The following is a 72,089-nucleotide window of genomic DNA, read 5'->3' on the forward strand; positions in this document are numbered from 1 at the left end:
CAAGTCTCATAGATACAATATATGACATATTATTTTAATAGAATACAATGATACAATAGATTGTGTACCTTGTATGATCGAATAATCCATATTTGATATCGATACAGAGAAAAGCCTTTGGAGAAGCAAGGATCTGAGAGTTTTTCTATCTCTTACTGATGAGCACAGTCGATATTTATTTTAACCTAATAGAATGATTATAATATATACTAATTAGTGGAGGCAGAGACCTCTCGACAGATTACAACCTAATTCAACATTAGCTCGTATATATAAAGTAAGTGCAAGGTCAAAACCTCTTCAAAAAACTCTATCAAGTTTAATATTGTTGCAACATGTCCCTCTCATAGAGATTTTGTTGGTGTTGCTTGAAAATATACATATTTAAGAAGTCTTACTTCGCTTATAGTTGAAAATAAAGAAGGAGACCAAGGATATATATATATATATATATATATATATATATATATATATATATATATATATAGAGAGAGAGAGAGAGAGAGAGAGAGAGAGAGAGAGTGTGCTTCTTTTATTTTCAAACAAGAGGTAAAACTTAGGCAAATTAGGGTTTATCAAAAGAGGAAAATCCTTAGAAAATCAAAAGGCTAGGGGTTTGTTCTTTTTGGTAAAGAAATTAGGGTTGCGAAACACTTGGGATCTCTTGGCCACAAGAAGAGATTCAGGAAAAAGGTAGAAATTAGGGTTTATTCTTAGAGATCTTGTTGAAGGTTAATTTCTTGCAACCCTTGTTTCTCTTTGTAAAGAACTCTTATATTGAATTGGAGAGATCTCACTCCTCCGAACGTAGTCAAATTTGGGACAAACAAGGTGAACAAATATCTCCGTGTTTTTCTTCTCCCTTAATCTTATTTTATTGTCTGTGATCACTTTGGTTTTAGTTGTTGCTAATTTTTTTCTCCATGCATCAAAATATTGGTGTGAATTTTGACCTGAATTCACAATAATTGACGCCCATCACCACCACAATGATCGACAAAGCTTTGGTGACCCTCAACGACCACAATCAGCAATGGTGAGGTGGAGCTCCGGCGGGAGGCCACCTCACATCGGAAACAAGATCCGAAGAAATGGGTGTCCATACAATATTAATACAATAGCAAATGTTAACTTGTGCCCTCAAGGGCATATGTTAAGGAACTCGTTATAGAAATATACGTATCAAAACTCATACAGTCAACTTCTTAAAAGTCAAAATACTATGTTTTCCAATGCAAATTTACTCTTTTTAAGTTCCTTAACATGTGCTCTTATGGCACAAATTAACATGACTCTAATACAATATTGTTTGTTGATTATAAGTTAGTCGTAAGATTATTTATGTTGAGTTTCTTTTTGTAGGGAACAAATATAAATGCCCACACCCTCGTTAAGGTGTCACATCTATTGCTAGCTCACATATTTTCTATTACAACATGTATTGAATCTTTTACATGAATGAATGTGCAATGTCCAAAACAAATCTTGACAAGTCAAAGATTGAAAACCTATCATGACACGTGGCATGATTAGTCGGATTCAGGCATAATGTCCACGTGGGTCCCATTAGGACAAGCATGTGTCATAGAGAGGGGAAAGGGATGGAAATCAAGTGAGAGCACATGGAGGGAGCATCCTATATTTTGGGCTTATAAATAGCCCTTTCATACGTTACATGTTCCAACACACATCTTTTATCGATCACGTGCTTTCCTCTTCTTTTTCTCTGCTCTTTCTGCCTTCTGCACTCTCTCCTTAATTGTTATCTCTTTAATTTGTTGGCTTCTTCCATGCAAACCTTATCCAATCTTTTTTAGTCGTTAGTTTTGTTCGTTAGCTTTTCTTTTTTCTTCTTTTCTTTTATATATAAACAGTTTTGTTCGTTGGTTGACAAAGTTAAAGCTCTCAAAAATATAGTTAAATTATAGTAGTGTGAATTATACACTTAGTAGCAAAAGACATGGAGAACAAGAACAACAAAAAGAAAGTTGGAGGAGCTGGTTCTTCCTCATCTACTCCTACCAATTTTGATCATCTTTTTGGTCCTAAGGATCCATCCACAACTTCATCTTCTTCCAACAGCATCTTTAGCTCCATTTTTCCACCTCCATCAACTGTATGCATGATTTCCTCTCCCTTATATAATTTTTTTTTCATGCATGGATATATTTTGCTCATTTATGCATGTCCCTACAAGACTTTTTTTTTATTTTTTTCATTTTATATTTTCAGATTGTGTATTAGTTTTGGAAATATGTCATAGATATTGTTTCTAATTAAGTTCTTCTAACTTTGACCTAGCTACTGATATTTCAAAATGGACCCGCTACAGAACTCTTCAGAAAATTTGTATCCATCTTAAACTAACTGTTCTGCAACTTAAAACCATTGTAGAGGATCTATGTCCCTAGGTTTTCTTTGGGAAGGACACTTTCCATAGCTATGGGGTAGTCATGGCAACCCCAAAACAATTAAAAATAGTATAAACTATATATTCGAATATATATAAGTTGTAAGTTAATTATTTAACTTGCCCTTAAAATGTACACTATTGATCAACACAAAAATAAACTTTGGCTATAGGATATTTGAGCCAAAACATGCCCTTTGATTTGAAAAGTTGTATGGTCTAAAACAAGTGTTGCAATGTTTAAGTATCAGTAAATTGAGTTGAGTTTTTGGTTTTATTAAATTAGAGGGTTTTTTTATTTTTTGAGGGGATTAAATAGAGTGTTTGTTATTTTTATAACTATTGTTTGTATATATACTCCTAGGGTTATGTTAACGAGTGCCTTAGGGCACTTGTTAAGGAAACCAAAAATAGTAAGTTTGTATTGAATTCAACAATATTTTAACTTTTAAAAAGTCAAACTCATCACTTTTCACCATTTTCCAATGCAATATTTCTAATTTTATTCTCTTAACCAATGTCTTAAGGGCACTATTTAGCATTTCCCATACCCCTAATAGTTTTAACGCTTTTTTTTTCAATAAAGTTTATTTCGCTTATACAAAATTTAGCTCTATATATAAAAAGATTAGGCTAACTCCGCCATTGCTTTTTTTTGGAATATACTTCTGTGTGCTTATAAACTAATTGTAATATCCCTTTGTCAAGAAAAAAAAAACTAATTGTTATATCCCTTCAAAAAAAAATTGTAATATTTCTTTCATTCAATTTTTGTATATACTTCTTTCATTCAACTTATTTGGTTCTTTAAGGTTTTGAATGCATATAATATATATATATATATATATATATATATAGGATTATTTAACTATAATTAATTTATTTAGTAAAAATAAAATTTATATGCGGTGTATGTTTTTCTTTTTTGTAATAATACAAAGAGAAAAATAGGCTAATCATACCATATTAGTTTTAAAAAAAACAGAGTTTTGAGATGAAAATAAAAAAAAAATAAAAAAAAAATTATAGATTGAGGGAGGGTGTAATTAACAAGAAAAAATTAACATCATAGGAAAATACTTATATGGTCACAATGACTTGAATACTATATTTGACCAAACTTATACAAAAGTACATATCAATATTTAGTTATTTTAATAATATTTAATTCATTTTCCTTTCTAACTTATTTCAAATATGTGAATGTCCCCAAATATTTTGTCCAAATTACCATGACCACACACAAGACTTCCTCCATTTGAAAGAAGTGTCGGTTTGACCTATTTTAGTTATGGTCAAAACTATAATAACTACTAGTCTATCTCGGTATGGATCGTCTTTATTATATATCTAACATTTAGTATAATCATATTTGATATGAAATTAAAGACTTGGATTGTGATTTGTGAAAGATTATGTTCTGCTAACTCTTTGAGCATGTATTTGTGGGACATGTATTTGTTTTATAGACACCTAATTTTTTCGACACCTACAATATAATATTGTCATTAATTTAGTTGAGTATATGATTAATTTTGATTACGTTGAAAATTGTGAAATTGTGATTAATCAGATAATTGCATAAATCGCAATTTTAACATTGAATTGAAGTACCAATTTACTCAATTGAATTAATCATATTTCTTAAAGTAATTAAGATGCTTGGGAAAACATAGGTGTATGAGTATCATTACTCTTATAGTTAACATGTTACTAACCATATACTGTCACTGTTTTGGAACTTTAGGGTGGACGGAGAGATTCAACAAGGCACGACATGGGATCCAATACTTATGGAGCACCAGGTTCGTTAAACATATACTAGTTTGACATGGAGAGTACAAAATATATATGCCATCTTGAGTTAATTCCAACCTCAAAACTTGTCTATATAAAGGAAACATATCACTTTTTAATGTCTAGGATTTATATAGTAAAGTTTCAGTTTGGATTCTTTCAGGAAATTACTCAAACAAAGGTGGAAATAGCGGTGGCATCTCTAACAAGAATACCGGTAGTGATACCACCTATTATCAGAATGAGACAGTGGAGCCCAGTAATTACTACAGCTCATCAATCTATTATGGTGGTCAAGAAAATTATAGTTCTCCTACAACTTGCAAGACCACTCAAACCCCCCATTTTGTGAGTCTCTTTCCCAGCCTCGTAAATATACCTAAGTTAGCAGGATATTGCGATATATACTTGGACCGCATTTTTTTTTTTTTTAGATAGGCGAAATGACAAAGTCATTATAAACTCACACACAAGTGGAGGTGACCCCGGTCATAACGTTCGACCTAACAGTTTTGACATTTTTGCAAATTGAGCTAGAACTTGTGGACGTTTTGGACCACATTTTACATGTTAAATATAGTGACATATTTTATAATTTTTGTCTAAATTTTCATAGTTAATTTTATTTTTTAGTGGTGTATTGGCAAAGTAGACACTCGTGGTTTTTATTTTATATATATAGACTCATATAATTAAACTTATAACAAAACCAATAATTAAGCATACATGCAATGATGCTGAAGCTAATTATGTACTTTATTTATTTTGCAGAGCAAGAAAAATAAGGATGATGATGATGATTCGAATGGTAGCGATAGTGGCAGTGCTTCAAGAGGGAACTGGTGGAAAGGTCAGAAAGTTCTCTTGATTTGGATGTCCATTAGCAAAAGCAATAACAAAAAAACTAAAAATAATAATCTAATTAAGTAAAATACATTTTAATTACACACTTTAAATAATGAACTTTTACTTATTATTTACCGTTTATAATTTGTGCAGGTTCCCTTTATTATTAACATCATAATTCTGCCACAATATGCAACACCATCCTCTACACAAGGTATTTAAAATTGGAATTAAACAACAGATTAAATAATTTAATTAACACAAGTTTATATTCTAACATTGAATTTGTTGACAATGTTACAGGATGACCAATGTACTATATAAATATGAAGAAGCAGTATATATGCTCTAGATAGTTAACTAGTCTACGGAAATAAGACATGGTAGCTAGCACATGCAATGCAACTACCTATTTTGGCAACATGTGTTTTGGGTCTTTTTTGTCACATCTCGCACATATAAATATATAAGTTACAATATATAGTACCAAAGACAACCTTCAGCAGCAGTAGATAGCCAAAATTACTACCTGCCGAATGTGTTGTATTTTATACATAAATAAATGTTTCAGGACGGTCCTTGTATTTAGACTATAGTGTTGTTGTTTTATAAACATGTGACCCTGTTATATAATTGGTTAGTGTTTGACTTTTAATATAAAGTCTTTTGTTTATGTTTCACGATCACAATGAAAAGATTAAAGAAGAAATGAAATTGCACAATATGAATGTACTCTCTTTATTGATCATTTTGTCTCGAGCAGTTACAGCTCACAAAGCTCAATCTATAGATCTGAATGTTCACATTCACTTACTTGTACATATTCTATCCTTGTCTCTTATATGTTAGTTCAATGACAATTACAAAGTTTGTTATATTGGTAACCTAATTCAACAAGCAGTTGGAAAATTGTAAACTATAACTAGCTTTGTAACTTCTAACTAACTGTAACAGTACTAAAATTGATATAAGGAAATCTCAATTAATTGATAATGTTTCACTTGAAAGCACAATGAGAGAGTACAATTGCAGGAAATAAATTTGCAGGAAAATAAGAATAGTAAACAAGAGAAGAGGTTAGGAGAAGAATGTTGACATCACAATTTCCATGCCTTTTTCTCTTGGCTTTCTCTTATTTATAAGAGTCCACATTCACATTTCCTATAATGCCCCTTTCAACTCTTTGACTCATTACACTAACTTTGAGCATCAATGTTGGAGGTCACATATATTCAACAAAATGAGAAATTAACCCTAAACATTTTTTAGCTATCGGAATACTCTCTTTTCAATTGGAGTAACGCCGAGAAGGTTCGAAGCGCAACATGAAGGAGACAAAGGGGAAGGAGGAGGAGGAGGCCTTAGATTTAAAATTACACGGACTGAAATGAAGATTTACTAGAAAAATTGATGAGGGTTAACATTGTGGACTTACTTGGCTGTTGCAAATAACATCTGAGGATTTTATTTTTTATATATATTTTTAATTAATTCATGGACTAACTTGAGAGACTAAAATGAAGCTTTACTCATAAAAATACAATATGCCATTTAAGACGAGTGCAAACATATAATTGCCTTATAAATAAGAGAAATTTGTAAATATTTAGCCTTTTGTTGAGTAAAGTAAATGTTAAGTTCCCCTCAAAAAAAAAAGTAAATGTTAAGCTTTTTTTTAAAGGAAAATATGCTAAGCCTTGACAATTAATTTAATTAGAATTGTAACTCTTTTTTTTTTTTTGGTGGAGACTTAGAATTATAACTCTAAGTAAGTAAAACTAACCAAACATTTCTTCGCCAATTGACTGTGTTTAAGCCAGATTTATGTTATACATATGTCTTAAACTTAATCTTCAAAGACTATTTTTATGAATAAAACAACTTGAACTATCTTTTGAGGATAATTAGGAACTCCTCTTTCAATTGACCAGTTTTGACAATAATTAGAATTGACTAATAACTTCTAAGTAAATAAAATTGACCAAACATTTATTCCTCCCTTAAACTCCTCTTTGATTTTTTAGTAAAAGGTAAAAAAAGTCCGGCTAACAAGTATATTTAGATCACTTGTTAGAGAATCTAAAAGAAGAATTAGTGTATAAAAAAAATATTTTTGGAAATTTTAAAGAATGGATTACACCAATTTCAAGCTATTCTTGATATATTTACTTCTTTAAGAAATGTCCGAAGGGGTACGTCATATCACAGGTAAATAATGTATGTGATAAAATTGTTGCATAATTATTTAACCATGAAATTTAGACACCATATACTTATATCTCTTTGTCTCACTTCTTATCTTCGGTTTAAATATATTTTAGATCTCCCATATTTTTCAATTGTTCAATTTTGATCACTTAATTTTAGTTGCACGATTTTTACCCCTCATATTTACCCTATTTTTTATTTATTAGCCCAAGTGCTATTTTAACCAAAAAGCACTGATATGGCTAATTTTAGAAAATTGTTGTTCACACATTTGATAGGGCTGAAACACACGAGTAAATTACTCAAATGCTCATCAGCAGTTAACTGCCGAAGTTTACTGAAACCGGTTGTAGTTAACTGCCGATGTTTTCCTCGGTAGTTAACTGCCGACGTTTTGTTATAAGAACAGAACTGGCATAGGAGTTTTCAAAACTCCATTGTTACGTTTTTGGTTGTGCAATGTGCGATTATCAGCCATTTGAAGCCATTCCAAGCCAATTTCAATCACAAAAACAAGTACGTTGTTTGAATCTTATTGCATTGCTGTTTTGTTGTTGAATTGTTTGTTTTTTTTTTGTTAAATTTCGATTATATAGGTTTTATTGATTTTATGATATGTTAGATTTATGTTTAGGTTTTATTGTTTTGACGATTTATTGTAGAATTGTTAAAATTGTTAGAATTGTTAGGTTTATGTTTTATGATTTTAGGATAGTTTAGGTTAGAATTGTTAGAATTGTTTAGGTTTAGGTTGTTATGAATTCTTATAATTGTTATAGAAGTTTTATTGAATTGTTAGGTTTAGGTTTTGATGAATTGTCTTGCCTCTGAATGGGGCAAATTCAAACTTGCTAAGTAGCTGGACTCCACCATTCGTCCAGAAGTCCTTTTGTTTCATTCAAAATATTAAATTCTTGTTGGTCTTGGTTTAAAATGATAGTATCCAAGTGCTAACGGAATGAGGTCCAGACCTTGACACCTCAATACCATCATTTAAACGAAGCCAACAAGAATTTAACCTTTTGAATGAAACAAAAGAACTTCCGGGCGAATGCTGGAGTCCTGCGGATTAACAAGTTTGAATTGCCCCATCCAGAGTAAGACAATTGTTGTAGTTGGAATGTGCATTCCAACTACAACAATTGTCTTACCTTTAAATGGGGTAAATTCAAACTTGCCAAACAGCAGGACTCCAACACTCGTCCGGCATTCCCATAGTTCCATTCAAATGATTAAATTCTTTTCAGGTTTGGTTTAAATGACGGTATTCAAGTGTCAAAAGAATGAGGTCCATTCCTGGACACTTCAATACCTTCATTTAAACCAGCCGAACAAGAATTTAATCTTTTGAAAGGAACAATGGGAATGTTGGTCGAATATTGGAGTCCCGCCGTTTGGAAAGTTTGAATTATCCCATTTAAAGGAAGACAATCGTTGTAGTTGGAAAGTGCATTCCCTACCTAATCACGATCTTCTGGCGGAATCAGACTCTTGATGATATCTTCAGTTGATCTCATCAATGTTACCCGCATATTGATCCACTGGAACATGTTGTGCTCCCAAAACATGCTCGTCACGTTTTCGTCGTTCTTTAACTCCACCCAAGTGAATGATACTCTCCCCTCGTCGAACGTTGGACGTTTATACCGAACGTTTTACACCCTCCTTGTGTCTCCGGGGTAGACTCCTTTGGTTGAATTCATCTAGTTCATCCTTGAGAACTTTTAACATTACACCAAGGCACCGAACCTTCAACATATGAGGTTCTCCGTCATTGAATTGTGCATGAACGTCGATCCACCCGGCCATTGTTTCAAATCTACACAATAAGAAATTGAAAACAATTAATGAAAAACTCATTCAAACATTTCATCAAACACTTGAAGTGTAAATTTTACATAAACCCTATAATTCATAAAAATAACCCTAAAAAAACATAAAAATAATGAAAAATATAACAAAATTATTCAACTTATATCTGATCTTAAAATAATCTTATACTCTTACATGTAAATCTACTTAAAAACTAAAATAAAAAAATAAATATAAAACACCAAAATAAAAAATAACCCTAAAACTCTAAACTATAATATAAACATCATGCAAACATTTTAACTAAATTAATCAACTAACATCTACGCTAAAAATGAATTATAACATGTTAATCTACTCAAAACTAAAATAAATTAAATCTCCTTAAAAACTAAAAAAAAAAACATTTATAACAACTAAAATGTAAGTTAATAGCATTATGATTACTTACTTGTGATTTTGTTTAATAAATTTGGTTGGATTTGGATGGGTTTTTTAGTAAGATTTTGAGAGAGATATGAAAAAAATTTGGTAAAATGAGAGTAATAATGGATGAGAGAGCTTCTGCCAGATTTGTAGCTGGAATGCCTCGGCAGTTAACTACCGAGGAAAACCTCTGCAGTTAACTGCAGCTGGTTCCAGTAAACTTCGGCAGTTAACTATCGAGGGGCATTTGAGTAATTTACTCGTGTGTTTCAGCCCTATCAAATGTGTGAACAACAATTACCCTACTTTTAACGACGTAGCCAGTTAATCTGAAAGGGGGGTAAATATGAGTTAAAATCGCACAGTTGAAATTAGGGGATCAAAATAAGACAATTAAAAAAATTGAAAGGTCAAAAATGCATTTAAACTTTTATCTATACACTATACTTGAATTTTAAAAAAAAAAATTAAAAAAAAAAAGGTCAACGTATTTGGTGTCCATCTTTTACATTGAACATCATCTATCTACTCATACCTATGAAGCCCAGATACGGATACGGATGCAGATACGATACGATATAGGTACGCGGATACGCAAATTTTTCAAAATTTAGGATACGATACGTCTAAGATACGTTAACAAAAATTTTATACTAAAACTTATATGTATGTAAAATACTTGAAGAAAATAAACATTAATTAAAAGAACTCAACACGAATTTTATCTAATGTTGATTAACTGGATCACCTCTTTCTCGTTACCTTCATCCGCAAGAAGTATAATTTTAAGTGGTTCATCGAGAAACAATTCTAGCTATGCATAACTAAAATTGAATCATATACATCTCTACCTAATGTTTACAACATTGTCTCACTTTTTTACTCTTCATCTTTTTCTAGGATACGTATCTGTGAAGTATCTTATAAGTATCCTTGTGTATTTGCAGAGTATCGTATAAGTATCCGTTAAAATATTTTTTTAAAATTTAAATAATTTAATTCCGATACTTCGTGGGTGCATATCTGCGAATATCGGTATCCGATACGTATCCGATACCGATATTACTTCTATTCCCAGCTTGCAACTTGTTATAGAGCACGGTATTAATTTAGATTTTTCTTTTATTTATTTCAATGTTTATATGCTGTAATGAAATTTTGATGTTGTTATTTCTCATAATATATGATGTAATAATTTCCCCATGCTAATGTGACAATGGATAGACATAAATAGAACACTGCAATCATGGGAAAAGTCCACCCACAGTTTATTTGCAAATAAACCCATTCCACACACTTGTTCCTAACCCAGCCTATTACTCATGCCAAAATATTTTCTCCACACTACAGATATACACTATTTTATCAATGCACATTGAATCAACAACCACTTGGTGTATGTTTTGATTGGAGGCAAAATCAGAACAGCACATCAGTTTTCTTAAAACTTTCTTAAAATTACAGTGTAAAAGTAACTTTTGCAAAATTGTGTTTGCTCACCGCGATTCTGAGAATCCCAGAGACAAGTTTCCTTTAAGGTGGATACCTGAATCCCGTGTATAGCTCATAATAATATATCTTCCGGAAGTATATGAGGATTCTTTCGCTATTTGAGGCATTAGTTTATCCACTAAAATATCCCAAGATTGCAGAATCACAAATACATTTTTGTCTAAATTTCAAAGTAAACGAGCTTCGTGAATCCAAACATACACGGTGACTCCTCATCCAACCCCCTAAAACTGTGGGATCTTACTGGAAGCTAATTTCCGGTGGTATATTTTATCTGTTAATACATTGGCAGAAGATAGCTTCCAATAATGCATGTCGACAAATGTGATATAGGGAAGAGATGAGCAATCACCAACATACACTTAAGTGAACAAATTGTTGGTCAGGTTTTCAAATCAGTGGTTCAATATCCAATTCAATTTTTCAAAATTAACAAATCATAATACCTCTCCAATGTTTCTCTCAATTTTTCATAACATTCCAATTATCCCAAAGTAATATTAAACCTTTCAACAACCTACCGAGTTTCTTCAAGTTGACAAGAAATTGACTCATATTCCATAAACACATGAGTTCAACTCCCGTCATCAACATTAAAAAATCTCGTTGATAGATAATCCCTAAGCATAAAACTAGACATGCCCTTATCTTAGTACGCATCTAAGATCAAACTCACCTAAACTTTTTGTTTACAAAACAAATAAATAAATCTTACAACAACAATAATCATACATCATAGCCTATGAAGCACGAACACATACAAACACATAAACACCAAACACGCAACATAAACATTGACACGTCGACACAAGAGACAAAATTATGAGACAGTAACACAACCATGTGTTAGTGTCATATACATTTCTGTACACATGTCAAACATTGGACATGTCTTCGATCAAATGTGTTGGTGTTGGTGCTGTCGATGCTGATAGATCATAACTCATGTGATTTCATAAAGAAGAAAAAAAAAAACAAAGACAATTCCAAAAACAGACAGAGCACCCTAGTTGAATTGAACAACGATTATTTCATCCAAAAAATCTAGCGAGTAAAAGCATAAACAACAACAGTAACATAAACACAAAGCGAAATGGGAACAAAAACAAAAAGCGGGACAACAGCAGCCAAAGCATGTTGACTCCCACAAGCAACAGTCCCAAGCTTAATCTGCACAACATTCACTAAAGCAAGCATAAGAAACGCACATCCTAAAACAGATCCAATCCCAGAAACAAGCATCCCAACTCTTAGCACAGATCCATTAACATGAGCAACATGAGAGGAAGTTCTTGAAAGACGAATGGTTTGTTTGAGTGCAAGAGCGATGAGACTAGAGAAGAGGAATGAGCTGAATGAGTATACATGAAATGCGACGAGGTTTTCGGCGATGGCGGTGGTGGGGACACAGGAGGGGTCTGTGTTGAGAGTGTTGGAGGGGTCATTTGGGTTGAAGGAGAGGCCGATGAATACGCCGAGGGTGAAGAGTGAGTTTACGTTTGTGATTGCGTCGAGGGCTGTTATGTGAACGCTGGTGATTGATGATGAGAGGGTCATTTTTGTGTTTGCTGGGTTTGTTTGTTTGAGGTTGGTGATGGTTTATTGAGATTGTTTTGAGTTAAGGTGAACGCTGTTGCTGTTTAGAAATGAAGGTTTGAGAAGGATGTTTTTGGAGATGTTGACATGAAAGGGCATTTGGTCTAGTGGTATGATTCTCGCTTAGGGTGCGAGAGGTCCCGAGTTCAATTCTCGGAATGCCCCTTTTCGTTAATAATGTGCTGCGGTGGTTTTTGTTTTTTTTATGCCGCCTGCATTGATTACTTTCATTTCGAAGTTTTAACACACATTCTATGGAAAATCTTCCCTAGGGTCTGTTTGTTAAGAAATAATACTTCCTCCATCCCAAAATATTACTCCATCCATTCCGGATTTGTTGATTTCACACATATTAAGAAAAATGTATAAATGAAGGAGTGAGAAAAATGGTTTTAAATGTTTTTGTTAAGTGTCCTCGTGAGCTTAGCTCAGTTGGTATGGACAATGCATAAAAATATACAAGGTCTGGGGTTCAAACCCCGGCCACCACCAAAAAAAAATGTTTTTGTTAAGTATTGGTGCATTCTCCACTATCATAAAAGCAAAATGGAATATATTGAATTGAGAGTGATGAAAGTAATATTAATTAGAGTTATAAAGGAAAAAAAATAATTGATATTGTATTGAAAAGTGAAATGACTCAGTTATTTTATGACACTTTTTTTGTGCAAATGACCCAGTTATTATGTGACGGATGGAGTAATGTTTAATTTAAAATTTGTATTAAATACATTAACTTATATTTTTTGTAAGGAAGAACAAATACGTCATCTTATATTGACCATTTTTGTTTATGTTTTAGGACGGAGGGAGTAGCTTATAACTCGTAAGATTAAACAAAAATTTGTTTGTAACTATCATTTTTATAAGAGTTTATAACTTATTTTATGAGATTATATCAATTTTTATACCATGTTTTTATCATTTTTTGCCCTTGTAATCTTGATTTAAACAAATAAACATTAATTAAATGCACATTTTTTTATATTATTTTATATTTATAAGTTAATTCATCCGTTAATTTTACCAAAAACTATAAATTCAATCAGTTAGCTTACACGCTATCAATTTATAAATTAGATTATAAGTCAATCATTATAAGTCCATCCACTATAAATTTGTTTGAACTTTTTGCTGGTGCTTTCATTATTTCAGCACCTTGATGTTGTAAATATTTTTGGTTGGTTTACCTTTTGCATGTCTTGTGCACGTTAAATTAATTTTGTTTATAATATATCTCATTTTAGTTTGTTCAAAAAAAAAGTCCATCCACTATAAGCTAACTTATTTGTTATCTGTTAGTTTTTACCAAACAGAACCATACTATGGGAATAAATTTTAGACAGACTTACATAAAAGAAAAGTTTTGAATTAATTTTTCAATTATTTTTGAAATAATTAAAAGATTAAAAGGTAAATTCTTTAAAAAAAATAATGACGAATAATGTTAGTAATTGCCGGTTCATATATTATTATTTTTTTCTACCCAAGATCCGCGTTTGAAACTAAGACCTTCATCTCATTATCTCTTAATTCAAACCAATTGAGTTACCCAACCACCCTAGTTAAAAGGTGAATTTAACATTTTGCGAATGTGTCCAACAAATTTATATGAGTTGGATTCAAGAGTAAGAGGGTCGGAGACTCAAAGTGTTGGACAAAAATAATCACATATCCACCGAAGTCGTCATATCGACAACATAATTTGACCTCATATTCTTGTAAAATGAGTTGATCTTACCAACTAGACCAACTTATATTGGTAGGAGCTATGTTACAGAGACACAAAAATCAAAAATCAACACCGTATATAGTAAATGTTGATGTTGAATCCGGAGATAAAAAAAAGAATTACATAAAAACAAAAATCATATAAAAATATGATGATTCTGTTTTCCCAAGAGCTCGTATATCATTTCATTATACATATATAAGCCTAATGTTTTATAGAGGGGATGATTTTCTATTCAAATAATACTGCTCTATTTTTTAAGTAGTCTAGTGGGGTGTCCCTGAGCTCACGGGGACAATACTCCTCTATTTTAAACTTTGAAATATGGATAATCCGTCTCTTATATTGGTTTGATATATAACTACGAAAAGGACATATGATTTCATCCAATTAATTGCTGAAATATCATTTGAACATGATTTCAAACATATTTGAATTCAAATATATAAAATACCAACTACTTCAGATTTAAGTAATATAATAACTATGAATTTGAATTCTCAACTACTACCAAATAAAATATTGGTGAATGGATACAAATGAAAGGGGAATAAAAATTGATAAATGTTTACAAGACTTTATGCTCAACCGAATTTCACAGCATTTAGAGGTTGTTCTGTTTTCTTGTTACTTGGGTTTGAACCATTGACCTCAGTTGAATTGCCACATGTCTTTGTTTTAGTCTCAACACCAAGATAATTTGACAAAGCTCTTCTCACACCAAAGCCGCGACGCTGAGGTTTGACGTTGTTGACATTGTTTTTATTGTTGTTGTTGTTGTGGAGGAAAGGAGTTCTCTCCCCTCTTACAGGACTAATCAATGGCACAGAAGGCGAAAACTTAGGCGTGCCAAATGGTGCTTTGTGTGGAGTGCCTGAGACAGACACTGAAAATGGACGTGAAACCGTATTACCCGTTGTAGGAACCAATGCAAATCTATCTGAATGTTTTGTTAACTCATCCACGTATAACAAATCATCGATGCGTGATATAATGTTATAAGCCATGCTCTCCAAAACTCTAGAGTAGCTTTCTAGAATAGATTTTCCAACATCCTGAAATGTTTGAGTAAAATGTGTCAATGTTAAAAAGGTCATAAGATTGATCATGAAATAATAAGATATATAATTGTATAGAATTGGAACCTTGTTGCATTGGATCTTGCTGGTATCCAAGGTAGTTTGAGTTAAGCCAGGGAACCGATGCTTCAAGGAATTTAGAATGTTTTCAGCTCTATGTGCTAGCAATTCTCTCTTATCTCCATCAAGCATGAAGTCCTTAACCATCCCCCATGAAGACTTTGTAGTTGAACGGTTGGGATTAGGCGTTGATCTGTGGTTAGATCTTCGACGCCATAGATAAATAGCAGCTTCCACGCGGTTTGCAATCTCGAGTGCAATATGTTCAGAAGAGAGGTCTAAACAATCAAGTAGGCACTCCGAGGAGAATTGATCTGATGTGATGTATCGGTAAATAAAATCTCCAAGGCAAGTTCTTCCATTCTGTAAATTGATAAAATAAAAAACTCAAACTAATGTTCAGCGCAATGTCATTAATTGACAGAAGATTAACTGGAGAATATTTCACAGGAGGTATTGTACATATATATGCAGAAGAATCATGTGAGTGTGTGCGCGCGCGCTTGCAGAGAATGTAGGTGTAGATAACCAAGATATGCCCAAGTCTATAATAGGGTAATGGATCTCATACACCTATTCATCGGAAACAAGTTTCCTGCAGTAATTGCATCATACAGTTACTGACCTCAACCATTCGATCTAAACTAATGGTTGAGATCGTTTGAAATTGAATTAATGAACATGTATTCTGAGTCTTTCTATATGAAATCAATGGTCGAGATTGATTACCGTGTGTAAATCTGAATCCCTATTTATCTTGGTCATAAAATGGAATAGGCTATAGAAAAAAGGACTATTTATGTTAGAAGTGAGACCTTGGGGAGGGTTTCCAAATATGACTCAGGAACTTCCATTTCAGCCAAAGCAATGCTGTTGATAGACATAGCTGCTTTGAGAATTTGACTTGCACTTTCTCTAGAGTGATTCAACTTCTTTCTTGACTTCTCACTGAGACCTGCTTCGGGAACACGGGGAACGGGGAGCCACCACTTCTCTTCTTGCCGCTGAATTGACTTGCGAAAAGAGGCCGAACCTTCTGAATCAGCGGCTACAATTCCTTGATCAACATACCAAAATTCTGTAGCTCCGAAACTGTCTAATATTTCCTGTGTTAAAAGAAAATGTAAATTAATTGGAAACTGCAAGCAATCATTCAATGATGTGTCTGCCGACTAGAACTACTAGTGTGCCGCAAAAGAACAAGATTCGATACTCACGAGTAGCATGTTATCGAGTTTGCGAAGGGCTGGAAGGTTGATGCAAATATCTGTCCTGGGCCTGCAAGTCATTACCTGCAGAATGAACCATATTAGAAACATCATAATCATAATAATTCACATATATGGTGATAGTTTCAGCATTGGGCTTAAGATTCGATCCAAATTTACCTCAAGTTTCTTTCCATCAGGAAATGTTTGCCAAGAAGGTATTAATTCAACAATGTGATCACTGACACTAATAAGCCATTCCATCTCTCTTTGCCACATTTCTTTCTTCTCACAAGGTAGTGGTTCTAGTCTCCAAAGTTGCCCAAATGCAGTAGCTACATGTTCATGAAATTCAAATTGAATTGAATAAATCATACAACTTATTGTTTGTTTGGTTTTGCAGTAACAAAAAGTGATTTCAATTGAATAGATTTTGTAAAAGAGAGTTCAATTTGGAATGGATTATGTTTGAATACATTCATGTAAAAGTGAGTTGAAGGTTTTTTTATTATTGTAACACTCTTACAAAAATTATGTACCAAACTACCATCCTTTTGAAATTAATAACACCATTACCACCACTCTTTTTTTGATTGGACACTATAACCAATAGTATCGAGACACATGCCACACCAATACCATCCTAGACATGATGGTATTGGTATGCCACATGTCACAATACTAGTGGATATAGTGTCCAATCAAAAAAAAGAGTGTTAGTAGTGTTATTAATTCCAAAAGAATGGTAGTTTGGTACATAATTTTTATAAGAGTGCTACAGTCATAAAAAAGCTGGGAGTTGAACATTAAATTTAAGTGTTAAAAACACGTTTGGAGTCTAAAGTTACAAATCTTGATTTCAAGTCATAATCAACTCTAGAAGCCTAATCAACTCAAATAGATATTGTCCAACATGTCAAAATCAATTTTATGTGTCTAAAATCACTTTTAGCTCTCCTTACCATGAAAAGAAACACATAATTAACTTAAAAGAAAATTTTGAATTTTGAGCCTTTGCCAACTTAAACAAACCAAAAGAAAATTTGTCAACTACAATATGGATTTATCTCAGTAAACATACCACAAAGATTAGTAATGGCATTAGATATTGCCAAAGCAGTGCAAACCCCTTTTCCTGAACCTGACATATCTTCACCTAGCAACAATTTTGCAAATCTTTCCTTCATCATATCAACATCTGTTTCAATCCAAAAAAAAAAGGACAAATCCAATAATTAGCACTTAAAAATCAAAACAACAAACAAACAGACATTCTTAATAACTTCAAATCATATTACTGATTCCAACCAATTTAATTACAGAATAAAACAAAACACATTGTTAAATACCTATGAAGACCGACACATACATAGACACCAGACACAACACTAATACGTCAACAACACGTCGACAGCGATAATAATTTGATAAATCAATCAATTGAATGTAATTACATGTGTCAGACACTAACAAGTGTCGGACACCAGACACACCTTCGATCAGAGGTGTCAGTCTAGAAAGTGTAGCTACTATCACAAATTAAAAACTAACCTGACACTTTTACATCCATAGTTGTACATTTTGTGCGTTCCACTTCCAAGTTTGATTTGTGTTTGTTTTCTTTGTCATCAGAAGAACAAGAACGCTTTGAGCTGGAAAGTGTAGCTTTGAGAATAGGCCAACCAAGAGGAGTACCATTTGATTTAGCTTCAACTTCTGAAGTAGAAATTGACGAGGTTGAATTAGATCCACTGAAACTTGTAGTTCTAGACTCCACACTTGAATCAGTGACACAAGAAGAACGAGACCCATCTTTTTTCTTTTGAGATTTTTCGTTGTTTTTAGATAAAGTTTCCATCTTTGAGGTAAGAAAAGTTTTTGAAATGGAAAAGGTGAAATGGGTTTGTTAGAACTCAACGGGAAAAAAAGAACAACATGGGTTGAGACAAGTTTGAAAAAATATAGGATGTTGGTTTTAACTGTTTAAGGATGTTTGAAAGGAAGGTGTTGTGATGATGAGGACGTGTGGCTTTTTAGGAAAAGGAATGTGAGATGAGATTGAGATTCTTCTTTGTGCAGAGACACCACTCACTCACTCACTCACATACACAGTCTCTATCTCATTTGATTTCATTTTCAAAGTTTGAAAAAATGGTCCAAATGCTTATAACGTCTCTATGGCTTTTGGCTCTCTCACTACTTGCAGGTGTGTTCAAAAATTTATGTCAATAAAGTAAAATACAAAAGAATTTGAACATGGTACATAGATGAAAGAAGTTGAGCTATTGAAATTACTTTTTTATCCTTTACTTCGGAATCGGATTTTTTATGTAGTTACGGAAACTAATCTCTCAGTTGAGAAGAACCACAATGGGAGCAAAACTCTCTGCAATTGGAGAAACTAATCTCTCTGTTGAGTAGAATCACAATGGAAACAAAACTTTCAAGAGATTCATGCACATTATATATTACTTCTTCGATAACAAAATATAAGCAAAAGCATCTCTAAAAGAAAAAATTTGTTAAATTTTAGGTCAAAAACATTTATTTTTGAAATTTTGTTTGTTTATATTTTGTTATAGATAGAGTGTTATTATACATGCATCCCATTTTATTTAATTTGTTGTAACTTTTGTGAGTGTAATAAAGGAAAATACCATTTTTATGCAAATTGAAATCTCTAGGGATTTATTTGCACCCACAAATGGTAGTATTATTAAGGCAAAACTTTTATGTAAAGTACTTTTAATCATAAGGGAATGTCATTAGTAAAAAAGATTTTGCCAGCTTAAGTTTGGGTGGATGGGTTCCAACGAGGCACTGGCAACGCTTGAAAGATTAGTTTATGTAATTATAGAAAATATTTGATTCAGAACAATGAGAATGAAAGCAAAAGATTAAAAAAGTAGTACTGAAATCGGATTTTGCCAGCTCAAGTTAGGGCGGATGATCTCCAATGAGCTAACCTTTTGGAGAGTGTAACTTGTTGTTGTGTTGATCTTATATGTATCGAAATTGCAAATGCATCTACAAATATGTTTCTAGATAGTCAATTTTATCCTCGAATGTGGTTTACATTGATCAATTTAGTCCATAAAATTACCAACAAAAGAGGCACTAGGGATGTGTTGCAATCTCAATACATTTATGAACTATAGTGATAGTGTCTCACATTGTTTACCTACGGATTTTTGTGAGGGGTCAATTTCTTTAGTGTGTGAAAATATATATATATATATATATATATATATATATATATATATATATATATATATATTTCTCCTTTTATTAGTGTATTTTATTACTGGTTATTTCAAGTGATTAATAACATGGTTCAAACTGGGGTGGGAATAAATTAGGCCGAGTTAGGCTTTGTAAGGCATAAACATAGTTTGTTAACAAATTTAAGACCTAATTCTCGCATGCGGTTTGTCATAGATTTACTTTTGAGGTCTGAGTTTGGCCTTCTGAAATCATGATACGGCCTGCTAACCTGTTTAAAAGCTTATTTCATATGAACATCTTTAAATAAGTAATGTGGTATAAGTTTAAATAGACTAGCGAACTAATATATCAATGAGATTAAACTCTCTTTTTGTATTTAACATGAATTTTTAGAGAACGTGACTAAATAATTAAATATTATATCATATTTCAATTCTAGTTTATAATAATACTTTTAGATAATACATTTTGGGTGGATTAATTGAGCTTCTTAAAAAAATACATTTAAATCTGTGAAAAATTAATTTATACTAATAAGCTTGGATAAATGAAAAGGTTAATGAATTTATAATTGAATTCAATGTACAAAATATAATATTATTCATATTTACTTAAGTAGGTCGGCCTAATAAGCCTAAAAGGTTTTTTTTAATGGTCAGTGGTCTGACCTTTTAAGCTAAATGAGTTTCTAAAAAAGCATAAATCTTCTCTGTTTAAGTAAAAAGTCTGGTATGACCTGTAGTAAACTAAGTCGTAGGCTCTTTTTTTTTTTGAAGGAAACTCGTAGGCTTTTGTAGACCAATCCTGTCTATTTCCATCTTATTTCAAACCATGATTTTTGCATTATAGCAATTTTTAAACAAAACTTAAGAATGGTGCCAATGGAATTCGAACCTACTACACAATGAATGATATTAGTCTTCTTTTTGTTCAAGGGACTATTAGTCTTTTGAAAGTTTTTAATAACTACTTTTGGTCCCTGCTTTTAAGTCAAATCATGTGTACCCTTCAAATTTTCAAATGAATTTTTGCATAAACGTTTAGAATATTATAAGAATCTCTATATAAATAAAATCATAAAAGTTCATATTTAATTAATTCATGTTGTGTTAAAAAAATCATTTATTTTTTTTTAGAGATTCTTATTATATTTTAAACATGACCGTAAAAAAATTAAATTTCAAATGATACACGTGAATTGACTTAAAAGTAGGGACTAAAAGAGGTGATGAAAAAAAAATTAGGAGTAAAAGTCGAAGAAATTTTTACAGGGATTAAAATGAAAAGTTAAAATATTTATAAGGATCAAAAATATATTTAACCATTTTTTTCTAATCATTAAATAGATAAGATAATATAGATATGGAAATTAAATAGGTAGTAATGTAGTCTTTTTTTAAGGGGACTAGCTTATAACATTTTATTCGAAATCAAGTTGTAGATACAAGGTGGTACGTCAAGGAACAAATGAGAGATAACTAAAGATGGGGATATATTCGCTATAGTGTGAGCGACACCATTGATTTGTCTCTGATTAAACTCGACATGAAAGTTTGAAAAAATAAATTAAAATTCTGCTTACATTCAAACTATAATGCTTCCAAATTCGATAATGTCATTGCTGCCTCACTGAAAATCATCCACCACTTTCTTTGAGTCTAGCCCAAAATCCATATTGTCCAATTAGATATCAGTCCCCCACGGTGTAGCATGATGCATACTAAATGCTTGCCCTACTTCAACCAAGCATGATGGAGAGAACTAGAAAGTCTTTGCAAGTGCTAAACAACAATTTTCATCGTGAGTACACATTTCAATCCCTACTTTGTCTCGGGATAAAGAAAATTAAATGTTTATATATTTGTGCCTCATAAGTTGCGTCTCATTTTCACTACCCTGAAAATAGTAAGCAATCATCTGCAAAAATGAGTTGAGAAACAACATGGGCATTCCAAAAAGTGCTAATGTAATGAAAATCTCCATGACCCTCTACTTTCCAGATTATGGTTGATAAGCTTTCAACAGATAGAATAAATAGATGGAGATAATGGACCCCCTTGATGCAACCCTCTACTAGGAGATAATGAGTTGTTCATATTGTTTTCCAACGAAGAACCAAGAGGTGAAAGACCTCACAGTGACGATGTCGTAAACATAGCTACACAATCTCACTGGTAAACTTGTGACGAGATCTTCTGGCACTTCAAATGAATGAAATCAGAGTCGTGGGTCTTCAATTCAGATTCAAGAACCTTTTGTTTCTCATCATCTTGTAGAACAACAAACACAAAATCGTCGTCATCGACGATGTCGCTGGAAGAAGTAACGAGAACACAAGAAATCTCCCTAGTCTTAATGGAGAATCCATCAAATTCTGGTTCAATTGAAGTGTTGGAAACCGAAATTATTGGAGAATCGAAATTGCCGAAAACAAATTCATTATGTGAAGCTGGGAATTTCAAAATTTGTGCGGAAGCTGTGAGAATTTCATCACCGCCAGATTCTTCATCTTCGTCGTATGTTGAACTGAAAGTGGAAGCATCATCATCTTCATCCCAAGAGTATCGCTCTGATGCCATATTATGAATCATTGAATTGTAGGGACAAAGATCACAGTGTTCAGCAAGAAGCAAGCATAAAATATTCATGTGGGAGATACTCATAGAGATTCCTAGTAGAATAAATATATTGATAAAAGAATGTGTAAATGGTATGGTACAATAGAGAGACTTATTTATAGGAGTGAGACGGTGTAACTAACTCTTAACTACCTAACCAAATTGACAACCTATCTAACTAACTCTAGTTGATTAACTATAGTGTAATATAAAGATCGGATTTTTTTTGGGTTAAATATGTTTTTGGTCCCTATAAATATACCAACTTTTCGTTTTAGTCCCTCTAAAATTTTCCTTCAACTTTTAGTCCCTATAAAATTTTCAATCACTACTTTTGGTCCCTATTTTTAAGTTAATTTTTGTATTTTTTAATGAAATTGTGCATAAATGTGTAGAATATTGTAAAAAAAAAATCCCCAATAAAATTAGAATTTTTTAACAAAACATAAATTAATTATGAATTTTTAACCATCAAACATATAAAAATTCATATTAAATTCATGTTTTGTTAAAAAATTCTAATTTTTTTTGGGAGGGATTCTTATAATATTATGAATTTTTCTGCAAACTTTTATTCAAAAATATGTATTCTACATATGAGTTTACTTTAAAAGAGGGACCAAAAGTGAAGATAGAAAATTTTTGAGGGACTAAAACAAAAAGTTGGTATATTTATAGGGACCAAAAACATATTTAACCCATTTTTTTTTAGCTTAGTAATGTTACCATTTATTTCACATTCTATAATTCAATTGGTCCATGCAGCTTGTTTTATGTCATTAAGCAAACGGATATGAAGATCATCACTTATCACATGGACGGTCATCTAAATCATTTAAAGGGCTTATTATAGTTAACCCTTTTTTTCTTGTAAGATAAAATTAACACTTTTGTTCGTTTAGTAAAAGATAAGTTGCACAAACCAAATTAAGAATCCACATTCCACCATATAGGGATCAAAAGGTGAGAGTGGCTAAAAACGACTCGTACATTGTTTTCGACAATAGACTAAAAGTAAAGCAAAAAAGGTAGTGTTAATATATCCGTTTATGAAAGTAGAGGTGCCGTTAGTTCTTGACTTTTGCTTGCTTTTTGTAAAGCTTAACTTTTGTGTACCTGCTCAAAAAAATAACTGTATCAAGGTGGCTGAATTCTCTACAAAGTAAGAATACAAATATACTTATTGAAAATTGGTTGAGTTCAAAATTCAAATGAACCCTGCTCGTGACAAAAACGTATTAGATAATAATAATAACATTATAGCATAGCATGGACCACCTCCAAATCAATATGATGATTTCCATTCACTTAGTAATATATAGTAGTTCATACATTTACCGAGCCAAAAAGAAATTCAAATCAAGATGGTTTCATAAATGTGAATTTATTATTTTCACGTGATACAAGATTACCAGAATTGTTTTGGTCAATTAGGGATGGAAATATAATTTGTGGTTCAAGACTTTCTATCCATTTGATCATTTCAAATTTCAAACATGTAATTAAAAATGTGTACATGTTTTTATAAGATTTAAAAACCAGAAACTACAAATACATGAATGGATCATCTTCGTTTCCTCTCTTACGTACTAGAGTTTTTTTTTAGGGAAAAAAAAACTCTAGTGCGTAAAAATATAATTATGATTATATGTCATTAAGTGAAGTCTATTTTTTATGTCAACTGAAACTAGAGTATAAATTTTGGAGTGAATACTCATTTTAGTCTATAAGAAAATTTGCAAGATTTAATTTAGTTTCTCAAAAATAAAAGTGTTTTCTAATCTCTAAGAAAACTAAACGGAACAAGTTAGTCTCTACATGCGTTACACTTTGTTTAATTGATAAAGGAAAGACAAAAAAATGAAAAGAAAATATTATAGTTTGATATGAAAATTATGATTGAAAAGAAATGTGTATAAATAAAATAACATAAACAACCTTTTCAAAAATTTGATATGATAAAAATAAATTTAAATAGTATTTCATTACAATCAATGAAAATCACATAATATACAAATAAAATAGTGAAGTCTCATTTTAATCCTTGAGAAATTTTGCAAAACCAAATTTAGTCTCTTAGAAAAATAAAGGTAACTTTTAGTCCTTGAGAAAAAATAATACAGGACATCGTACTTTATTTAACCTTTGTTTGGTTGATGAAGGAAATATGGAGAAAAAAAATAAAATGAAAAGAAGAGAAAATAAAGTTAGATGATTATTAATAAAGCGATACCAATGGTCATTTTACAACTTTCTCAGATGGAATTTGAACCATGTTTCTTCGGGCCATGAAGTAAAAATATTGCAAAGGTTTTGAAAGCCACAAGCAAATAGACTCTTTTATTCAATCAAACCAGTACATAAACTTTCTTATAGAATATTAATTCAGAATTATATAAATTAATAAACATGTGAAACTTAAGCCAAACAAGATGACTAAATCACACATAGGAAATAAAGATGTGGATCCACCTCAAAATGTATGCAAAACAGACATAGAACATCTCATTCAAGGTAATAAATTAGGCCAAAATCGATTTTGAAGATTGACATCATCAGGACGACCAAATGGAATTGTCTCATCTTATTGCCATTCATAATTGAATCCATAAAAAACTGTCTTTGCATGATGTCAGCATAATTCCTAGTCATCCCAACATGGTCATGACCCATCATTGCAACTTCATCATTCATGGGTGTTACTTGTGGTGGTGGTGGTGCCATTTGAAGATGGACTTGGCTTGAAGTTGGAATCGTCATGATTATTTGACTTTGACTTTGTCCAATATTATCACTACCAATGTCCCCTGCTTCCAATCTTCTACCAATGTCCTTATTATTTCTGCTCAATCAACCAAGCAAGATCATTCACATCAGCCATTGACATATTGTTGTGCACAATTTTACCTGCACTGAGACATTGAAACATGAGAATTGTCATCTCTTTCTCCTTATTGTCTTTCGTTTGCTTCTTTACCCACTCTTTAGCCTTCAAAACCCTTTGTTCCATGAAAGTTTATTGATTCATCATTTTTTTTGCTCTACTCCAGTTCAGGCATTGTTCTGAATTTTGATAGCACACTTTGAACTCCCCAAGGGGATGGCCAAATCTCAGTTTGAGGTTCGTTAGGGCCATAAATTATAGCACAAGCCTTAATTCCACAAAGGGTGGTTAGTTCGTCAGCCTTTTTCAACAGACCCTTCTTCCTCTTCTTGTATGTTGCTTTCCTTGCACCATCGTTGACAATGAAAGCAAGTTTCCCCTTTTTTCTAGTCATGGTGTTGTGACAAAAATTAATGCAAAAGAAAATTGAAAAAAAAAAGTTTGTTTTTTATGATTTTTTTTTTGTCAAGTAGTCTAGTGGATATAATTCACCTTTTTCAAGGTGAATAAATGGGATGTCCGGGGTTCGAACCCCGACCCCTGCATATAACAATGCATGTCTCTGCCAACTAGGCTATGCTCACGGAGACTTTTTGTGATTTTTCTTGTTGTGAAAAATGTCTTGTTAGTTTTTGCATATATAGACCAATTTATATACTTGCTTTTTTTGTTTACTGTCTTACTGATTCCCAACTGACATTTGTTAGCTGTAAAATGTCATTTTATTTCCATTTCATCCATGTAGGATATAGAAAATCAAGATCTTTTATGACTTTTAATTTATAAAATTTACATTATCTAAAATATCTTTTTTTTTTATTGAAACAATATATAAAATAGTTTAACTGATGTTATTGGTGTGAGAGGATTGGATTATATATCAAATATATTTTTATTTTTAATATAGATGTATCAAGAGTCTTATTCTGTATATATTCTTGCACATAGATATTCTGATAGAATTTTATAATTTTTACTGTTAGTTTTTAAAATCATACATTTATAGTATGTTACTAAAAAGTATTAAGTGTGTGATTCTTTTATTATTTGATTTATTCTTTAAAAACTTTTTTCTTAAAATAATATAATGAAGGTGGTCACCAAAATATTTTGAATTATGACAGCTATTAAAATATTTAATTAAGTGACACAATTATTATCTTGGCTTAATTGCAGTTTTAGCCCTCTAACTTTTTCAAAGTTGCGATTTTGGCCCCCTAAGAAAAAAAACTACAAAACCGCCCCCTAAGTTTTGCAACTGTGGCAGTTTTGGCCCCCAAGGCCAATTCTGACTCGGTCTACGCTGACATGGGACCCTAAGTGAGGTTCACGTGTCTTTTTTTTTTTTTTTGCCTTGGGGGGCCAAAACTGCTACAGTTGCAAAACTTAGGGGGCAGTTTTTTAGTTTTTTTTCTTAGGGGGACACAATCGCAACTTTGAAAAAGTTAGGGAGCTAAAACTGCAATTAAGCCTATTATCTTTCAACTGTTTTTAAGAGAATTTTAACTTCATCTCACGAACTTACAAGGTCAAACTTTGATGAAAGAACTTTTCAATCTCAGGAATTAGTTCAACAAAATCTCTAAGATTTCTGATTTTTCGCATTCTAAAAACTAGAGAATCTAGAAGTAGCAAAATAAAAGAAAAATTTCAGTCTAACATGTACCAAAAAAATTGATTAATATCACTAATTTCCTAGCAACGATGCAAAAAACTTGATATCTTTCCGCAAGTACATTATTCTATTGAGTAGTAAAAAGAGCATCGATCCACATGGAGTTAAAGCGATTGCCAATCTATTTTTTTAGTTTTTTTATCCGAAAAGGAATAAGTTTTTATGTTCCATGTTTGTTTGGTTTAAAATTTAGATAAAAAGCGTCATGGGATTGTTGATTTCATCATAATGCTAAATTCTAAATATTCCCTATCTATTTTCTATTTTATAATGAATCATTTCTAAGGACAAGGTGTTCTTTGGGATTTTATGTTTCCTTTCAAAATACATAAATGTATCTCAATGATAATCAAGCCTATTCTCACGGTTGATTATCATTGAGACCCTTTAAGCGCCTTATTATCCCAAGACTCACAAAACTATTCTCATGTTTTGTTTATCTTGACTAATCTCATTTGATCCAATATCAAATTTTACCTCTTGGTTCTTCGTTTGATATTTGAGATATGATTAAATAACAATATCAAACTTCACATCTCGGTTCTTCGTTTGATATTTGTTATAAACTTTAACAACGATGAGATTATATTAGAAAATGATTTTTTATAAAACATATTATAGACTTGGGTTGAATATGATTCAATCATTAGATTATTCCAACAATCCCAAGACTACAAAAGTCTACTCACTCATGATCATAGTAGACAAGAGATTAAAATGTAAAGACATAAAAATAAACAACTGGAATGGTAAAGTGCAGAAATGTAAAGAGCAGAAAAGTAAAGAACAAGAAATATAAAGTGCAGAAAAATAAGAACAAATAGATTATAACAATGTAAAACTTTGCTTTCAACTTAGAGTAAGTTCACAAACATTCCAAGATGTTTCTCAAGTCTGATATGAGGCCTATTTATAGTCAAAAATTATAGACAAGACATTCAATTCGGTTTACAAGCCTTAAACTAGAGAATTGCAAGAGTTTGTAACAATCATTTTCTGACTGCACAGGACGCACAGTCGTGCTTAGGGGTCGTGCTTGATGTAAGATTTTTACATGTCATAAAACTATATACACGTTAGTATAATGTAGGATCGTTTCCACAGGGAGTTGCGTTAATCATAAGCGTTTTCACAATAATTCACATTAAGGGTTTGGATATAAATTGTTTGTTTGTAAAACTACTTCTAATCGACAATAAAATAAAACGAGAAGAGATAGAACTATTTCGCTTGCGGTTAAAGATATCACCCAAGCATAACAGCAGCAATCTCTCAATCGATTAACGGATTCTAGCTTTATAACCAATGTTATCACAATCATTTCTACAAATATCCTTCGTGTCCAAAGCGATATCGTTATTTCTAAAGTATCGTTTAAACATTCGTGTCCAAATCGTTTAAACGATAATAAAGTCGATCGGATAACTTAATCGACCGTGTCCAGCCTGATTAAATGTCCGAAAGCATTAAGTTCTTGATTAAAAGTGATTATCAAAGATTTACAAACTTGTCAAGAGTGATATAACTTAAGATAGATTGTTATTCTAGTCATAGATTCAAGAGTTCGTGTCCAAATCATCTTGAATCTCATTGAAAGCATTAAGAACAAGAATAACAACAATATTGAATCATTAAGCTAGAACCTTATATATTAAAAGATCAAAAGATTACATAATAGCTTGTTTGATTACCTCAAAACTACAAGAGTAGATGATAGCTACACATAGACATGTAAACTATGCAAAGGATGAAGGAAAGATGAAGATTCCATGCCAGGATCCTTGATGTCTCAATGAATCTAGGGTTGAATCTACTCCTAAACCACTTGCTTTGTGTTTCTCTCTTTGAAATAGCTCTAACCTCTCTCTTAGAATGTATAAAAAATATCTAATGGAATAGTGAATGGTAATAGAGAGAGGGAAAAATTCTATTTAAATGGGGCAGCATACGTGTTGCACGCTTAAGCGTGCTGAGGACGCTTAAGCGTGCTACACAAAATATCTTCTGTTGACCAATGGGGTGCTGCCACATAAGCTGGGAAAATATCTTCCTTCTGAAGTAGATGAGCACGCTTAAGCGTGCTAAACGTGTGCAGAAAGCGTGCAACGGCGATTTGGTTCTGGAACTAGTACGCTTAAGCGAGTTGAGGTCGCTTAAGCGTGCTGCTTGAACTATGAACAGCGTCCTGAAAGCGTGCAGAAAGGTGCTCTCGACATTTGTCACGCTTAAGCGAGCTGAGGTCGCTTAAGCGTGCTCTTCAAATGCTGAAAGCGTGGCAGCAGCGTGCCAATAGCGTGCACAAAGCTGCTCTCGGCCCTGTTGGACGCTTAAGCGAGCTGAGGTCGCTTAAGCGTGCTACCTTGAGTTTAAAAACTTCTTTCTTGTTCCTTGCTTGTCATTTCCTGCATAAGTTTGGTAGAATGAGGCATGTAAAGCATAAATGGTATAAAACACAACAATTAGTAGCTTTTCCTAAGATAACTTGCATAACAAGTCACCACAATGCCTCTTTTAACTCAATGAAAATAATACTTTTGAGCACTTATCAGTGCTCCATGTCATGCTCTTTCACAGCTTTTCGAATTCCTATATTCTAGAATGCACACGGTCTTGCTTGAAGGGTGCACCGACCATGCTCAACTTCCTTTCTTCCTTCTTTTCTCTACACATGCATACGGTCGTGTTTAGGGTCGTGCTCAATTTTCTGATATTGAAAATTCTTCATTTTCTTTATTATTTGTCCTAAAATGAAAACTAATATTTTATAATAAAATAACTCTAAAGTAAAACTAAAATTTCACAAATATTATTAAATTCAAATGTTAAAAACACACTAAATTAAGACTTATGAGATTTGCACAATCTAAGTCTTGCCAAATAGTTGGTCACCCACCAGCTAGCTGTACAGTGATTGTGTGGACGTGAATCCATCCATCCAACTTTGAGAAATGTCAAAATGAGGAATAAGCTGTCTAACCTTCCCTCAACAACGAGTTTAATTTTGACACGGTGTAAAAAGTTTTATATTATCAATTATGATTCAAATTAAATACTGCTAACTGACGGTATAAAAAATATTTATATAAATTAGATCCAACCTAGAATTTTGTTTTGCATGTGAATCGAGATCATGACTTTAGAGAATTGAGATGTATTTTTTTAGAGGAGAATTGACATGTATTTTTTTTTTTTTAAGGAAAAGAGAATTGACATGTATTGTGTGTACTTTTAACACATACATGTTTGGCTCTGTTTGGTAAAAATAGCGGATAGCTGATAAGTTAGCTGATAGATTTTAGCTGATATGTTAGCTGATAAGCTAGCTGATGACTGATAACTGATAAGCTAGTTGAAGTGTTTGGTAAAATTAGCGGTTTAACTAGCTGATAAATGTAAAATGACATAAAAGTGTATTATTATTAATTCAAAATATAAAGTTTATATAACTTGATATTTAAATATTCAGGAATTCTTAATTCAATTTTGTTTTTTAAAAAGTAATTGAAATTTATAAATTTAATATATCTTTTATATTGTAAATTAAATTTTATTCACTAAAAAATTTATTTAAGTATAACGAGGTATATATACTTTTTTGTCAACGGAGGTATATATATTTTTTGTCAACAACATAAGGCAAGAGAGATAAATAGAGGTATTTTGTCAAAAAAAGAAGATAAATGGAGGTATATATTGTCAGCAACATAAGACAAAAGATAAATGGAGGTATATATATTGTCAGCAACATAAGACAAGTGAGATAAATAATAACGAGAGATGTATTTGTCAAAAAAAAAAATAATGAGGGATGTATATTTATTAGGGAAAAAAAACGAGGGATTTTTTTTTGAAGGAAAAAAAAACGGGGGATGTATATTAGGAAATTGTAGGTTTGAATTAAATTATAATAAAAGGGTAAAAATGGATTTTAGATAAAACAATAGGGGTAAAAGTGGAAGAAAATATGAGAAGCTATAAGCTATAAGCTCAAACGCTACTTGGAATAGCTTCTGAAAAATAGCTTATAAGCTCGTGAAATAAGCTATAAGCTCATGGTCAAAAAGTGTTACCAAACAGAGCTATTTTTGTCAAATGAGCTTATAAGCTAGAAGCTAAGAGCTAAAAGCTCTTTTTTGGTGTTTACCAAACAGACCCAAAATCATATTTCAACATATAGCTAATAATGGGATCTGGATTTGCTGATGTAGCAAATTCACATAGTTTGCCACAGTAGGAAAAGAGAATTGACATGTATTTTTTTTTTTTTAAGCTGCTGCTCATCACTCTCTAATGTATCAGTTACTCAACCCTATATTTATCTTCTTTTTTTTTCCTTTTATTTAAGTGATTTTCATATATTTTTCCTTTTATTTAAGTGATTTTCATATATTTTGTCAACAAAAAAAAGTGATTTTAATATATGTTTACATTTTTCTTCATAACTTTGTCGTCTTAGTGCTACGTTGGTTTGTTTTTTTTTTTTTTTTGAAGGAACGTTGGTTTGTTCTTTGGTTGGTGTAACATTGTTTTGTTTTATCGTCTTATTACGATGTTAGTTCGGTTCAGATTTAATATTAGCTTTGATTCGACACAGATTCGATCAACAATTTTTGTGTCTTCAACTTCAAGGATCCAAAGGCATAAGTATTTCATAACTTTAATTTGTCATATTTGTAGGCATTTTGTTGTTGTATACTATTAACTTGAGTGTTACAAGTTTGTTTAGATTCATTCTTTTTTATTTTTAACGATTTTGAATTTGCGTCGTTCGATGCATTCTACCAATTTGAATTAATTAATGCATTTTTTAGTAAAAAAAATTGTGGAGCAGAAGAATTTCACATCTTCAAAGGGCCAATATATTTTTTTTTGTCAAGTAGCTGGTGGTTAAAATTCACATTTTAAGATGAATAAATGAGGAATTCAAAATTCAAAGTATAAATAAATTTATACTTCTTCCATCGATTTGTATAGTACATTATAACAACAATTACATACATCAAGAATAAATTGTTACTTTTTTCAAGTTTTTTTATAAGAGACAAAAATTGATGTATTTGATTTATAAATCAAAAACATCAACTTTGGTTGATTAATGTATCTTTTATTAAAAGGATAGGAGAGAGTATCTATACTATATATAAAGAAAAGAAAATAACACCTTTCGGCTTTTTTGAACTGACTTTTTCTTTCTAAAAATGCCCTCAATTTCAGTATAAATAATACATGTAACAAATAGATAAGAATAAATTAAATATAAAAAAATGTAACAAACACAATATGAATATATATATATATATATATATATGTCTGTTTTTTTTATCATTTAAAAAGTGTAACAAACTAGATTGGTATATTTATACTTATTTTTTAATTATCTCAATTATACTTTTAAACAATTTTTCTATAATAAAGATTGTTGTTAGTGTCATTAAAAAAAGAATTTAGATTATATTTTTCTGTTATATTATGGGTGTCATTGAAATAGATAATCATTGTTATATTTTTAGTTTTAATCAAAATCAAAATTTCATTAAAAAAACACCGTTCATAATTTTCAAACGTTAACGCAATAAAATGAGCAGAAAGACGAATAGACCGGCAGTCTTTTCTCTAGTATATAATCATAATTTGACCTTAGAAAATAGAGAGAAAAAAAAAAATAGGAGAGTAGAAAAGGGAGAGAAAAAAGAAAAAGGAAAATCATCATCAAATTCAACAAAATTCTGGAACAACCTGTCTGTCTCCGCTTCAACACGCGCACGCGCACGCGCCTTCTTCAACCTTGTACGTTCAATTTCATCTCTGATTCGTTCATACATTTATTGCTTAATTATTTTTTTGTTTGAATTCGCTTATGATATATCAATTACTTCTGTTATCCAATTCGATAATCATAAATCATAATCTTGTTGTTACCTCGATGAAACTGTTGAAATTTTATTGCATTTATACTTGTGTTAAAAATTTGCTGATTTCTAGTTTCAAATCAATCATTGATTCCTTTGCTGATATACAATTTCTTATCATTTGAAATTTTAACATTGGAAGGTTTTAGTGCATGTTTGAAAACCGCGGTGAGTTTGACAAAATTACAGTGTCGGTATGTGATTTTATTGTAGCTTTGGAGCGTAGCTTTTGCTAAAATCAAATAAGCACGCCATGATTTTATCGAATTCACCGCAAATTCAAACATTTACTTGAAAATGTTGGGTTTAAGATAAAGGGATTTAATCCCTCTAGTCACATTTATAAGCAACTTTTGCTTTCTGAAAGGAAAGTTTGTTATGAAACTTCGAGTATAATATCTACAACCTATCACAAAAGCTACATGATAGAGATTCTAATCAAACGTTTTCTAAGAAGTAAACTTCATTCTTGCTCATTACAGCTAAACATGATACTTTTTTTTTAACTAAAATCATGTTTGCTCGTGTAAAAGCAAGTTTGGGAAGCTTTTCAAGGCCGTTTATGTTTGATTTTGTGCAATTTGTATTGAATTTGGACGATCCTCATAGAAAAGTTGGAGGAATGGGTAGGGACGTTTGTTTTTCATTTTTAGACTTTAATATTGAAAGTTTAAAAACTTGAATACATAGTGAATGGATGGTTTCTTGTCAATCCCCAATTTTTTTCAATTTTCAAATAAGAATAATGTTAATTTAAGATGAAAAATTATCCCTCGCTGCACCAAACTCATTCATCCAAATATACTCTTAATTTCTTATTTTGCGGCCTTCGGTGAAATTGGTGTTCCTAACTACAAAGAATTTGAAAGAATTATATACATGACTTCTAATAATTTTTATGTCAATGCTGCTGTAGGTAGGTATATACTGCAAGTCTGCAACTCTATCAATTTGCTTGGGACTCTACATACACTACAAGGACAGCTTATACCTCTTTGGACTCTTCTGATTTTCTGAACCCTTTTTGGAAGTAAACGTTGTACACATTCAATTTGGTCATTGATGTGGCCTATATGCCTGCTATTCAACAAGATTCTTAAAACGGAAGATGAAAGAGAATTAAAAGGAGAAAATTTGAGTACGATAGAATCATACCTGTTTCAGCATTCATCATGTAACGCAGATTCCCATCCTCCGTCGTTACGGCGTTCACTTTTCGTTGAAGTAGGTGCATGTGATTAATGGCTGAAATTTTTTATTCTGCAAAGTGTAAATATTTTGTATCCATTATACATACTGTTAGTAAAGTTCTTCCCGATCATGCTTGTAGGTACCACTAATAAACCAAATATATACATGGGATTGTGGCCTTGCTTGTGTAGAAATGGTTCTGAAAACTATTGGTGTCAACAACTTCGATATTGAAGCACTGGCTGAACTATGCCGCACAAATAGGTCTTTTTACTTTATAAAAGCCTCGATATTTTCGTTACTGTTATATGGCATCCTTTAAGATCCTAGATGATATACACATGACTATGTCCAGTGCAACTACGAAAGAAGTATAGTTCATACATTTTTAATAGGTTAAGAATATTGAAGTTCCTGTAGTAGGCAGTACGCACACCAACAACCATGTGGGGGACTCGCTGTGAGTTCCACTCAAAGTTGTGAGAGTATACACTGCAAGACCATGGTTATGCAAGTACATCTTTAGTCCTCTTCTCCTTTCCTCTCCCCCACCGATGTCTTAATTTAATTGAAACTATTGACAAAATCTTAAAATGTTAGTTAGGTGACAGGGTTACTTATTTAACTTTACATTACATTTTGGACCACGTTATCATCAAATTTTCTGGCCTAAATACATGGATAATGGGTTTCTTAAAATGTTCTGACCAGGGTTTCTTATTATATTAATATTACAGATAATCAGCCTTCCACCTTCCACTTTAGTTTATTTAGCCCATAACTGTCACTTGCATTATACATTTCTCTCCCACCTTATCACCTTAATATGATCATCTTATCTTGCTTTATGTGTTTTAATATATCGTGTATCTATATTATTACTTTATAATACACCATTGTTGTTGTTGTTAATATATGTGATACATTGTTTTGGTAAAGGTTTGTCAAGAACCAACTATCCCAAAAGCTTGAGTTATTAAGTTAAGGCAGTTGTATACCTGAGTGATTTTGTGACATATCTCATACCTCTCATAGAAAGGCTCTGAGATTCGGGTTAGAATTGTTGATAACGCACAGGCCCCTATATTGTGCTCGAGTTCAACATGAAAGTCTTCAATATCATGCGATAAATTAACTTTTGACCACTCATAAAGGCTTTGCTATCCTGTCATAAAATAACTCTCCTAAAAGTTTGAGCTTTTGGGTGTTTGTATGTAGATATCCCTAGTGTTTTAGGCTCCCTACTTGACAAGTGATACTAAAGCGAATGGTCGTGTTTGAATGTAGATATCCCTGGTGTTTTTGGCTCCCTACTCGACAAGTGATATTAAAGCGAATCGTCGAGTTGGCACAAGTGTGAAGAGAGCGTCAATGCCCAGTTTGGAGGAGATCTGGCTCTTGGGTGTGGGCTTCGCTCTTGGTGACAACGTTGAATGCATCAAAGGCTTCTACTTTACAATGTGTTTGTGTGCAATACTCACACTTGAGAGGGAGATAGCTAGGAAGCCCAGTTTGAGTTATAGGTGAGTATAGGAATCCTGCACTGGAAATAATGGACAAAGTAAGGACTTTATAAGAGGAAAAGATCCATAGACCTACTTTCTTATGGTTTAGAGTCGAGATGTGTGGTTAGAACTATTATGTGGTTCCTTACTCAATTCATTGGACTTAGATTTCCTTTTTTTTTTTTTTTGTTCCCCTAACCCAGTGGGTTTTATGTTAGTTGGAAAGTACCTAAACCAACCATAAAATGACAAAATCCTTGTTATCGCTGGTAAAAGTTCAGAAACCAACTTAAAGTTGGTCATCATATATTGATAGTATGTAAATAGGAAATCGAAAGTATAGGAATTAACACAGTCTGGTTCTGCACATGATTTTTGTCTTTGCTTCCACTGTCCAGGATTTGAGTTAAAAAGCAAAGTGCAAACAGATTGTTCAAAGCAGGAGAGAAATAGGAGAATAAACAAATTCTTTGTTAATTTTAATGGTTTTTAACTTTTTTGGGTTATGTCGTCAAGTGCCAACAACAGTGTTGTTGGTCTGAATCGAATTATGATAAAACATATGGCGTAATTTGATTAATGTAGCCAACCCTAGTGGGATAAGGCTTGGTTGTTGTTAGGAACCCGAATTAAAATGAAGAGGAAATTGTATTATTAATTGGAAAATAAAGGAAAATGTATTGCAAGAGATCTCTCTTGCAACCCCAGAGCAATGCTCCTCAGAAGAATGAAACCTTCTGTCCAGCTCAAAGCTGAAAATTAACCCAAAAGAGTTACTAACTCCTTTTTTCCCTCTCACACGTTATATACCCCCTCTCACGTGTATTCTCTTTCCATCTCTCCAACTAACTTGCCAACTCGGCACTTCCCTCTCCAATTTGGCTTTTATGATCATGAGTCCTATCAGTTGTTGTCTGAATAAAATACTAAAACAGATTAATATCATGTACACCCCCTCACCCCAAAATATCAAGATGAATATCATAATTCTATATGAAAATATATGATAGACTTCTGACTTCTTCTCTCACTGTTGACTACTGTTTTGCAGCATTTGGACTGTTGACTTGGCATATTTGTTACAAAGATTTTCTGTTACTTTTTCCTACTTCACAGTGACAGTTGGTGCAAACCCAAACTATTGTGGTGAATCCTTTTACAAGGTGGTTACAAGCTCTTTAATGTTTGGGTGACACCCAATTTTTTCTTATAGGGTTAATTTCTGGGGATTGCAAACTTAACTTTTCGATATTTTGATGCCTCGGAATTATTATGTGATGATTAAATTGATGTAATAATCTTTCAAGTAGCAAATTGATGTTCCAAAGATGTTCTGAGCACCAAATGGAAGTTTATTCTAATTCATTATGTTTTTGCACAGTGCAGACTCATGTCTTTATATTAAACAAATTGAAGATATAAGTTTTTTTTGAGTATTTGAAATGTGGGTTGGAAATATAATCTTTTAAGAATGCATCAAAGAGAACATTTGGCACATGGTTAGGTGATTCACCAGTTTTAAAAGAAAAATGACTTCGTTTTTACCCAAAATGTATCTTTGCTTGGTTGTAGGTCTTATTAATAATCATTGTTGGTGATTGGGACTTGGGTATTATGGGGTGCGCAAGTCTCACATTGAGTAGTATGGGATTTTTCGGTGGAGTATTTAAGTGGTTTGGTTCTTCCCCCTTAATAGCCAGCTTTTAAGGGAGGGTTTTCCATGTGCTTCGATACTTATCAATTAGTATCATAGCTGGTTGTCAGTCCCTCAGAAAGGGCTACTTACGGAGGGACTGACCATAAAGGCTGGATAAAACTTCGTTGAGTGCATCCGCCGAAACTTCGGCTCTAAGGGAAGGTGCTATGATAGGACTTGTCCTAGTCCCACATCAAGCAGTATGAGATGCTTGGTGAAGTATTTTGGTGGATTGTTGCTTCTCCCCTTGATTACTAGCTTTTACGGATGTGTTTCCCAACTAATCAGTTGATTGGAAAGGATACCAATTTATAGGTTATGATATGTTGGTTTTATGCTTTTTACATTTGATATTGGTTTGTTGGAGATTCGGAAAGAACTTCACCAGAGAGATCTTTCTTCAGCACTCATTCGGTGCTGTGTATCTATTACCCTAGGTTGATAAGATTTTGTTTTAATGCTGTGAAGGAGGAATTGCCTAATGATCTAGAAAGAGTGGATATGCTGTTTCAGGATGCGGTGGAGGCTGGAATTGATATACAGGTACGCTTCACCATTTCTATTGTATCCCCCATGTATAATTCTAAGAAGTTGTTAGATTGTCACTGTTTGGAACCCAAGAATTGAATTCCTAAGAAAGACCGCGTTTATTAAGAAATACGAAAGAATAGCAGAGAAATCTCTCCTCCAAGGGTTTCCCCTTCACAATTGAGTTACCACTCTATTCACAATGTTTACAATACTCAATGACGATCAACTCTACATTGTGATCTCCTATTTATACAAATAGTCCTATAACAACCTCAACTAACCAACTAACTAACAACCCTATAACAATCTCAACTAACTAACAAATTTCTATAAGAGTATACAACTCTTAACTACTTTAACTACTCTAATTAAGCACTATTCTATTCCTAACAGTCACTATTGGAGAAGAAGAAGAAAATGACATAATGTAATTTCTTTCAATTAATGTTTTATACTTTAATTTTTGCGTTCATCTTGGTCGGAAATAATTTAAGGGTGTCAAATCAGTCATACTCTATGAAGCACAAATACGGACACGGACACCAGACACGATATGAACACCGACACGCCGACACGGCTAATAGTTTAACAAAATCACATAATTCAGTGTAATTACAAGTGTTGGTGTCGTGTCGGTGTCGGACACGATACGTGTCCGACACTGGGACACGCCTAGTCCGAGGAGTGTTCGTGCTTCATAGGTCGTACTTATCCATCATACGTTGAGTGTGATGGATTAGGAATTAGACAGCTTTTAAAATGGTGTTCTCTGGCAAATTTATTTGGATTGGAAGAAATTGATTTGCAGAACTTTACCATTATTTCTCATTTCTTCTTTCTGGAGACATTTTCTTTGCTTACGACTTTGTTGCTTCTGTATAAATCGCCAACAAACGTTTCCATCTTTTTACAGTGCAGGTCAATTAGTGAAAAAGAGATTTCCTTTCTCATATTGTCTGGAAAATATATAGCCATTGCATTAGTTGATCAGAATAAATTAAGGTAGAGCTTTCTTATAATTCCTTCTGTACTTTAGTTGTGAGCATTTCTATCTACTACTGAAAAGGTTTTGTTTCAGTTATGTTCGGCAAGATGTTCATATTCCTGGCGCCTTGAGCAATGACTCTGAATACACAGGTGAGCATTCATATTTTTGCCTCAACTTATTTGTATGCACTTCGTATGCATTCTTTAAATAAAAGTTACTGTGTTGCAGTTATGCTATATAAGTATCTAGCATTTAGTTAACGCAGACTTGATATAACAAGTTTAGACAAATATATCAATAAATTATTATATTTCATTTCTCAATCTAGGTTATGGGTGGGGGGAGTTTTGGTAACTCTTAAATGAGGTCTTAAATTTAAGTCTTTAGGATGGAAAAAAATAGATGTTAGTAGAGGATTTCTTCTTTTAGTGGCTTGACTCAGATTAGTTTGATTCCGGTGTAACTTTCAAATACCAAGTATCTAATACCCAAAAGGGTATACATCAATTAGTAGTATTCATTCTAACATTTTGAAATTTATCAATTGATAAAGTTAATTATCGAGTATAAATATTCTATTGACAGGTCACTATGTGTTGATATGTGGCTTTGACGCTGGAGCAGATATGTTTGAAATTAGAGATCCTGCTAGCTCTAGGTATGTTCCTTTCCCTCTTTCCACTAATTGTGTGATATCTTATAACTTAAGGAATGAATTGTGCATTTATTTTTTACCCTTATTATTAAAATCACTCAAGTGAGACCAATGCTTGAGTGAGTGAACGCACACATATTTATATACAAAAAAATATAATTTTCGAACAGAGTAATTAAGCTAACTCAATTTCCTAAGATACAATGAATCTTATGATGCATGAACCTTGGAGAGAGCTACAATAGTTGAGATATTCAATTTCTAACAATCACCCTCGTTGAAGTTATGGAGGTTTAGATAAAGAGAGGAGAGAAAGACTAAAGACAAAAATATGACTATAGTCTAATTGGCAATTTGATTATATTTTTAGTCTTTATCTAAAATATGGCTAATTTTAGTCTTTGTCCGCTCTTTATCTAAAAAACATCATAACTTCAACATGGTATCAAAGTCTATCTTGGATTTGTTTGGCTACTCACAAATATCCTGTTATGCAAACATCACACCCAAGATGTTCAACCCTGGATGTGAAGGGATGATAGCAGTATCACATTAGATAGTGATATCTTTTGAACAATGGTTCTAACTTCTAAGTGGGGAGCAACCTGCACTCTATGAGCAAGCCTTTGGTATTGATTTAGGCCCAAAAAATAAATTCTATTCCGCCCTCAAGCTAGATCATAGAGATTAAACGCATCTGACTTGCATCCCATATAAAAAAATTTGTCCCCAATGAGCTTTGGTAAGCAAACTGACCATTGATCACTTGGGTTTATACTGGGTGTGCTAATATCCCTTGAGCAATCTTCTCATGAACCAAATAACAATTGTTAAGAGTCTCACATTGGATGAGAGATGGCTTGAACAAGTGCTATAAGTGGGGGTAGTCCTCACCTCACAAGCCAGTTTTGTAAGGTTGAGTTAGGCCCAACTCAAATTATAAGATGGTATCAGAGCCTCCTCCAAGATCCGTGGGGCCACTTGCTATCAGGTTTCCGCTATCGGGCCACTCACCATTTATACATAGGCACCAAGCCCAATAGTGTTGGGCATGAAGGGGTGTGTTATGAGTCTCACATTGGATGAGAGATGGTCTGGACAAGTGTTTATAAATGGGGGAAGTCCTAACCTCACAAGCCAAAAGTAAGGTTGAGTTAGGCCCAACCCATATTCTAAGAACAATCAATCTCTATATGTTTGGTTCATTCATGGAAAGCTGGATGCAATACAAAAAGTTCCAATGTCACAAAATTTTAACTACTTTATGAGTCATTACAAACATGTGTTCACCGTAGTAAGAGTCATAGTCAAGTATTCTGCTTCAACACTTAAGAACTGCATTTTGTTTCTTGCCTTTCCATGAAATGGGGATTTCCTCCAAAGGGAACACAGTAGCCTGAGGCAGATATATCCTACGGAGATCTAAATTCTAACCCACTCTGCAATAGTATAGACAACAATATCATTATTGCCTTCGTTACTATTGTACAATAATCTTTAATGATCCTGCAATGAATCAAAAAAAATTGTCAACTTTATTCAAATGGTCAACTCGAGAGAATTAAGGAATTGGCTTACCATATTGACAACAAAAGAAATGTCTAGTCTGGTTAGTTAGATAATTTAGCATTGCCATTAATAATTGATATTTGATATCTACTTGGAGATGAGAAAAAAATCTCCTTGGTCGGGACTTGGGAAGAAGCTTAACACTTAGATCCATCATGCATGTGAGTATATTGATTTACAGTTTAGTTTTCTGGTCTAACAGGAATATCAAAAACGTACTTTCTTTGAGAGATAGAAATTATAAACTTTAACTAAGCAACTTCATTCCCAAGAAAGTGTCTCAATCAAATGACCGAGTTTTTTGTTTCATACTGACGAAATATATGGTCCTTTAAATGCTGAATCTCATTATTATCACGTCCTATTATGATAATATCATCCAGATAAGTCACAAGATAGATACACAAATCAGATGATTACTTAAAACATATTTTGCAATCCACTTCACTTCTAATGATTCTAAATTTTTGAAAGACTCGAATGAACCGCCCAAACCATCTTCAGAGATGATTATTATGACCATATTATATTTTTAAGTTTTCAAAAGAGACCTAATTCCCCTCGAGCAACAAACCCTGGGGGTTGCTATATATATATATATCCCCTAGCAAGTTTCCATGCAAAAGCACATATTTTATGTCTAGTTGCTAAAATTTTGAGTGCAACCTTTGGCCACAAGATGAGTCTTGAGACCATCCGCTATAACTTTAGGTATTGCTTTTATAGTGAAGACCTGTCCCGCTGAATTTTTTGTTTGGAGGTAAAGGAATAAGTGTCAATACATTTGAACCATCCGCAAGGGTCGTGAAATGAGGAGTTTTGTGGGAGATAAATGAGAAAAAGGAAGGCTTACCAGTAATTTAGACTTATACACCATATTCCAGCATCCACGATCCAATACTGAAATAATCGAACTGAGGAATTACCGTATTGAAGTATCGAGAATGAGACAATACTAAAGAAAGCATCCTTGGTCATCCTTTTTTCTCAACATCCATCTCCTTATGTCTTGTCTGTTTAAAATTACAGCATTGTGGATAATTACCACGACCACCCTTTCCATGTCTTCGTCCTCGTATTGCACAATCCGGATGTGTTAAAAATAGTAACAGAACCTATTTGAGAGTCTGACTTGAGAGATTCTTTGGTCAAAAGAACTTGGAATAAATTATAAATCAGCTCCATAGTAGAAATACTAGAGTTGGCTAGAACTTCATTTCTAATATTTCAAAATCCCTATGTAAGCCATGAAGAATAAAACACTTGTACATTTTATCTAGTTTATCCAGTACCTTTTGAGTGCTCTCAGTTATAATCATCTTCACTTGCTGAATGGTAGACTGAGCTTTTTTCAGATAGGGTATTAAATCACATGATCATGTATTTGTAGTGTTGCTTGCTAAATGATGAAATAGAGACGTGAATATTGATAGGATAAACACACTTACCCTTCTTCCAAATCTCATAACAAGATTAATTGGTGCGGTAGTGAACTAGAAGCAACGGATCATTAGATTTCCAAATCAAGGATGGTAACTGATAATCAACTTTCACCCATTCTTCCTTAGTGAATCGTCAACTTTCAACTTGGATTATGGAATGATCGTAAAGTCTCTGGCTAAGAAGCCTGGCTTTAACAACTGAGTACTAGTCCAATAAATTCTTACTATTAAGATTTTTAGAGAAATTGATGGGGTCCTTCAAAAAGCAAAACTGCAAAAGAGATGTGATCTGTTTGACTTGTTGATCCCTCCCTGCAGACGACCTCATACGAAAGAAAATAAGACCGAGACTGAAATTTTCATAAACAAAGGCATATCACTAGGGGAACTTAGACCCATTACTCATACCAGATATCGATTGTAATGTGAGACTCATAACAGACTCGAGAGAGGCCGACAAGTAGTTTTGTGGTGGCATGATTGAATTCTGGCAATGTGTGGCTTTCGTGTGCTGGTTGGCTATAATATGAGTCGAACAAACAATAATTCATGATATGAAATTTGAAACTTTAGACTTTAGAGAACCTCAGAAAAAACTTTCGTCAAACGAATTTTCTAATGAAACTTCCAATAATACATATGTTCAGCTGAAGGTGTAGGTGTGTTCTGATTCTGTAACCAAACGTTTGATTAAATAACATATTGATCAGTTTAGTAGCATTTGCATACAAACCGTTCTTCCATCCCATAAACATATATGTTTACAATACAAACATTGGATTACAAACACCATCCATGTACCCCTCAAAAAAAAAAAAAAAAAACATCCATGTAAATATACTTAAACATTTGCGTAACAATGCCTATTGATTCAAGCTACCTACTATCTTACATGTACATTCATAATAGCTAAAGTTCCTTTTTACCGTGGCTGAATTTGCTAATATATCAAAGGATAACAAAACCATTGACATTAGTCAATTTTATTTATGCATTTCATTTCTCTAAATAATTTGCTTTGTGTATGGAATATATATCGCATATTGTTTGAGTGAACAAACCTTTTCCTAGTTCTTTTTTCTGATTATGATCCTACAATAAGAGTTAATTTCATAAATTCAAAATTCCCTGAAATTTATCAGGAAACGTAAAAGGATATCTTCAAAGTCTTTAGAAGAAGCTCGAAAAGCCTTTGGTACTGATGAAGATATTCTCTTGGTAAGTTTACGCATCATATACCTAAAGTCATCTCCAAGGTTTTAGTCCTATGTTCCTATTTCTTACTCTACTCGATCAATAACTTCATACTGTCATATGAAATGATTATTTTTCTTTGCTTTGCCAATCAGATATCTTTGGAGAAAAATGATCATCAACCTTCTCTGCAACTACCCATGAATTCCAATTCCAATACCAATTCTTGATTCTCTTTCCCTATTTTTCTTATATAACATGTTCCTTTTGTGTATTTTAGTTATTATACATATCTTCCTTGTGTATTTCAATACAAAACTGTATAGTAGTGATCAATTCATTGTAATTTTATGTAAACTATTTATTATTTTATCCAACAAACATGTTGGTCAGAAAACTGTGATGTCACATTGTATTGTATTGGGAACTCAATTGCATTGCTCTACTCTGCTTGGACAGCAAATGTTGTATTATTTTGCATGAAGTTAATAAAAAGTTATGTACATTCTAATTTCCATTGTGACTGATTTTCACAATCTCTTACTCTCTTATAATGTGGCATGGATATTGCAAGTAACCATTTTCGTTTTCTACTATAGGACATTTCCTTTGTTCAACAGTCAATGTCTGTAATTCTGAGCAAATTTAATGTGGTCACTGACATTAGATGAATATACTGTTTCTTCTTTTGAGGAAGATGAATATAGTGTGTATCTAAGCAGATGGACATGATTGTATTAATGCCATTCTATCACAGAGAAAGACAAGATTGGTTCTGATAATATTGTCTACTCAATAAATGCATGTGATATATAGTCATTTATTCATTCATGACCTGTTTTACATTAAAAATTATTGAATGCATCCTCTCTCATTTTGCTTCTGATGATAGCTACACTTAATTCCTCAATACCGAGTTCACTCTAAATGCATGAATGCATGTATTATATAGTATTATGCACTAGTATTATTTAACACTTATGTGACTCCCACATGCAAGATATGAATAGATAAGTGGAATGCAAGCCTGGTTTTGGGGCTTTTCGCCATTTGGAATGGGTTTTAATATTATTATTTCCTGAAATCTGGATCTAGTTGCTGTGATGCTCATTAAATAAAAATTAATGTAAACATGCAGTAGTAATTTTATGAGCAAGCACTTAAGACTGGTTGTATCAGATGGTAAAAGATATGATATTTGGGTCATGATAATAGGTGTCTTTGGGACACTTGTTAAGGATACTAAATAAAGAAAGTTTTAAATAGAAAATAACACTTTTCAAACTTTTGAGGAGTTGACTGGATAAAGTTTCAATATCATATTACTATATTTGGTTATTTAATCAATGCTTCGTGGCAACGGTATCTTTAATCAATCAGTGCCTCGAAGATGCCGGTTAACATTTCTTAAGATATTTTCTAATTTAATCAGAGATCCTGAGTTCGAATTCAATCGATGAATGCAAGTACTAATCTTTTTATAGAAGGTTTTGTCATCTGTTGCTTATTCGACGTGGTGGATTAATCGTTACGGTTGCACGTAGATGATGTATGACTCATGCAAACACAGAAAATGAGCAAGCGTGGTTAAGATTGAATAATTATATTTATGGTGGCCGTGTCATTACCGTGTTTTCCTCAAACAATTGTTTCCAATATTGTTGTGATTATTGTTTTTGTCGTGAATGACAGTGGTGGAAACATTGGTGATGGAATATGGAAAAGAAGTGAGTTTGGTCAAAACGGTGAGGTGAAAGATTCTGTTTTGTTTGTGAAAATGGAACTCCACTTTTCAAAGAATCTTCTAAAACAGAGTTCCCCGACACACCGTCTCTCTCCCGCAGAACAATAAGACATGTTCCTCGTTAACTAGATTGGATTATTAATGTAGTACCTTCGTTTCATAAAATATCTAGCAACAATTATGAAACGAAGGTAAAATAACTAAAAATTATGTCTTGAAAACCAATGTAGTACCTTCGTTTCTTCGTAGCACAAGTTAAGATTCTAAAAAGAGAATTAAATAATAAATTATGTCTTGAAAAGAGGAGATTTTAAATTTCTAGAACATTAAATGCACAATTTCCAACAAAAAGTTTCTATCTTTAATTTCTTAACTTGTGCCTTGAGGGCACAAGTTAACATTTTTCTAAATTTATAAATGAAAAATAGAGATGATACTTTTTAACGTATTTGTATTCTAAATCAAGTCTTTGGACTTTGGGTATGATTGGATTGTTATTTTTGGTGAAAATTGCTGTTGACACATATGGTTTGGTTGAGAAATACATGTAAAAGACGAAAATGTCACTCGGCAGTTAACTGTCGATGCGTCATGTATGTCATAAAATGGCAGAACCAGTTTAGGCAGAACATGTTACATGTATTTTTACACATTGTAAACACATTGTTTCAATGCCAAATCATGAAGTTAATAAGCAAAAATAACCAACAAAATTGAAAATGAAAATATGATACTAAAACGAACAAATGTCATAGAAATATGTCATCGAAATACAAGAAAGCAATGTCATGATAATTTACAAGAAACCAACCAACAAATCCCACAATAACTAAAAACAAGTAATAAACAAAAACATAATGTCCTACTCCTCCTGCTGTTGATGCTGGTCATGCTGATGCTGCTGCTGTTGTTGCCTCCTCGGCCTCTGGCCTCGCCTCCTGGCCAATATCGGTGCGATCTGCTCCCTAACATCGCTCATGGCCTGAAACCATTGCTGAGGGCTCATGAGCTCCGCCTGACCCATCTGCGCATCAGCGTAGGCAACAGCGCCGCTAACCATGTCATAGGTATCAGGCGAGCTTCTCGCCTCGTACCGCTCCCACTGCTCTGCAATGATCTGTTCCTCATTTGCTGGCCTCGGAAGATCTCCTGGAAGAGGTGGCAAAATCTGAGGGTGAGATACCTTAGTGTACCATAACACATAGCCCTCCCTCATACGCCATGTCTACTCTCCTGTCGGCTCACCCCAATCAGGCTCCTTAAGCGTGTGAGTGCGGAAGTCAACAAATGCCTGCACAATCTGAGGCGGTGGCAGCTCTACAACATCCGTCGGATGTCTAGGGACGCTCTGGACGTATCCGTACTGCCTCAAAACCCTCTCGGGCAAGTGACGGTACACCCTACGAACACCGCACATAATCAAGCCTGAATACCAAAAAACCTCCTCAAATGCCTGGATCTCCATGTGCTCTTCGTACGACATCCAGATAACGTCATCAAACTGAATAAGATCAACCAATGACCGATACGTCAGCCCCTCTCCATGACCCTTCTGTAGCTTCCACCTCGCCACAACCGGATAGTTTTCAATATAGTCGGTGTTGGGATCAACACTGAAAAAGCCAGGAAAATGCGCCAAAAATCATGCCTGCACAAACCAAACAAATCACATTTATAAATTATTACGCACGAAAATATAACAAAAAAATAAAAGTTAAGGTTCACATTTATAAGTTTGTTACAGTGAGCAGTGTCACACTTCCCCCAAGAGCTCTGTCTCCAGGCAAACAGGCCTCAACTAACTCGCCGTATAGGTATGCCAGTGTCATCCCTCCCCAGGAATAATTACGCATCCCCGCGTAGCCCTCCTCCATGGTTGTCAGATAGACCAACTCGATGCATTTGTTGCTTCTATCACCAAACAACAAGTATCCTACAAGATATAAAAGATAACACCTCACACAAAATTTCCTAACCCTCTCGAACTCCTGCAGCTCCGCTGGATCCTCTGTATCCGCCAATATGTTAGCCCTACCAAGGTGCGTCGTATATAATTGTCTCAGCTTCGGATAACTAATGTACCCATCATACTCTGTACCGCAAATTTTCTCCGCCTCCTCCTGCGACACACCTAAGTGCCTCACCATTAGTGCCGCTGCCTCATGTCTCAACATCTTCTTCCCATGGCTCAACATCCGCCCTTCAATCTGAATATGCATAAGAGATGCGACATCATCCAAAGTCACAGCCATCTCCCCCAAGGGAATGTGAAAAGTGTTGGTCTCGGGATGCCACCTCTCGCATAGAGTCATCAGCAAAGCATGAGGCACAGTGGCGTAGCCCAGGTAAACCAGATAATGTAACCCGCTCTCCCTAAGCGGATCCCAAAACCATCTCTGATTGTCATTTGGACGTCCGAGACTCAAAATCTGAGCCCCGTGATTAATCGATTTTACAACACACGCCTTACGAACCTGAAATAATAGAAAAATAAACATAGTTTAAACAATGTAAACATTTAACTAAACAAAATAAAACTTAACAAATGCAAAAATAAAAATCACAAATTTAATTTGCACACGTATTTTTAATTTAAGACATAACACATGTAAAACTTAAAACTTAAAAAGACACATAACAAAAACAATTTAAATCATAATTAAACATAAATAAAACAATAAAAGTTGAAATAAAGAAAATAATTAAACATAAAGAAAAGAATTAAACATAAAAATAAAACTTACGTTATTTGAATTATACCTAAGCGGCAATGTCACATGCTTGGCATAAGAGTGCAGCAGAGATATATTTTCCGGTCCTCCAGGAAAGGGAGGCTCCACAGGTAACACTGCTGGGGCAGCCGCTGCTGCAATGTCATCATCATCTGGTATATGTTGCTGCTCTGGTATATGATCCTGGTCATACCCACTATCAGTCACATCGTGGTGTACCTGATCCTGATAATTCAGGTACTCCACCTCCTGGGTCGGGTCAACCACCTGCGACTCTTCAGGCTGTGTAGCCTGAGAAGCCTCAGAAGCCTGAGAAGTCCCTGAACCATCCCCCCTCCGACCTCTTCCCCTCTTCGGTATATGTGCGTTTCTCCTCTCATTCTCCTTCCGGTAGCTTTGTGTCTGAGCACGCCTACCACCAATCATCTTAGATGGATCAATCGGGTCCTGCTCAGACATATCTACACAAACAATTAAAAAATTTACATCATTTCCATAACCTAATTAAACACTTTGTGTGCATCATTTCAATATAATCTAAACTAAACCTTCACCTTTCAATATAATCATTCACATTTCAATATAACCTTCACATTATAACCTTCACATTTCAATATAAACATAAACATTCAATTTAATCATTATAATCATCATTTCAACATAAACATTCACATTTCCATAAACATAAACATAACTAAACCTAAAATCATTCAATATAATCATCATTTCAATATAATTTGTGTGCAACATTTCCATCATAACCTAAACATCATTCAATATAATTCTCATAACATAAACTAACTAAATAATCAATAAAATTGTCATTGAGACATTTTATCAAACACTTTGTGTGCAAAGTATCAAACATACTCAAAATGTGTTCATTTGGCACCATTCAAAACCACATTATACTCTAACATCATTCAAACATCAATTAAAGCAACTGCATTCAATTATAAACTACATGCAATCATCAAAATTTCAATTCCAACATCAACCCTAACCACATGCAAATTACCAATTTTTTTTAAAAAAAAAAACCTACACAAACTAACATTATGATTAAAAATGAGTCAAGATACTTACTTGTGATTAAATGGAGATGATGCACTTGATTTTGCTCAAAAATCGAAATTGAAGGAGTTGGATAGTTTTGGAAGTTTTTTGAACAATTGAAGGAAACTAGAAAACTGAGTTTCAGCACGCCTCGGTAGTTTACTGCCGAGGTTTTCCTCGTTAGTTAAGTGTCGAGGATTTCCTCGGTAGTTAACTGCAGCTGGTTTTATTTTTTCCTCTGCAGTTAACTACTGAGGGGTATTTTCGTCTTTTATATGTGTTTCTCAGCCAATCCAAATGTGTCAACAACAATTTCCATTTTTGGTTGGTTGAGTGTTAAAAGTACTTATGTAAATTTGCCTTGTATCATGCCCGTCCATTTTATGATTTGAGGCTAGGCATAAGAGTTTTACGTGAGAAGTCAAACTATGTTTGGCTGCCATGCATTTGATCTATTTAGAAATTGGGAAACAATGTCATTTTCCAACAGCAAGATTGTAACGTTAGCCGATTACTTAAAAATATAACTTTTCTTATGACCTATTTTTACACATTTTTATGCCTTGAAAAGTTTATTAATATATTTTTCTTAAAAAATGGATGTGACAAAATTTTATAACATCAAAGAAAAAATCGATAAATGTGACTTATAAGTTATAACTTAAATAGAAATGTTGCAACACATACTAGAATTAAACAACGTTGAATTGAAATGTGATAATAAAAGTAGAGCATGTGGAAGCATAGGTGCTGCCCATGACTGTAGAACACAGAAGGCTACATTTTTTTCATAGAAAAAACTAAAGTAAAAGTAAGATCGATCACATTAGCCCATGTTATAAAAAGTTTGAGATGAAGACACCTATACTTTCATCCTAACACGAATTATTGTCCTCTTGCCGGAATCGGTTACCCATTTCTTTAATCACATATATAATAATAGAATATTAGGCTACGTACGGTTTTTAGTTTTAACATAGTTTACATAGTAGTGGTGGTCCATATTCAATGAGAAAAAAACAGTCAAGTATGAAATAGAAGATCCAAATGTTTGATTTTTGTGATCTTAAGTCATAGCCGTTTCTTTGTTTGGTTGTTTGCTGTCCATTATTTTTGTAGTGGTTTCTACTGTGGATAACTTTGATAGGTGTGCTGGTTTTAGTCCAAAAATAAACTTTGATAGGTGGTTGGAATAGATGAGTATATGAAATTATTTGAAATTTTAATGACCCGTGATGGAGTCACAAGTAGAGAAATTTGTGATCCTCTTTAATTTGATGGTTGTAATAATGATTTAGTGTGTGTTTGGTTCAGCTTTGGATATAATTGATTCTGACAGAATTGATTCTGATAGAATTGATTATGACAGAATTGATTTTGAGAGAATTGATTTATGTTTGGATACAATAATGCAGAATTGATTAAACAAATTGAATGTTTTTTGGATAGTTTTTATCAAAATAGCATTTGAATGTATAATTACTAAAATGGACATAGCTAAATTCAAGTAAATGTACATAGTTGAATGTATATTATTTAATTTAAATAAATAAATTTTCTATATATTAATTTAAAACATAATAAATACAATCATTAAACTAATTTTTTTTACAAAATATTTGTTCATATATTTTACATTTTTTGATAAAATATATTTAAGTTAAATAATACTAGAGTTAGTTGCCAAAAATGATAAAATATAACGTTAAAGAAAGGTAAAAGAAAAATACTAGACTTGATTAACCCTTGTAAATATACAAATTTTTATTTTTAATCCTTGTAAAAATATTTAAGTTTGTTTCTAATCCCTGCAAATATCCTACTTTTTACTTTTGATCTTTAGTGTTTTATTTTGGTCATTATAAAATTTGTTGATATTGGAATTGGTCATTGTAATAATTATTTTAGTCTTTATTTTGAAGAATTGAAATAAAATATTTTACATATTATAGGTACAAATTCAAATATGAATAAATTTTGCAGGGCTTAAAACAAAATAACAAGAACCGAAGCCATATTAGATATATTTACAAAGACTACAAGAGAAAAATATACGTTCACAATTCACAAGGACTAAAATCAATACTCTTAATAATTGAAAGGAATAATTGCATGTTTAAACTTTTTGTGTTCATGTACACACAAGTGTGGTAAAAATGATACTTGTACGATTATTTTAGAACAACTTTTAGACATTTTGTCTCTCATACTTTTATTGTGTTTTTACTTTCTCTCTACATCTTTCTCTCTTTATTTATTTTTTTCAATAAAAAGAAGAAAAACAAAAGTTTATCTAAAAAGAATGTCACCAAATGATTGTTCTAATATCATCACTCGAAGATAAAATAGTCAATCGTGTTTTACAAATCATGTATTATCTCATAAGCTCGTACGAGTTTACGTTTTTAGAGGTCAAATTAGTGTTAAATTAGAGGTTAAAACATTTTTTTTAAAAAAATCATAACCTGAACTGAGTTTAAGCGAACATAGTAAACACGGTAAACTCGCATAAACTCACCCGAGTTTACATGATTTCTCCGATTTTACCTTTCCAGAAAGGAAAAAATATCAATTTTGTTCTAGGCTATTTTTTTTACGTTTCCACTTTCCCACACATTTTCAGAAACATAAGAGAACACTGAGAGACATCTCGTCCCATTCCCAATGCTTTCATCAGAAACCCTAAGTCCCCATCAGACGAGTTTTGATGGGAACAAGGGAATTCCAACACCGAAAAATTGATTCTGACGTCGACAAAGTCAACTTTTTCTTATTTCACGTTCAAAAGAAAAAGGTCGACGTCTTCAACGAGAAAAATTATATAACCTTTGGCATAGTTAGGACACCTTTGGCATGACACTATGTGCAGTTTAAGAATTATATAACCTATTAATGCACCACACCTTTGGTATAGTTATTATAAGATACTTGTATTTTAAAGCCTACTTCTAAATTGAAAATGAATTCAAGCTCTCAAGATCTAATTATGCTACTCAGCATCTATAACTTCCGTCTTCTGTCAAAACTTCTATATTTCTTTGCAATTTAATTTCAAGATAAAACTGCACATAGTGTCATGCATTTGTTAAAATAAATATGATATTTGTACGAATATTTTATAGTAATTTTTGAAAAATTCTCTTGTATTTACATTGTGTTCCTTCTTACTTTCCTTTTCTCATTCTCTCTTTATTGTTTTTACAAAAATATCATTATAAAAGTTATAAAACAATAATTGTACAAATATCATTTTTAACCAAATTACGTGTTTAAACAGCACTTTGATAATTTAATAAAACAATTTTTTTTTCTATTTTGATAAAATAATAGAAACGAAAAAATGGAGGATATGTCCCTCAAAAAAAAAAAATGGAGGATATGGTTTGGTTTTGATGAAAGTTTTAGATTTTTAGCCATAGATCACTAGATACAAATTATAGCATATCACCAATAACAAAGAAAGAACTAGAGATTGTGTACCTTTGAATTAGGTTGATGAGGATAACCGTAGACAACGCCGACAACTATGAGAGGGGTAACTACCCTCATTCCGTCTAGCTCTAGGTTTTCACCAATATTCAGAATAATTAACCGTCTAATGGGATGACGTTTAAATAGCTAAACGGCTGAGGGCAGGGACCTCTCATTGAGCTTATCTAAATGGTCCAACCCATCACGGTCCATTTAGTAACAAAAGCCCAATCACTCAAATTCATCATATAATTAGTGCTTAACACAATAGACCATACTTTATATTATGACATCAACTTATAATAATTGATTATTGTCAATCCATAATTGATTAATTAAATAATTAATCCAACAATCTCCCACTTGGATAACAATACTCAATTACTGAAAGAATAAAAAAATTCACTTGTCATAAAGAATTTTAAAATTTAAAATTACATGTATGGTCAAAGCACTAATCATTCAAAAGAGAAGTAAGCTTTAATGCTGCTAAATTGAATCCGATAGGGAAAACAAATCATACAGATCAAAGACTCACTTTTCTAACAAATGATGAATCTATAGTGACACGTTTGAATTAAAAAGAATATGTCACTAAAGAATAGCCCAAACATTTTAAAAAATGCTATAACAAACTCCCACTAACCCAAAATAACATAGACTTGATCAAATCATTATGAGTTACAATACTCATATATATAAGTCTGTGGTTAATGGTCCTGCCAATGAGTTTTCAATTCCATAAAAGTCATATATCCACATAGGTATAAGAATAGTAATTACTTATAGGGATAGCCTATAAAGAGAGAGTAATTACATTTAGTCAAAGTCGATAAATGTTCTATGACATTCAATTAATCCAAGTTTTATAAAAAAAAATGTGACTATGAAAATCCATAAAAGCAAAATAGGAAATTCAATAATCCCAAATTGGATTAACATAGACACGTAGTTTAAAGAAAAAGATGTGGATTAATGTGGCCACTGAAATGTCAATAACAAAAGAACATTTATGATTATCTCAAATTATAAGTACCACAAGAACACAATATCATACTCGACAGGAGTATTGATATTATACATTGTACTTACTATTTATGACCTCAAAAAATGTGGAATGTTGGTAAAACAGAAGCACAATATATATTTGCATGCCAAGAAGTTATTGTGCATATTCTAACAAAATTGACTTAAGCATCCAATTATGATGCTCATTGAGATCGATAGAATTTTAACATATATCTCAATATAATAGAATGAGACTAAAGTTTAAAGTCTCTTAAACTATGCCATATTTTATAGTGTGCACAAGAGTATATGGCGATAACGAGAATAATATTGTGTACACATTTCTCTTGATCTCACATATATATAAACAAGAGTGAGATTTCTCATTTGAGCTCATAATATATAATGTTGTGTACACACTCCCACTGATCCCACATATATATAAACAAGAGTAAGTGGGATTCTCATTAGTGATCACTGATACAAAATAAAATATTATAATAATGTAATATTCAACAGTGAGATACTTAATTACCAGTGCAAGATTATCAACATAAGTGGTTATATAATTTTAGCCAATAGAGTTTCATGAACTCAACCACATATTTTGCACATGAGCATAGCAGAATTATTAACACAAGTGGTAACTCAAGAATAATATGAAACCCCCATAAATACATATTTTATCAATAGCAGATATTATCAAGAATTGGGTTTCGTAGTTAACCACATATTCTGCATTTAGAATTAAGGAGAACGTAAATTTTCATTTAAGAATTTTATAACACAAAATCTCCTTTTTCACAATTAAAATTCCAAAGAATTTTATAAATATAGTAACCTCTATACGACAAATATGATGATTATATAAAAGGTTTATCATCATATGAGTGAGATAAGTCTCTATTATTATAAAATAGGATATGAGACTCTATTCACAATTTTAATAACTCACTCAAAACTCAAATGTTATAATTATACTTACACAAATTTGAGAAACAATTAGGTTACAAGCAGCGGAAATACACAAGACTTATATTTTATTATTATTGAGGATATAAGAGAAAATAGTCACAAGCTTCCATAAGTATTAAAGAATAGCAATAGCATAACTAATATCCTCAATATAAGTCTCTACAAAAATTTCATATCTAAAAATATGAAAACAAATAAATATATTTGTTTATGAGATATAGTTAGTTGACATGTAGAATTTTTCTCACTTGTTAAAGAATGATATTTTCTCCACTTGGTGGAGAATGATAGTTAAACTATCTTACCCACAAAAGGATGATTATGTTAAGTAATGTCATACCGATAGGGTATGTCCATCACGTTACACAATACATAGCAACGATTCTCCCACTTGATAGAGAAAAAACAATGATAGTTGAATTAAAAAGTTTGAAAATATTTTAAATAAATTATTCGACTATTTCTCTATCACAAAATGATATGTTAAGTAACGTCACACCGATAGGGTATGTCCGCCACTCACATAACAAAGGGATAGTGGCAATCCAAAATATATATATATATATATATATATATATATATATAATCACATATAGTTATAAATTTAATTCAAAATATAATAATATTGGATTGCAAAATTTATACAATTTTCTACATGTCTTTTAACAAAATAACTTACTTATATTAATCTCATTCAAAGATCTTAAGGATAATAAGTAAGAACTATATCATCACAATGTACCATTCTTATGTCTTACAAAATTTAGACATTGATAGAGTATTATAATTGACATAAGTATAAACATTTTAGGTACATTGAATAATAACAATTATATTAATAACAACATACCGATAGGGTATGACTGTTACCAATATAATGCTAATCTATTTAACAAAATTCGCATAATTGTACCCACGATAGGTGAGATTACAATTATACAAATAAATAATTTTTATGCTTAAGAGTATATGATATAATAATATCATGCATAAACAATTGTACTTAATTTACTCAACTTCGGTCATATTCAAACGATAGAAAAATGTGCTTAACAAAATTTTAAATTAGCACATCATAAATATGACTTTAGAATTTCTTTTATATGAAGTAGTATAATAACAAAAATTGTCATTTGGAATAGAAGTGTGTCAAATAGTTTTCTAATTTATCCAGAATAGAACTCTTAGAATAAAATTTTCAATACTCCCACTATAAATTAGAAAGAACATAAATACAAAATGGAGCATTATAGTAAGAAAATAGTATATAACAACAGAGTTCTGTTTAGAATATTCTGAAAAAGGATTTCACTTCTATATAGGATATCATAATTGCTCAACAAAAGAGAAGAAAGACTAAGTTTCTTCATATATGCAATAATAAGCAATAAGTCACAAGAGGATAAAATAATTAAATCACAACATACCTCGGAGAGTGTGACATTCATCCTTATACTTAGAGTCAATGACTGTTGATGACTTAACGAGAATATCTTATAATATAGTCATCTCAAAATATTCATCAATGGAGAATAAGCAATTGTAAATAAACATATGTGAGACTCTAATTATAAATCAATATGATTTCTATAAGACTTCAGATATAAGGATGATACATATTTTCAAAATTGCCTCAATTCTTAACAAGTTGTTATGATAATAGTTAACAGATAAACAACAAATAGGCTTACAAATTTTAATTCATCATTAGAATTTTAGCATAAAAAAAATGTAGCCACGCCTCATTCATAGTTCAACATAATTGTGATCCAAATATTTAATTGCGACAAGACACATAATTAGATAGTTAATGGTGTTTGTCACAAAATTTAGAGTAATAAATTAAGGGTCTAGATTAGAGAGTATAGCAGAAAACATAATGTATATTAAAGAGAAATATGTCAATTTTAGATTCAATTAATATAAATGACATATATAATATACAACTTACTATACTCCTTTTGAAAACAAAATATTATTAAGACCCTTTAAATCAATTGGTGACAAGAATCAGGCATAAGTGTCTAAGTTCAAATATGTCGCCAAAAGAATGATCAATTAGTGAACTTTGGATTTTTATGCTAAGACAATATGAATTAAAGAATATATTAAATTCAATATATTTGGCATTAGAATTAATAAAATTGAACCTTCTAAAAATTCACAATAGTTTAAGCTCAAATATTGAGAATACATGATTTGAAATAAATTATTCTCAATTTTATTGATATCTAATCCTTACAAGATTTGACAAAATTTTGAAATTCATGCATCAAAAATACAATATCAACAATTCTCAAAATATATTAGTTTATACAAGATATTTGAGACAAGAATATAAGACTGAGTCTAAAGATTTTTCACAATACTAACACTTTAAAAGAATAATTTACATAAGTGTTATATTTTAGACTCAAATCTAAAGAATGCATGATTTAAAAGAACATATGATTCTCATATCAATTTACATAAAAAAAAATTAGAGATTTCAAAAGTAATTTAAATCCCAAATTTTAAGGGTATAAAATAAATCAAATCTTCCGAATATTTTGGGTACAAGATAAATTATATTTTTATCCCAAAATAATATAATCTTTACTAATTAATTTAGGGATATAAAATTTTCCATTGACACATTAATCGCATATGAGAAAGTGAGATTTCTCATAGTGTCAAATAAGAGTAAGGAATCTTACCATAAGAGAAAGAGAATATGATATTTTAGGAAACAATTTATCCCAAACAAATTACATAAAACACTCCGGGGTCATAAAATTCCAAAATTTTTACCAACATGTGTAGAATAATAAAAATAACCATTATTTGGTAAATAATACATGAAATTTGGAATTTTCTAGCTATCTCACGCGCCCCCATAAAGCTGAAAAGCGCGCGCGGCTATTAGCAATTTTTTTTTTTTAAATAAAAAATAAATAAACAAACTGGTCTTCTTCGCCCAGAAAAAAGGAAACGGGTCGAAACGACCCGCGATTAACCCGATTCGATATGGTGATTTGCGTGGTTAAACGCGGCGATTTTTGTATGGATCTGATCGAAATTGAGAGAAGAAAAGAACCAACATATCAATTTTACGGATTATCAACTTAATGGCAGTTTTAAGAAATTAGGGTTCATACCAAAATCTGAAATTGAAATTGATTTCTCATAGAATAATACACAGCGATCTACTAATTTGGTTTTATGAGGAATAAGATCGCATTCGAGAGAAAATTTCAGATTGAAATTGCAGGGTTGATAATATCGACAAACATCGATTTCTTATTATTCATATAATATACTAGAAACTGCCGATTTCAATTATGATTTATGTATACAACATCAATTGACAAAAACACTCAAATGATTTTTCTATGAAGGACGTCGATAGCAGAATAAGTTGGCATAATAAGTCGGCGTTCAACCAAAACTGTACACAAACACATGACCATATATAGATTTTTGTGCATCGTAACAGTTTAAATAAAAGGCATAAGAAAGCTTTATGATTTAGTGTATGATGCCTCTATGCTTCTAGCAATAAAACAAGAAAAAAAAATACGATGCACATAGCATATAATCACAAACAAGAATCATCGATCTACGACAGTAAATAACAAAATAGGATCGGTGTTGTGACTTAACAATAGCCATAAAACGTATCTAGTAGGCTCTGATACCAATTGATGAAAGTTTTAGATTTTTAGCCATAGATCACTAGATACAAATTATAGCATATCACCAATATTCAAAGAAAGAACTAGAGATTGTGTACCTTTGAATTAGGTTGATGAGGATAACCGTAGACAACGCCGACAACTATGAGAGGGGTAACTACCCTCATTCCGTCTAGCTCTAGGTTTTCACCAATATTCAGAATAATTAACCGTCTAATGGGATGACGTTTAAATAGCTAAACGGCTGAGGGCAGGGACCTCTCATTGAGCTTATCTAAATGGTCCAACCCATCACGGTCCATTTAGTAACAAAAGCCCAATCACTCAAATTCATCATATAATTAGTGCTTAACACAATAGACCATACTTTATATTATGACATCAACTTATAATAATTGATTATTGTCAATCCATAATTGATTAATTAAATAATTAATCCAACAGGTTTGTCCTGTCTCATCATCTATGTCCGTAAACTTTAAGCTTAAGATATTATTATGACAATATGAACATAGCAGATAATTCGATGTGAAGTGATGGCTCATACGTCACTGACCCCTCTCTCTTCTTTTTAGGCGCCAAACTTAAACCATCTTTGGCGGCAATTTCTCCACTTTACTTTTTCTCTTTTTCCTTTTACGATCCATATTAAAAAGAGAAATGATATTTTGACAATCATTTTTTGATAATTTTTGGACAACTTTCTCTCTCATACTCACATGATGTTGTTATTCTCTCTCTTCTTTTTTCTCTCTCCATTGTTTTTGACCAATAAGAAGTAAGAAAAACAAGGTTGTCAACAAAGTTGTCATCAAATAGATGTCAAAATATCATTACTCTATTAAAAATCAATGCATTTTTTAATCAAAAAGAAAACAAAAGATATGTCCGTATGAATTTCATAAATATATATGTACACAATATAAATCAATTTTCCAAAAGTTGGATAGAAAATACAATATATATGAGATAAAAAAAAACTTAAAATTATGAAACATATATAAATCTAACATTTTGTCATAGAAAATTTTAGGTGATAAGATAATACTTATAAAAATATTTCTATTTTTTTTTTTTAAAGATACAACGAGACCTAAATTCGAGACGTCTTAAATTAAAGACCTGTTTTTTTATCATTAAACCAAATTAAAATATCATTTTAACCTTACAAACTTATATTGAAATCTACTTAAACATATTTAAGTACTCCTTCCGTTTATAATTATAAACAAAATTGACTTTTTAAGTTCATTCAATTAATGATATAGTATATGGTTTATATTATGAACCACATGCATCATTAATTGAATAAATCTAAAAAATCATTTTGTTTATAATTAGAAACGGGGGAATACTAATGAACTGATAGAGGAAGGTACCCAAAGAAAATGGATAGATAGATAAATGGCTACCACTAAAATTTAAGTGTTACTATTGGTTTTTTCCCGCCACAAGACAAGACAGACAACCTTAGCGCGCGACTTTTGACAAACGGTGTTGTCCTTTTGTTCATCTCATTTATTGCTCTTCCCGCCATTTCATGCCTTCCTTGAATATGATGTCTCCTTTTCTCAAAACTCAAATTCTAAAGGGAAACTACACTTTATGGATTCTTGTGCACACTCTTTTCTTATGTTTCCAAAATAAATAAATAAAAATATCATAAGTTGGACCAATTTTATGAAAAAAAAAATTGGATTATGACAAATGTACAAGATGTAAGACTAATTTATTTATGTACATGAGACAAAGACCAAGACTACGAGTTATCCATAGAGCCAGTTTATGGCCCCGTCTCCCGTAGGCAAGTGTGATAGGTCGCGTACCATAGGCAAAGTTCATTTTTTTTTTTTGAAGGATACGCAAGTTCATTTATTGATGGATATTGAGGCTCCATGGTTTCTTATTATGCACCATACACACTTGAACTTTCTCCAATTGACTATCCCTTTCTCTCCTTGCAACTCATTCGTTTATCTCTATGAACACTACACCCAGATCTAACAACCCAATAAGCAACTAAAAATCAAACCCAAATCCCCATTGATATGTTGAAACATGGCAAAGGCTAGCAACCGAAATCACCACCACTCTCTTCTCAATTCACCTACTAGTGCATGTTACTCATCAACGATTGTCGCAAAATCGAACCCATTAAACAGTTTTTTGGTCGGCTCGACGCCATAATCAGAGTCCATGGAAGATGGAAAATTCCACTTAATTTTTCTAGCCACCGAAAACTTCATCGGCAAAACTGTGTCGGTGTTTTCCAAGTTTGACACCAAAGGTTTTGTTCCTTTGGGTTGTTTTTCTTTTAAATTAAGATTGAATATGAGTTATGGTGGTGGCCATGGCGGTGACGGTGGTGCAGGTTTGTCATTCAGGGAGGGTAATTAAACAGATTCAACTTAAAACAAAATTGCATATCCACCACTGCAAGTTTGACTTTTATTCTCTTTTTTCAAAAAACCCATAACTACAACAACCTGCATCTTAAAAAGGGAGAGCTTTTCTGCCTTCAATATAACACAAAAAAAAAAGCCTCAAATGCTCAAACAAATGCCTGGTTCATACTTTGAAAGGTTAACACTATTAGGATATTTTGAAAAATGAAAAGAGATAAAAATATTCTAGTCTCCATATTGATTCACTGAGCTGAACCTCTTTCTTAAAAAATGATTTTTAATTTTATCTTCTGGTTAATTATATCCTGTGAGGTGAATCTTTGAATTACAGACTTGTCAAAATACAATTCTGGATTTGTGAATGTAGCAATTGGTTTCGATTTTGGTTTGTGAAAGCAATGTACAATGAACAATTGAGTTTAATTTTTTATTTTCCAGTTTTGCATAGAAACAATTAAATTATCAGGTTTTGGAGTTTTTTCAAGCAATTCTTCACCGTTATTCTAGTGTGATTATCCGATATCCACCGAAGAGAGAGAAAGAGGGATCAGTGGCGTGGCAGAGAACAAAAATAGTTGAAATCAATTGGGTGTTGGAGGTGTATAGTAAACATTTTGATCCAAATGTTGGTTAACCTTCATCCAATGGTTTATATTCATTTTGAAAAGAAAAAAAAAAAAAAACCAAGTCTCCTACGGTAGGTGACCTATTCAGGTCTCCCACCGTAGACGGAGCCATAGTTTATCTTCTTTGTTTACACTTTAGATTAATCTATTTTTTATGAGAAAAATTATTCTAATTTTTACTAGTGGTAGTATTAATGCCCCCAATAGTTCCTCCCACACCATCTCCATATACCTACTCCTCCACACATTGTTTGCACGGTTGATCCACTCCATGGTGCGACCACGTATGTGGTTGAGTTGAGGGGGTTGAAGTAGGGGTGGATGGTGAATGGAGTAGGGGAGAGAGGAGGAATTATGAATTATATATGTAATGAAAATGAAAAGAAAAATTATGAATTTATGTAAACGTGTTTCATATTAGCAAAATCTCTTGATAAGTACGATTTAATGCTTTTTATAAGAAAATACTAGTAATAGATCAATAAGATGAATGGAAAAAATTAATTATTGATATTATCATAAATTTTAATTTTATTTAAAAAAATAAATACAGTACGACATTTCATTATTAGTCATATCACTGTCATTCTATTTTCCATCACATTCTCTACCCTAAAAAGAAAAATAATTTTCTACTAAAAAAGATTGTTTGGTAAAAAAAAAGAGAGAAAAATCATATTCCCGTGCTTGCAATAATGACATGTACTTCCTATTACTCCTATTATACTCACGAGATTTTTGTGGATATTGGGACATATGGAATTTGTTGCAATAAATGCAACTTCTCTTTCTTTAGTTTTGTCCTTCCATGCCATTTTTCATCTTCATATACTAATCTTCTATACAACAGAAACAGGGATTTTAACACAAAGATTACATGAAACACAGTATACATTTTACAATTTTGTTGGCTTTGTATTTCATTTTTTTCCAATCAAATCACCACTGAATTGAATGCATCTTTAATAGTGTTTGCATAGGGCATAAATATATATGTTACGTTTTTTTTAAAGGTTAAATATTTTACGTCTAAATATCACCGTTGGCTGTTGCATGCATGTAAAAAATGTCACTGGGAACGGAACATGCATTTCAGGGCAAATACGGAAGACCGTAAAAACGGTGAAAACTTTATTTTTTTACATTTCTTATAAAAAAATATGAATTATTTTTGTAACATGAGTAACATTAAGCGATTTCAATACTTAATTAAGCACAAATATGTATGGTATTAAGTATTAACAACATTTTTAATATGAGAAATGATAGATACAGTGACAAAATTTATCAAGAAAATTTTAAGAGAGTGTAATATTTGCTAACACCTTTCCTTAATTACACACCATTACCTCCCTCGATTTCCGTCAAATAACAAATTTAATTGGTTGAGACCTTTTTCTTGATAAATTCTAGATAAAAACTCTCTAGATAAATACTCCCTCCGTCTCATAATATTAGTCGTTTAAGGTTTGTACACGATTATTAAGGAAATGATTAATTGTGTTGATTTCAATGGTAAAATTAGTAGCATTTACTAAAATATCCTTATTAATTGTAGTTAGTGGAGTAGTTAAGTTGGATGAAATTCAATAAATAAGGGTATAATAGTGGAAAAAAGTAATAAATGCTGCATCGATATTGTAAAGTGACAATTATTTTGAGAAAAAGAAAAAATGCTAAAGTGACAATTATTGTGAGACGGAGGGAGTAGCAATGCTCTTTTAATATATACTCCCTCCGTCCCAAATTATAAGCAAAAAAAAAAACACACTTATTAAGAAAACTACACATAAGAATTTTTAGTATAGTTTTTTGTGTTTTCTTTAGAAAAAGTTTTATAGGAAGATGTAAAAACAATTTTCATTGGCTTTTGGTTATGGAAAAAATGAAAGAGAGAGAAAATTGAATGTAATTTCCATTTAATTTTATGAGAATAAACAAAAGTTTTTCTTGGAAAAGAATTTTTTTTTAAAAACAAGATTAAATAAGATAAAAGTTTGTCTTTTTTGCTTATATTTTGGGACAAAGAAAATGAGTTTTTTTTGCTTATATTATGGGACGGAGAGAGTATCTCATTAGATGTCTTGTTCCAATTAGTAATGATTCAACTAATGTCTCACAAGTATCCAAGTTCAAATCACATAGTCGATGTTAGGATCTCGTTGGTGGGTATTTGTTAAGTACATTTTTCAACTCTCTCTAAGTCTCGAAGCTTTCCTTGAACGTATCGAGCATCCGACGCTAAAGTATTTTTTTTGTATATAAAAAAACACTTGTTTATTAGAGGAGTGTTATAGAAACGTCATCTTTCTAACATTCTATATAACACCCACTCTTTTATTGAATGAATGGGTCATACACAAAATGGTGTGGTACATGCAAAGATTTCGGTCTATAATAGAGTGAGTGTTAGAAAGAGTCTTGGATGTATTCCTCACATTCATCGTATTGTTAATGCATAATAAGCAAGATAGTCTTCAATGTCGAGCATGTGAGGCTTGAGTTTTGGTCATTTAATTAATCAAATCTAATATTAAATTTAAGTTAGAACTACTCATGCTTCTCCTTCCTCATTTTGGTTTTCGTAAATTTACATGTATCCTGAAATTTCTCTCAATTACGTTAAACTGATGTTGTCTTAACTAAACGAGATCGATTCAGTTGTTTTAATGAAGAATATATCAGTTTGTTGGTCGCAATTTTTTCTCAGTCTAATTGAATCAAATTGAAGCCGATTGAACCATAGCTCAATCGATTAAATTTTTCATTTTTTTCTCAAAATAATATATAATTGGTAATACTTTCTTATCATTTCATTAGTCATTCAGTTCAAGTTCAGCCGATTAAACCATTGTATCCAATTTATAGGTTTTTATAATATTGCTTTCAACAACTCGAGATAAAGATCCTCTCAAAAAAAAAACAACTCGAGATAAAGAGGACATACCCGTGATCATAAACTTCTGTTGACTTTTTGTTTAGTTCTACGATCATGGTTAAATTATCAAAGGAACCAAGCATGCTTTAAGCCCTTAATAAATGTACAAGTGTGGGCCTCAAAGAAATGTGCAACTAATTATTCCATTTCCACAACTTTGCTGCTTGACCGTGATTTGGCATGCTCATTAGCAAGCGCTTAACGAAAAAAGTCAACAAACATTATGAAAACTTAAGAAACCTTTGTCATTAACTAGAACTGCCTCCGTTTCAAAATACATGTCCAGTTTGGAGAAATTACATTAACCAAGAAACCAAATAAATTTTGTTATTTTTGACGAAATTATGTGTGTGTTTTCTGTAGGCTTAATTGCACTTTTGGCCCCCTATCCTTTCAAAACTTGCGGTTACAGCCCACTAACTAATTTAAATACAAAACAACCCCTTAAGTATTGAATCTTTGGCAGTTTTGGCCCCCAACGATGATGTGGCACCCTAAATGAGGTGCCACGTGTCATTTTTTATTTTTTTTTTGCCTTGGAGGGCCAAAACTGCCAAAGATTCAATACTTAGGAGGTTGTTTTGTATTTAAATTAGTTAGGGGGCTGTAACCGCAAGTTTTGGAAAGATAGGGGGCCAAAAGTGCAATTAAGCCTTTTCTATAATACCCTTAACCATTTACTATTTCATTATATTTTTTCTCTCTCTACAATAAATATGTAAGGGTATTATGAAGCTTTGAGATTTCGATTAGGTCATTATCTTACTTTTGACCATTTATAAAATGCAAAACCGTGAGGGCCACTCAAGACTCACAATAGGCAATAACTCGTTAATGTATTGATGTAGCCTTGAAATCGGAACATTGATACGCCATGTAGAGGTCAAACCTATATCACGCTTGAGATACAAAATTTTTGTTATAAATCAAAATAAGAATATGTGGTCTACCTTGTGAAATAGTAGATTGTAATTTAGGAAGATTTAAAATAAAAAACTATACTCTTGGAAATGTAGAAATTTGTCCACGATGGGTCGTCTTATTCTCATTTAAGTTGCCTTATCTGCATTACCAGTCAACTTTCTTTGTTTTTTCGAGGCTCCATCTAGTATCATTTCTCAAATCGAATCCATTTTTAACTTATTCTTGTGGGAGGGAGGTGGGATAGTGACGGAGCAAGAAAAAAACATTGGGTTAAGTGGAACAAAGTTGGTCTTAACCGCGAAAGGGGAAGGTCGGGTGTTCACAAGTTACATAAACTTGATATTGTCTTGTAGGTAAATGGTGTTGGAGGTTAAGGGCATAAGCGAGTGGTCTTTGGTTTAAGGTTTTATCTTATAAACATGGGGTGAATAGGGGTGGGCTTGGAGGGTTGTAAAGAATCACTCTGGTGATAAGATATTAATCCTATTAGAGATAGTGTGGATGATGGTAATGTGGGCTGATTTTGTAGAAGAAAACAAAACAATCCTTGAAAATTCACACATATAAGTAGAGGAGTTGAAATTTCAACCCCGATCAAGGTATTCGATTTAATAATTTTGATATTTTTGTCAATTGAGATCAGATTTGTAATGTCATGACTTTTTTTTTCTCAAGTTGTTTAGTGACTAAAATTCCACTCTAAGGCGAATAAATGAAAAACCAAGATTCAAATCTTAACCCCTAAGTAATGTAAGCCCCTATCAACTAACCTATATTCACATGGACTACCCATAAACTTTTCTATAAAAACAAAACAACAAACATGTAACACCCATACTAGACGTATCTAGAAAGTCTAGCATGTGCGTTGTCTTTAGTACTGGATACATTAACAATTTACAACAATAAAACTTCGAATGAATGTTTATACAACAACATGCGTTCGTACAAGAGATTACATCTTAAACTTTCCTAATACATAATGTATACATCCTTGAAGATCCACATCATCGGCATCGGGTACGAACCAACACTTGTCGCAGCATCCATTCGGCTACTAGCTTGCAAACCATCCAGATATCTGAAACAAATAAGGATTGGGATGAGACATAATGTCTCAGTGAGTTCCACCTAACCCTAGGCTATAGGCAACCACGGGGGAAAGACCTATAGTCGCCACGTGTCTACAATACATCCTAACGGTTGATTATACGTGTGTGGAGTCTTGCTTCCCTAGACGGTAGTGCATGCTAGACCCGTCATAGGCTTATCTTACTTGTTATAGGATTCTCATCTTACAAGTGTCATGGCGGTTAAGGGGAAACTAAAACCGCAATGCCAAGATACGATCAACGCATTAAGGCCTTCACTTGCTAAAGTCATGACACAACTCTAAACCGGACGATTAGGGGGAACCTAAGATCGTCATCGGTATAACTCTCTTAACTTGCTTACTTTGCTTACTTAAATAAGATGTATCTAATAAACTTCCTTAGTCTTGCCACAAAAGTGACTCTTTCTAGCTTGCTAGCTCTTGACTTTCTACTTCTATATTCTTTCTAGTTCTTGACAGTCTATGCCAAGGCTCTAAGACATAACACACACAAATGTATGATGAATATGCATTGTCAGCTTCATTGATTATGTTAGCGTGTAACAAACAACATTATCTGAGTTCATTTTATGGATTAGTCCCGAGTGGAGTAACCCCGGAAGTTAATCCTTACTACCGGTAAAATGCCTAGCAAGGGCGTACCGGACTCCCTTAGTGAACGTGCGGGTCCCTTACGGCTCACCCCGTTCCCCTTGGAGAACCTTTTATACCCAACCTTGGAAGGAATATAAAAGACACGACACCTTCACTTCTAAGTGGTCTTGACCACTTAATACTTAGTCTTATGCATGTATGAAGGTTGAACCTATTCATGTTATCTCTTTTACCTCGGATCTTTAAACGATCCCACTAGAGGTAACTTAAAGCTTGCTTATCTTACTTTGCGGATAGTTAATCTAACCATTCACAACTTAACTATAATAAATCTATGTCTGACTATCTAGTTCTCAACAAACTATGTCGAGGCTCTACTTTCATTCCCTTCCTTAATGATTGACTTGCTACCCGTTCTTATCTTACTATTCTTTCATTACCATGCTTTGCTAACTATGCCAAATACTTGCTTCTTCTCAATAAATCTTTACTTAAAATTAGCCAATAGAACCTTGGTTTGAGGGGTTTATCTTCATAAAAGACTGCTCGGGTAACACCGGCTCAAAGGACAACAACAAGGCCTGAGGCGAGCAAACAATGCCGTAAGCACTGTCTTGCTCGCGAGGCGAGCTGCATTACTCGCCGTGGCGAGTTGCATTGCTCGCGAGGCGAGCTAGGGGTGAGCAGTACCCCTGGTTCGGTTGTCTTGCTCGCCATGGCGAGCTCTCTTGCTCGCGAGGCGAGCTGTGACAGTCCAGCCCTGCATAAAAGGTGTTCTTGACCCAAAAGCCTCAAAACCAAATATCTTTATGCATGATATGATTCTAGAGGTTATGAAGTACTTATAAAACATTTGAATGGCAAACATTGGCAAGCTTAGCTAGCATAACATGAAAAGGGGTAATTACACACTATATGCAAATCCTAAAATTCATTCCTTAACTTACAAGTCAATAACATAAACTCAAGGTGGGAAAACTATCTAAGGAACTCACCTAAAAGATTACAATTGATTTCCCAAAAGCTTCCAAGCATCAACTTCACTTCATGCCTCAAAACCCAAGCTTTGGTCCTTATTGCTTTCTTGATCAACCATCTCACTCTTGTAGTTTTCTTGCAATCCATAACATCTTCATCCTTGCTAGCTCATCACAAATCCAACCCAAAGCTTTATTCAACAAACCCTAGTTCTTGATTTGTTCACATCCATGGCCTTAGCTTACTAATCAATCTTCAATCATCTTCCTCTTTGTTTCTTAACCATGAATCAACCCAAGCTTACACCAAAACATGCTTCAACTTCCAACTTGATCAAAACCCTAACTTGAATCCATTCTTGAAAGGAAGAAAAGAAGAATCAAACAAAACCCCAAGCTTAAGAGATGTTGAGAAACATAATCTAGAAGCATGCCTTGTGAGGAAGTAGTTTTGATGAAGTGGTGAGGTGAGGAGAAGGAGGGAGATCGATGGAGAAGAGAGAAGGGAGAGCAAAATCCTTTCTCCAACCTAGAGAGAGAAGGAAGAAGAGAAAATGAGATATTTTGGTCCCTTTCCCAAATAAATATCCTTTAACCGCGCAATTACCAAATTGCCCTTTCTTTAAGCGTGTTAAATCCGTCTCTAACACTTACTCCGTAATAAGCTGATATTACGTAATAAATATTCTCCATTAAACTATCTTTCAAAATAAGTTCTCTGGGACGATCGACTGATACAGTTCAAACACTGACAGGCGGGATGTTACACATGTATACTCCACAATTGTTTTACCGCTCAAAATTTACTTGTGGGTATTTATCAACAGTGTTTTTTCTCTCTACAAATTGGAGTGAGTCGTGTTGACGATTCACCATCCCACAATCAATTTGATACTTTGGTTACATTCATAATAATTCACATAATTGAAATGACAGTAACATAGCTTACTCTGGTGGTGAAGAGACCTTCCCTTCGGTCTTATATAGAAGTTTAGGGGTTCATTTTTAATGCAGTAAAGCCCAAGTGGATTAGACTCTTTTTTTTTCAATTAATTTTTGGGATTTGAGAGGAATGAGACTGTGATAATCCTGAGTTTGACTTAGTATATATATAGTCCGACTAAAAGTTATTTCACCTACGAATTAAATTTTAGTTCTTTTTTTTTGATAAGCCAAGAGCAGGATGACATAAAAAAGAATAGTGTCCAACTAAGTTGGTACCCTATTCTAATTTGTTGCCAATTGCTCATATATATTATTAAAAAAAAGAAAAATAACAAAAAAACTGGGGGGACATAAAACCTGACCCAGTCAGCAACCCTAACGGGCAAATAAAAGAAAAAAATAAAAATAAAAATCCACAAGGTGGATCCAACCCTAAACAATTCTAACATTAAGCGCGGGTCTAAAGTTTGGCGAATGAACCGCTCGTCAACACGAATCGGTTCACGTACCAGCAACTCCCTGCAACAACGACAGCAAGCATTGACGACTCTTTCGAATCCATACAGTCCCATGTCGATTGGAAGGTAGATAACCACCGACTAATGCTTGAAAATGGGGTGAATTCGACCGCCAACACGGTAATTAGCGAATCCACGTGCACCAACTTTTCAACAAATCAACCATTTCTGGCCTACAACAAGAGATCATACAAGCACAACCGAGGCAAAATTTTAGTTCTTTCAAACAGTTCATTTTTCGGTGAAATCTATTAGTTATTTAAGCTCAATCACTTGATTAAGAGAACTAGACTTTGTAAACTTCAAAAATTAGTTTTCAAATTTTTAAAAAATAGGACAATTCATTATTATATGCAGGGGCCGGGGTTCGAACCCCAGACACCCCACTTATTCACCTTATAAGGTGAATTCTAGCCACTAGGCTACCTGACAAAAAAAAAAAATTAATCTATTCAATTTTTAATTATATAATTTTTAGCTCTCTCACAAAATTGATACTTTAGACAATCGAACCACCAAAAGTCACAACGCACATATAGATATATCTATATAGTACTTGTAAAGATAGAGACAATGATAATTCTTTGTTAATATATATAATTATAATGATAATAATTTTTTTAATAAATTCTAACCTATTGACTCAAAATAAGTCTCCACTATGTGTAACAGGTAGGGTTGGAAATGAATCGAGCCGAGTCGAACCTGTCTGAGCTCGACATAGGTTCGGCTCAAAACTCGACTCAAGTTCAACATGAACTTTTTCCATGTTTCGAGTTTGGCTTATTTAAAGTTCACGAACAATTCGGTTCAACTCGTTAGCTCAAATAAAATGATTCAAAAAACAAATTTTTAAACTTATTTTAATGCTTAATTTGAATTATACATTTGCTTTGCATTGATGACTACGTTAACTTACATCTGAACTTACATTTTATAAAGCAATGTTCCTGTAGGTTGTTTTGAAATGTCCGATGTGGGACTATATTAAAATGTGAATTTGAAAGCATAAACTTAAACTAGAGATAATATGTTACATCCTTGCATATTTTAGCATTCAAAAAACTCTTCACTTTCACGCATATATATTATCGAGTTAACTCGTGAACCAACCGAGTCGAACTATATACATCTCAAGTTCAGCTCATTTATTTAACGACCTTATATTTCAACTCAAGTTCAGCTCATTTGGTTCATGAACCAAGTTCAACGAGTTATTTGTCTAACCGAGTTCCGAACTATTGTTTAGTTGGTTCGATTCATTGTTAGCCCTAGCAATAGCCAACAAATTAAAAAAAATTATGTCAAATGCTAAATAATTTAGTCTCTTTTCCCACATTATTATCACTAAAAAAAATGTGATTTTAAGTTTGTTTCATCAAGATACAACTCTGCTAATTCACTATGTTTCATATCATCTTGTAGTGGAACTAGTGTGCTGCCCGTGCGACGCACGGGTGGAATTACCGTCGGCCACAGACTATGCGATGTTAGCACGACATATGAACAAAAACTAAAACTATGAAAGTTATAAAATTTTTAGATAAGTTTGCACCAATTTGTTCCATGTCGAATTATGAAATTAATTTTAAGTTTTATAATGTGTTATGTGATTACTTGTAGTTGATTGAATGAGAACGATTGTTTGAAGGCAAGTTTCACTAATGTGAAGAAAAAATTGTTTGGTTTACCTATAAGCTGAATGACACCACCGGTCACCACGACATAGGATTGTAAACTAAGAAAACTAATTCTTGCACCACTTCATTTGGGATAACAAATGAAATATTTTTTTAAAACTCATTTAAGTGTATAATAGAAAACTCACAACACAAACAACTTACACAGAAACTATATTCTATGAAATACTTCCTTGCACACCACATTTACAGTTGAAATCATTGGGAGAAAAAAAAAACTTCATTTTTTGGCAATTAATCAGTATAATTAAATTCCGATCGGGCATCAAACCGAATAAAATAGGCAAGTTCTATAATAACAACGAGTATTCAATTATTTTTATTCTTTGAAATTTGAAAGAAAAAAATTGAAGGAAAATTTGTAAATATTTTATCTACAAAAAAAAAAATTGAATAAATTTTTTGAGATACTTTTGAAGGTGGAGATATTTTCAAAATTAACTAATATAAGCTTTAGGTTTGGAATTGTTTTAGTAAATAAGTTTAAAATGAAAATTTGGACATATTGCTATTAACACCACTGTTTTAGGCATACAACCCCCATGAAATAACAAAAATTGGGTCAAAACCAACCTCCCTTATCAAACCCGGCATCTATTCTCTTACATTAAGTCAGTCATTTTCCCTTGCCGTCGCCACCACATTTTTCTCTCCCATATCACTGCCGAAATCGACCTTGTTTGGCCAAACCAACCACGTTTTCTTCATCCCTTCAGCCTTCTCTTTCATTTAACTGAACAAAACCATAAAATAAATATCTAGAAAAATGGATCATCCGTTTTAAAGGAGTTTTCTGAGCAACCCACAATTGTTTCATCAATTGAGTATCATGTCCTTCATTCTTTACTTCTCCTTAAAAAAATCCATGGAAGAATTACACTAAAATAGGTATTCATTTTTTTTCATTTTTCTTTCGATAG

At 32.6% G+C, this 72,089-nt stretch overlaps 5 protein-coding genes, 1 non-coding gene and 1 pseudogene across 7 annotated transcripts; 3 read left to right on the plus strand and 4 right to left on the minus strand.

The window, feature by feature from the left end:
- Window positions 1-1,681: 1,681 nt before the first annotated feature.
- LOC146939827 (uncharacterized) lies at window positions 1,682-5,781 on the plus strand. The gene is made up of 6 exons (XM_085753369.1): window positions 1,682-2,116; window positions 4,158-4,215; window positions 4,371-4,555; window positions 4,979-5,057; window positions 5,207-5,267; window positions 5,357-5,781. Exons 1-5 carry the CDS (start codon window positions 1,961-1,963, stop codon window positions 5,221-5,223), a joined length of 495 nt encoding a protein of 164 aa, XP_085609495.1. The 5' UTR covers window positions 1,682-1,960; the 3' UTR covers window positions 5,224-5,267; window positions 5,357-5,781.
- A 5,891-nt stretch (window positions 5,782-11,672) lies between these two features.
- Window positions 11,673-12,704, minus strand: MEE60 (maternal effect embryo arrest 60). Its single transcript, XM_085753371.1, has one exon. It carries the CDS (start codon window positions 12,566-12,568, stop codon window positions 12,056-12,058), a length of 513 nt encoding a protein of 170 aa, XP_085609497.1. The 5' UTR covers window positions 12,569-12,704; the 3' UTR covers window positions 11,673-12,055.
- Window positions 12,701-12,772, plus strand: TRNAP-AGG (transfer RNA proline (anticodon AGG)). The gene has a single exon. It is a non-coding gene; the product is annotated as a tRNA-Pro (tRNA).
- Window positions 12,773-14,697: 1,925 nt separating this feature from the next.
- ROPGEF5 (ROP guanine nucleotide exchange factor 5) lies at window positions 14,698-18,824 on the minus strand. The gene is made up of 7 exons (XM_085753370.1): window positions 18,238-18,824; window positions 17,768-17,884; window positions 16,867-17,021; window positions 16,696-16,770; window positions 16,294-16,584; window positions 15,485-15,841; window positions 14,698-15,394 (listed from the first exon to the last, which is right to left on the minus strand). The coding sequence occupies exons 1-7, from the start codon at window positions 18,542-18,544 to the stop codon at window positions 14,924-14,926; spliced, it is 1,773 nt and encodes a 590-aa protein (XP_085609496.1). The 5' UTR covers window positions 18,545-18,824; the 3' UTR covers window positions 14,698-14,923.
- Window positions 18,825-24,845: 6,021 nt separating this feature from the next.
- Window positions 24,846-25,807, minus strand: LOC146939831 (agamous-like MADS-box protein AGL80 pseudogene; annotated as a pseudogene).
- A 6,986-nt stretch (window positions 25,808-32,793) lies between these two features.
- Window positions 32,794-44,283, plus strand: LOC146939832 (guanylyl cyclase 1). Of its 2 annotated transcripts, XM_085753372.1 has the most exons (10): window positions 32,794-32,875; window positions 33,914-34,221; window positions 34,328-34,452; window positions 36,745-36,856; window positions 37,858-37,932; window positions 38,834-38,922; window positions 38,999-39,057; window positions 39,494-39,566; window positions 43,717-43,792; window positions 43,924-44,283. In XM_085753372.1, exons 2-10 carry the CDS (start codon window positions 34,060-34,062, stop codon window positions 43,996-43,998), a joined length of 846 nt encoding a protein of 281 aa, XP_085609498.1. In that variant the 5' UTR covers window positions 32,794-32,875; window positions 33,914-34,059; the 3' UTR covers window positions 43,999-44,283. The 2 variants fall into 2 exon arrangements, with proteins under 2 accessions (XP_085609498.1, XP_085609499.1); XM_085753373.1 differs by lacking the exons at window positions 32,794-32,875; window positions 33,914-34,221 and adding an exon at window positions 35,476-35,711.
- Window positions 44,284-47,978: 3,695 nt separating this feature from the next.
- Window positions 47,979-48,703, minus strand: LOC146939833 (uncharacterized). The gene is made up of 2 exons (XM_085749821.1): window positions 48,253-48,703; window positions 47,979-47,986 (listed from the first exon to the last, which is right to left on the minus strand). Exons 1-2 carry the CDS (start codon window positions 48,701-48,703, stop codon window positions 47,979-47,981), a joined length of 459 nt encoding a protein of 152 aa, XP_085605947.1.
- Window positions 48,704-72,089: the final 23,386 nt, after the last annotated feature.

Source organism: Medicago sativa, chromosome 3, assembly GCF_051527215.1.
Source record: "Medicago sativa cultivar Bolivia chromosome 3, Bolivia_mono, whole genome shotgun sequence".
NCBI classification, from domain to species: domain Eukaryota; kingdom Viridiplantae; phylum Streptophyta; class Magnoliopsida; order Fabales; family Fabaceae; genus Medicago; species Medicago sativa.

Bases quoted from the DNA above. Each gene is read 5' to 3' on its own strand.
- LOC146939827 (XM_085753369.1), top strand. From the start codon at position 1,961: ATGGAGAACAAGAACAACAAAAAGAAAGTTGGAGGAGCTGGTTCTTCC. The intron at 2,117-4,157 runs GTATGCATGATT...TTGGAACTTTAG, and splicing joins TTTTTCCACCTCCATCAACT to GGTGGACGGAGAGATTCAAC. The intron at 4,556-4,978 runs GTGAGTCTCTTT...TTTATTTTGCAG, and splicing joins CCACTCAAACCCCCCATTTT to AGCAAGAAAAATAAGGATGA.
- MEE60 (XM_085753371.1), bottom strand. From the start codon at position 12,568: ATGACCCTCTCATCATCAATCACCAGCGTTCACATAACAGCCCTCGAC.
- ROPGEF5 (XM_085753370.1), bottom strand. From the start codon at position 18,544: ATGGAAACTTTATCTAAAAACAACGAAAAATCTCAAAAGAAAAAAGAT. The intron at 17,022-17,767 runs GTATGTTTACTG...ATGAACATGTAG, and splicing joins TGCCATTACTAATCTTTGTG to CTACTGCATTTGGGCAACTT. The intron at 15,395-15,484 runs GTTCCAATTCTA...CAAACATTTCAG, and splicing joins GCAAGATCCAATGCAACAAG to GATGTTGGAAAATCTATTCT.
- LOC146939832 (XM_085753372.1), top strand. From the start codon at position 34,060: ATGTGGCCTATATGCCTGCTATTCAACAAGATTCTTAAAACGGAAGAT. The intron at 37,933-38,833 runs GTACGCTTCACC...ATCTTTTTACAG, and splicing joins AGGCTGGAATTGATATACAG to TGCAGGTCAATTAGTGAAAA. The intron at 43,793-43,923 runs GTAAGTTTACGC...TTTGCCAATCAG, and splicing joins CTGATGAAGATATTCTCTTG to ATATCTTTGGAGAAAAATGA.
- LOC146939833 (XM_085749821.1), bottom strand. From the start codon at position 48,703: ATGTCTGAGCAGGACCCGATTGATCCATCTAAGATGATTGGTGGTAGG.